General features: G+C 36.2%; 3 protein-coding genes across 3 annotated transcripts; 2 read left to right on the top strand and 1 right to left on the bottom strand.

Moving 5' to 3' along the window:
• The first annotated feature begins 25,341 nt into the window (after window positions 1-25,341).
• LOC125875286 (trihelix transcription factor ASIL2) lies at window positions 25,342-34,555 on the top strand. Its single transcript, XM_049556390.1, has 2 exons — window positions 25,342-26,343; window positions 34,117-34,555. Exons 1-2 carry the CDS (start codon window positions 25,581-25,583, stop codon window positions 34,122-34,124), a joined length of 771 nt encoding a protein of 256 aa, XP_049412347.1. The 5' UTR covers window positions 25,342-25,580; the 3' UTR covers window positions 34,125-34,555.
• An 18,082-nt stretch (window positions 34,556-52,637) lies between these two features.
• On the top strand, window positions 52,638-54,946 carry LOC125875284 (U-box domain-containing protein 1-like). The gene has a single exon (XM_049556387.1). The coding sequence runs from the start codon at window positions 52,767-52,769 to the stop codon at window positions 54,804-54,806; it is 2,040 nt and encodes a 679-aa protein (XP_049412344.1). The 5' UTR covers window positions 52,638-52,766; the 3' UTR covers window positions 54,807-54,946.
• A 646-nt stretch (window positions 54,947-55,592) lies between these two features.
• On the bottom strand, window positions 55,593-66,190 carry LOC125875283 (UTP--glucose-1-phosphate uridylyltransferase 3, chloroplastic). Its single transcript, XM_049556386.1, has 17 exons — window positions 65,404-66,190; window positions 63,994-64,168; window positions 63,766-63,915; window positions 63,507-63,668; window positions 63,228-63,400; window positions 63,051-63,117; window positions 62,467-62,633; window positions 61,231-61,389; window positions 59,710-59,801; window positions 59,520-59,614; window positions 58,509-58,586; window positions 58,231-58,326; window positions 57,842-57,916; window positions 57,674-57,765; window positions 57,429-57,591; window positions 56,968-57,028; window positions 55,593-55,966 (listed from the first exon to the last, which is right to left on the bottom strand). The coding sequence occupies exons 1-17, from the start codon at window positions 66,096-66,098 to the stop codon at window positions 55,854-55,856; spliced, it is 2,613 nt and encodes an 870-aa protein (XP_049412343.1). The 5' UTR covers window positions 66,099-66,190; the 3' UTR covers window positions 55,593-55,853.
• Window positions 66,191-72,089: the final 5,899 nt, after the last annotated feature.

The following is a 72,089-nucleotide window of genomic DNA, read 5'->3' as shown; positions in this document are numbered from 1 at the left end:
CAATTTGACACCAAAATTTTCAATAATTGAAAACGAGATTAAAAATGAGAGAAAAAATACATTGTGGGACCCATACAAGAAATCTTGAAATTGACTTTGTCAAAAGGTCTCAACCATCTCAAGGAACTTGTACACCAAAAATGGGCACAATCTGAGCTCAAACATGCCCCCTAAAACTTTCCCATGCTCAAAAGTTCAAGAATTCACAATTGAACAATCGAAAAGGGGAAAATCAAAGGAAAGTTAGGAGTTAAATGCAAGTACATTGATGCTAACAACTTGCCAATGCAATCCACAACTCAAATCCAATAATGCACACTGATTTCTCTTCAAATTTGAGCTCTCAATCAGTTTCTTATAAAGGAATATGTGAAAAGGAGTTGTATAATAAGCAATATATAATTGATTAGTCAAATGGTCTCCACAAATGCAACACCCATGACCGCAAAAGACAAGGTCAAACTTGATCGGGCAAAAATGAACCTTCTCCGCTAAAATGAGATATTGTCTGCGAAAGCGTGGGTCAGGCCCCAATCTCTGTGCGAATGCGAGCCAAGCATGCTAACATGATTTTTCATTTCATGAACTTCCATGAATGCAACTCAGGTCCTGCGAACAGGAAGCACAAGCCATGGTGCACCAACAAAGGCTGCACTAGCTCAATTTAGAGTTGCCAAAAATTCTGATGGGGGCTCAAGATTTCTTCAAAATTCCAAGCCAACAAACAAACTGTGTGATCCCTATAAATTTGATATTTCAGGCTCAATAGAGATGTCGTAACTTTCATTTGAAGTAATCTTGAAAAAAAGTTAGTCCTACACCCAAGACTTCATAATAGCCATAAACTACAAGGTTGCTCGAAATGAGTCTGAAGCCTCGGACCTTAATCAAGGGTCCACCTAGACCAAAATCAATGTTTCGAAGCAAACGAATCCATCAAATGCATCTTGAGGTTGTTTACCTAAAGTTTTGACCAAATTCAATCATTCAAACTTTAAAAGCTCTAAAAGAAGAAAAATTGTATAAAAAACAAACAAATGACACGGTGACTAACTATCAGTTTCAACAAGTTAGAAATGACTTGAGGCCACAACAGAAAAGCATTAAACGCCAAAAATACTGAAAATAGAGAAAACGACCAAGAGGATCATTATAATTTATATATATATATAGCATATCTACCCAATTTTATATATGGATTAGAGTGACATGTGCACCCAATTTTATTGATAGATCAGATTGGCACACTTTTCAGGTTTACATCATATGCATCAATTGCATCATTTTATACTCTAATTACATTGTCTTGGTGAGTAATTTAATGCGTTAATGGTAAAAGTAACTTTCCCACTCTTATGGTAATTTGATTGTAATTTTGAGTTAGCTGGACTTGTATTTTGGATATAATTATTGTCATTGACTTTAGTTGATAGTTCTTTTCTAATGTAGTAATATGAGTTTTAAAAGGATCTAAATATGACTTTTAGGACCAATCACATTGCTTTTGATTTGGTTCAATCGACGATGTCAGTGAGTACATATGGATTTTAAACTCACAAGTGTTAATTTTACACCTTGTTGTGTAGGTTTTGATCAAAGTGCCTTTGGACATTGATTGGATAGTTGTTCAGAGTGATGTTCTCGAGATTCTGAGGTAGCTGCATTAATTGATCTACATAATTGTTGAATACCATCTATGTATTAGTCATTTCATAATACTCTCATATATTTTTAGTTTGAGGTTTAATTTAGATCTATATAGATGGATTGTACTAGTGAATTTCAAGTTTTGGGCTTATTGATGTTTTCGGCGTTCTTAATGAATGAGTTTTATTATGACTTATGTTGTATTAATTATTATTTTTCGCATATTTATTTTCAAAATGAGATAAGTATTTTGTTGGGCTTACCTATTAGTGAGTTAAATATGTGTCATCACTTCTCTAGATTTTGGATTGCGACAAATATATTTTTTATTTCAAGTTAACTAATAAATTTATTTCTGTTTGAGCAAGTGAAGATTTAATTTAGTTACTACAAAAGAATTTAAAAAATTGTTATGTAATTACTGCTTCATCAAATTATATTAAATTATCATTTTTATTTATGCCTCTTAGTCCGTCTTGTTATGTCATTTGGGATTATTATTTATTTAAAAATGATTATTAGACTGAAAATCCAATTAAAAATTAATTGGTAAACTTGATTTCGTATATCAAAAAAAATCCCTTATTTCAACTTAAAATTTAAGATTCACTGATTCTACTATAAAACTCATATTTTAAGTATCAGCTAAATACTATAACTTTTAATATGAGGTGAAGATTACTTTCCAGACCAATATTTGACAAGAAATTTATTTATCATTTTAAATTCATTTTCAATTTGTATATATAAATAACCATGATATTTTATTTTTTGTAAGTCGCATTCCTAGAAAGTAATTGACCTTTAGTTTTAATTGTATCCTAGCATAGTGGGTAAGAAAACTATAGGATCTCAAAAAAATTCTTTAGTGGAAAATAAGAAAATGAAGGTGATGGATACACAATGTTCTCGAAACGTCATTCAACCTTAAATAAAAAAGTCAATGAACTTTTAAGTGAATGTGGTAAAGATCTTAAAATATCTTTTTCTTCGCTGACTGATAAATCATTTTCATTTATTCTTTGTTTTTGTCACGACCCAACCCACCGGGCCGTGCAGGCACCTACACTAACACCTAAGTAGGAGGACCCATGATCCCCAAACGGTTAAAAACATGCGGAAGATTAAGAAATCTGGAGATAAAAGGAAATTCATGAGAATTTTACATAATAAAGAGTTTAAACAATCCAAAGTTAAATTTGTAAAATAAATAACACCCCAGGGACTGTCACGACCTAGGGGTACCCCCTAGACGTAATATGGTGTATAGAACCCCGAAGATCCACACAAGCCACTTAGCTCTCATAACTTAATAAATAGAATGATAAGGGTAAAACAATAGTCCAAGTCCAAAACATTTTATAGAATGAAAAGCGGAAGTCTAAACTCATGTCACATCATAGCCATCTAATACAATAGAATGAGTTTGGGCCTAGCCCATACATCATGTTCAAAAAGGAAATACATAAGCAAATTGAAAACTCCGTCCTCGAAGCATGAGGACTCACCAAGCTCGAAAAGAATCAAAGTCCAAGCTCTAGCCACTATAATGGGAACCACGTATGTCGGACCCTACATTTGGGAAAAATGTAGGCAAGAGTATGTGTTAGTACAAAAATGCACTAAGTATGATAGTTATGCATAAAAACATTTAAAACATGCTAAAAGTTACATTTCATTATAAACTTTTAGAAAACAAGGGAAAGATATGGATTTCATTATAAACTCATGCAATTCTCTCATTGCATGCTTAATTTCATAAAACTCTTCCTTTAAGATCAAAATCCCACAACATATAGTTCATAACTTGAAAACATGGGGATTTAATGGGTTCATAGGGTAAAACATCATAAAACCATAGTAACTCATCAATTCATGCTTAGAAGATCATAATTCAATCATTTAAATCAATAATCATAAGAACCCATGGAAATTGAAGAAAACCCTAGCTAATTGGGGAATTCAACCTTTTGAAATAGAGGAATTTGGGGACTCCATGAATGAGAGGGATTCATGGATGAAAACTACCATACCTCAAGTCAAATTTCTAGCCTTCAATGGAGAAATTGGGTCCTTAGCTTGAAACCCTAGTTGAATCTTCTTCTTCTTCTTCAACTTTCTAGAGAGAGAATATTTGAGGGGAGTTTTGGGAATTCGGAAAAATGAAGTAAATGGGTCTAATTTGGGGGTAAAAAGTCTTATATAGGGGTCCTAAATATAGGCAAAATGACATAGTATAGGAACTAATTAATTAGGAAAAGACCCAACTACCCTTGAAACTTAACTACCAGCCCTGACCCATGACTCACCACCGACGGACCGTGGATGGACCTATGGTCATCCTGCACGTCCGTCACTAAGTTCAGAGACTATTTCCTGACCCACGGCTGCTGGACCACAGGGTGTGGTCCCACCTACGTTCAGTAGGTCCCATTGTGGTCCATGGCCTGGACAAATTATGGGTGACCAAACCACGGACCACCCTTCTACGGTCTATGGTTCAACCCACGGGCCGTGGATGGCACGTGGTACTACAGAAATTCGGTAGACTTCCCTCTATCAAGTCCGGGGTGTTACAATATCTCCCCCTTGGGATCATTCGTCCTCGAATGAGATTCAAAGAGGTTCTAAGTGAGTAGGAGGGGAACTAACAACCCAACCAAGCAATGCAATCCACGTAACCAAGGAGGAACTATCGACTCCAAGCTAGGACGTTCTCAAAACATCACATAGGGGTGAATCTAACTCTAACAACCCATCATGTATGCAATCTCATAAAAATGCACATAATCAAAGAGGAAACATCAACTCCAAGCTAAACATACTCAATGCATCGAAAGGAAGTAAGAACTACATCTAGCAACCCAATATGTATGAAATTTCAACGTTACTTCATTTCCAATGAGGAACTACCTTCTCCAAGCTAAAAACATGCTCAACACAATCTCATGGAGCTCATATGCTATTCACTCTCAAAAAGCATATTTAAAGCATGTTCAACAATCACCTCATGAAGTCTATAGGAACTCTTACTCAATGCACAACAACATGAGGAAAATCAAACAATTGACTTATTTTCTCAAAACTTAACCTTTCATGAACATGCATAACATAAGAAAATCATGGAAACACATAAAACACAGATGACTTCCAAAACAAGGAAAAACCATGAGGAACTCATTACCTCAAGCTAGAGTAGGAGTAGAAGGTAAAATATGAGGATATCGGGTCATCATATCGGCCTCGACCTCCCAAGTAGCACCCTCAACTAAACAATTCCTCCATAACACCTTCAAGGAAGCTACTTCCTTATTTCTCAACTTCTGACTTGCCGGTCTAAAATCTCAACTCGAACCTCTTCATAAGAAAGATTCTCTTTAACTTCCAAACCCTCTAAGGAAACTATGGATGTCGGATCACCAACACATTTCTTCAACATGAAGACATGAAAAAATGGATGCACCGATGCCAACTCATTTGGCAAATCAAGCTCATATGCAACCTTACCAACACGCCTCAAAATCTAATATGGGCGTACAAAACGGGGACTAAGCTTCCCTTTCTTACCAAACGTCATTACACCCTTCATGGGTGAGATTTTCAAGTAAACCCAATCATGAACATCAAACTCAAGATCCCTTATTCTAACATCGGCATATAACGTTTGCCAACTTTGAGCCATTTTCAACCTCTCTCTAATAAGTTGTATCTTCTTTATGGCTTCATGTACCAATTAAGACTTATAAGAAAAACTTCACCCACCTCAAACCAACCTATAGGAGATCCACACATCCTACAATATAGTGCCTCAAATGGAGCCATATCAATACCCGAGTGATTACTATTATTATAGGCAAACTCAATCAGTGGAAAATGGTCATCCCAATTACCCTTAAAATCAATCACACAAGCTCTCAATATGTCTTCCAAAGTTTGAATAGTACGCTCTGCTTACCCATCATTTTGGGGATAAAAAGTCATGATAAACTTAACTTTGGTACCAAGACCCTTTTGGAATAACTTCCAAAACTGAGAAGTAAATTGGGTAACTTGATCGGAAATAATGGACAAGGGAACTCCATGCAACCTCACCATCTCTCTCAAATACAACTTAGCATAATCTTCCGCAGAATAAGAAACCTTGACAGGAATGAAATAAGCAGATTTTATCGTCCGATCTACTATCACCCAAATCGAGTCATGTTGTCGCCAAGTGCGAGGCAAACTAACTATAAAGTCTATATTCACATCATCCTACTTCCAAGTAGGAATACCAATGTCTTGGGATAAACCTCCCGGTTTTTTTTGCTCAACCTTCACTTGTTGACAATTAGGACACTTAGCCACAATCCCACAATATCCCTCTTCATCCCATTCCACCAATAGATCTCCCACAAACCACAGTACATCTTGGTGGATCCCAGGTGAATAGAATGTCGAGAACTATAGGCTTCTGACAAGATCTGTTCCCTCAAGTCATCAACATTAGGAAAACACAAACGACCTTGATATCATAGAACACCATCTCCCCCTTGGGAGAATACCTCAACGAACTTCTTAAGCACCGCATCTTTCAATTCAACCAATATTGGATCAAGACCTTGCTTAGCCTTCACATCCATCACAAAAGACGATACAAATCCATTATAAACCATAACACCGCCCTTTGTGGAATCCACTAGTTAAACACCTAATCGAGCCAACCTATGGACATCTCGAACCAACTCTTTATTTTCATCCTCAACATGAGTAACACTACCCATAGATAATCGACTAAGAGCATCCGCTACCACATTAGCTTTACCGGGGTGATAAAGGGCACTCATGTCATAATCCTTCAATAATTCGAGCCACCTTCTTTGGCGAAGATTCAAATTCTTTTGGTTAAGCACATATAGAAAACTCTTATGATTGGTGAAAACATCAACATGAACCCCATGCAAATAATGCCTCCATATCTTTAAGGTAAAATGACCGCCGGTAATTAAAGGTCATGGGTAGGATAATTCTTCTCATGGATTTTAAGTTGCCTTGAAGCATAGGCAATAACCTTACCATTGTGCATAAGCACACATCCCAACCCAAGTCTAGAGGCATAACAATATACCACAAAGCCATTTATACCTTCCGGTAAAGTCAACACCGGAGCGGAAGTAAGTCTATCTTTCAACTCTTTGAAACTTCTCTCACAAGCTTCCGACCATATGAATTTAGATTTCTTTTGAGGCAAAGTCATTCAAAGGAGAAGCAATGGAAGAAAATCCATCAACAAACCTTCTATAGTAACCGGCCAAACCTAGAAAACTTCTAATCTCCAAAGGAGTTAGGGGTCTGGGACAACTCTTGACCGCATCCGTCTTCTTAGAACCTACCTCAATACCTTTGCTTGAAACAATATGACCAAGGAAATCTACGGACCTTAACCAAAAAATTCACATTTGCTAAACTTTGCAAAAAGTTGTTGATCCTTAAGAATTTGCAACACAATCCTTAAATGATCAATATGTCCATCCTCACTTCTTGAGTAGATCAAAATATCATCAATGAACACAATTACGAACATATCAAGGTATTGTCGAAACACCATACTCATCAAATCCATAAACGCCGCCAGAGCATTAGTCAACCCAAACGACATTACCATAAACTAATAATGGCCATATCGGGTTCTAAAATCCGTCTTCAAAATATCATCTTCTTTAACTCTCAATTGGTGATAACCCGACCTAAGATCAATCTTAGAGAAGTAACTTGCTCCATGAAGTTGGTCAAATAAATCATATATCCTAGGGAGAGGATACTTATTCTTAACAGTCACCTTATTTAACTGAAGATAGTCAATACACATACGAAGAGAACCATCCTTCTTTCTAACAAACAAAATTGGAGCACCCCATAAAGAGATACTCGATCGGATGAAACCCTTATCCAACAAATCTTTCAACTATTCTTTCAAATCCTTTAACTCTGACTGAGCCATTCTATAAGGAGGAATAGAAATATGTTGCGTGTCTGGGAGAAGGTCAATACTGAAGTTTATTTCCCGCTCGGGAGGAATATCGGAAAATCATCGGGGAACACTTCTACAAAACTCATTTACAATGGGGACCGACTTAAGAGTAGGAGTTTCATAATCTATATCTCTCACCCTAACAAGATGGTAAATGCAACCATTAGAGATTATCTTTCTAGCTTTAGGACAGGAGACAAACTTACCCTTATGCATAGAATTTCCCCCCTTCGACTCTAGGATAGGCTCATTTGGAAACTGGAACTTGAGAACACTATTTCTCCAATCAATAGAGGCATAACATGAATGCAACCAATTCATACCAAGAATGAAATCAAAGTCTAACATATCAATCTCTACTAAGTCAATAAGAGTAACTCTATAGGACAAGGAAACGGGACATTTTCTATAAACCCTCTTAGCCACCACAGAATCACCAACATGAGTAGAGACAGAAAATGGTTCTGACAATACATCGGGGAGTAAATCAAACTTCATGGCCATAAATGGCATCACAAAAGACAAACTAGCACCGGGGTCAAGTAAAGCATATACATCAAGTTGAAAGACTCTTAACATATCGGTAATTACATCCGGAGAATTCTCTTGGTCACCTCGGGTTTGAAGAGCATAGAAGCGGTTTTGCTTTGGAGCATTGGAATTCAAACCACTAGGAGGAGCTTGCTTGCCTTCCCTTCCTTTTGTCACAAGCATTGGGCAATCCCTCATTTCGTGACCACTCTTTCCACAACTAAAGCAACCATTCGTGTTGGCTAGACACTTACTATCGTGCTTCTTCCCACACTTAGCACAAGTGGACCTAGCCACGGAAGATATACCACCATTCCCTCCTTGAGGTTTAGGGTTAGACACCCTATCCTTGTTAAAGTTAGAAGGAGCATTGGAGGAACTTTGACCGGATAACCCTTGTCGAAATCTAGGATGACCATGTCCATCAGATTTTGCATGTGAAAAATTACCATCACCGGTCTTAGCCTTTTTTACCTCCCTAACCTTCCCTTGAAGTTTCTCCTCTTTGATTTGTTGTGCATGTACCATGAGACATGAGATGTCCATATCATGAATGAGCATAACAGTTTGGCACTCTTTAACCGCCATTTCGGACATACCCGACACAAACTTACTCATTCTAGCCCTAGAATCGGCAACCATTGTTGGAGCATATTTGGATAGTTGTGTACACTTTAGAGCATATTCCTTCACACTCATACTTTCTTGACGAAGGTTAATGAACTCAAGCACCTTTTCTTCCCTCATCTCAAGAGGAAAGAACCTATCAAGAAAAGGTGATTTAAATATTTCCCATTCTATGGGGTCCGCTACTACCAATCTTGTTTTTTTCATTGATTGTACCACACTTGAGCAACACCTTTCAATTGATAAGCAACCAATTCTGCCTTCTCTCCCGAAGTCACTCCCATGATAGAAAGTACCTTATAGACTTCATCGATAAACTCTTGAGGATCTTTATCAACCTTGGAGCCATAAAATTCCAGAGGGTTCATTCTCATGAAGTCTCTGACTCTTGAAGCCGTCGTACCCACATTTGGGTTCACGGGTACTACCACCTCCCTACTTGCCGTCACGGCTCGAGTTAACACTTGAAAAGCTAATCTAAACTCCGCATTTGTAACTTGTTCGGCCAAAGGATTGACCGGAGCTTGAGGAGGAGCTTCTTGTTCCACATTCTCCCTCACATTCCTTCTAATATAAGCTCTTCGCGTAGACATATCCTGGAGAATATAGGATAAGGATTAAGAGAGAGACTTTATAGAGTTAAACTCTATCGCACGACTTTAGAGTAATGAAAGAAGTGGAGTTTACTAATCATCTTGTAGTCTCTCATTCATAAATGTGGCACGTTTCACACTCATGAACAAGACTCTAATAGACGTGGCTTATGAGACATCCTAGGACCATTCTAAACCTTGTGCTCTGATTACCAACTTTGTCATGACCCATGGATACCCCCTAGACATAACATGGCGTATGGAACCCCAAAGGACTCCACACAAGCCACTTAGGTCTCATAACCTAAGATATGGAATGATAATGGTAAAATAATAGTCCAAGTCCAAAACATTTTATAAAATGAAAAGGGGAAAAGGCATAGATTCCCCCCACCCCCCACCCCCCCGAACTTGTCCCGAAAAGTCAGTTACACGCTTAAACTATCACGGTGACCTATTACACACCTTAACTACTCAAAAGTGAATTTATTACCACCCTGAGACGTGTAACACCACTCTCACATTATGTGGTGTATTACACTCGCTGCCACATCAGTATTACGTCAGCGTCATGTCATAAATTATAATTTTTTTGTTTTTTTATTTATTAATTAAATAAAAAATTATGATGGATCTGTGTCGATGTCTGTGTCCTCATCGATTAACCGAAAACTAGGGGCAACAGATTTGGACTTGCCCCGTTTTGAGTAGGTGACCATCTTCTTGGGTGCCATCGTACCTGCGAGGACGATATTAGTGCCAAAACTAACCATACGACACAAAAAAAAATTTAGACAGATGCTACAGTGGTCATCCACGGAGGAGACGTACGGTCCGTATACTGATCTACGGTCCGTGGACCGCTTTCGTGGATCAGTGGGCCTGTCATATAGGTCGCAGATGGAAACCACGGAAGTGCAGAATGGTTTGTAGATGGACCTACGGACCGTAGTCCACCTCCGTGGTTTCACACTTGGTGAAATTTTTTAGGTGCATCCAATTACGAACCCCATCTACGGTCCGTAGATGGATCTACGTTCCGTAGACGGGGTATCGTGGATGCCATCTGTACCAGGTATCATACATTTTTGGCCTTAGTTTTCAACATTAACACAATCTCATCATGTATTTACAACATTAAATTATGCTAGTTCTTCATTCTTAAGATTTCGAATGATTATTATACCAAACAATTTAGACTAGTTGTGGAACCCTAAGTCGAAACTGGCATATAGTTTTACAATCACATAAAATAATGCTACACAATCACTATCTATCGTTCCAAGGGCATTGTAATTTTCAAATTTATCAAGCAATTTCATCTAACAATTACCCAAGGTCAAGACCCAACTCCCGACTTTCTATAATCAATCTATGAATTGAAATTCAAAGTGAAGGGAAAGTCTATTACCTTACAAGCAACAAGGAGTGGGCTGATTGCGTGATAATACTAAGCTTAGCAAGACCAAGGAGTCACCTCTTCGTTATTGACCAAACACCGGACCCTTTTGTGTGAGATTATGGGATGGGTTATATTTGAAATGGAAAGGAAGTTGGGGAATTATGGAAGGGATGATATTATGGGGGAGTTATGGAGTGATTTAGGGAGGTTATGGAATGTTAGAAACGGTTTTGGGAGTAATGGAGGGAAGAGGAATGGTTTAAAACAAATGGTGATTTTTTAAATAGGGGGTCCGGGTTGGGTCAGTCAGCATGAGGGTTTGGACTCACGAGACCCCGTCTACGGTCCGTGAGTCCATCTACGGTCCGTAGATCATGACCGTAGATCACTCTTTAACTTAGAAAAATTTAGAAACTTACCTGGGATCTACGGACACCATCCACGGTCCGTGAGTTAAACGACGGACCGTCGATGGGTTCCGTAGACCTCTGCACCAGACCATTTTCTGTAGAGTGTTCGTGGTGTACCTGCACATGTAGCAACCAACAGGCTATTCTTTTTACATTTTCTGGACACTTTTTAGACACAGACCCTATTCTAATTCTAGCCAACACTAGTACAAAACTAAAACGACTATCAAATTTGATACAGGAAAGAAATCAAACAACACAAACTACTAGAGACAAACTAAATCCTATCGTTGGCTAGATTGTACATCTTGGGTTGCCTCCCAAGCAGCGCTTGATTTAACGTTGCGGCACGACGCATGCCTCTTGATTACTCATATTTCATCAAGATTGTAGGCCTCAATCACTTCTTGCACAATTTCAGCATTTCCCAGATAGATCTTGATCCTTTGCCCGTTTACCATGAACCTTGTTCCATCCTTTTTTTCAAGCTCAACCGCCCCATAGGGGAACACTTTTGCGAGCAAAAATGGCCCAGTCCATTTGGACTTGAGTTTGCCTGGAAACAAGCGCAACCTAGAGTTGAATAGAAGCACAAGATCACCAACAACAAATTCTCGCTTTTCGATTCTTTGATCATGATACCTCTTCATCTTCTCTTTGTACAAGGCTGAACTTTCATAAGCTTTTAGGCGAAACTCATCAAGTGTATTCAAGTCATCCATTCTTTGATTAGATGCGGTGCCCCAGTCCAAATTTAACTTCTTTATTGCCCACATCGCCTTATGCTCTAGCTCTATTGGTAAATGACAAGACTTCCCATATACAAGTTGGTAAGGAGACATACCTATGGGGGTCTTGTAGGCAGTGCGATATGCCCATAAAGCATCATCAAGCTTCCTTGACCAATTCGTTCGATTGGCGTTCACAGTATTCGCCAATATCTGTTTGATCTCTCTGTTGGACACTTCAACTTGACCGCTAGTCTATGGATGGTAAGGAGTGGCTACATTGTGACGGACACCATATTTCTCAAGTAGTGCCTTGAACAACTTATTACAAAAGTGAGAGCCTCCATCGCTAATAATAGCCCTCGGTGTACCAAATCTGGAGAAGATATTCTTTTTCAAGAATGCGGTGACACTTTTACCTTCGTTGTTGGAGAGCGCTACTGCTTCCACCCACTTCGATACATAATCAACCACAACAAGAATATATTTCATCCCACATGAACTCACAAATGGACCCATAAAATCAATGCCCCATACATCAAACAATTCTATCACCAGTATAGGATTCATAGGTAGCTCTTGCCTCTTTGAAATCCCTCCATCTCTTTGGCAACGATCACAAGACTTGGCGAAATCATGAGCATCTTGGTGGATGGTAGGTCAATAGTATCCACGCTGCAAAATCTTATGTGCAGTCCGAATACCACTATGATGCCTACCAACGGGCGATGAATGGCATGCTTCAAGTACACTCAACATCTCAACCTCAGGCACACAGCGACGAATAATCTCATTAGCACAACTACGATACAAATAAGGTTCATCCCAAAAGAATTTCTTCACATCATGCATAAACTTTTTCCTTTGGTGAAAAGACAAATCGGGGGGCACAATATCGCTTGCCAAATAATTAGCAAAGTCTGCGAACCAAGGAATCAAGTCATTAGAAGCAGCCAATACCTGTTCATCTGGAAAAGCATCATTAATTTCAGCCCTATCTCCAAGCTTTACCATAGGCTCTTTCTCTAATCTGGGCAAGTGATCGGCAACTTGATTTTCGGTTCCCTTTCTATCCTTTACCACAAAATCAAACTCTTGCAGCAACAATACCCATCTAATCAATCGTGGTTTTGCATCTTTTTTCACCATCAAATACCTCAAGGCAGAATGGTCACTATGCACGATGACCTTAGTACCAAGCAAGTAGGATCGAAATTTTGCGAATGCAAAAACCACCGCAAGAAATTCTTGTTCGGTCACAGTATAATTCTTCTGAGCCACATTTAGAGCTTTGCTAGCATAGTAAATAGGGTGAAGAATTTTCTCTCTCCTTTGACCCAATACTACACCAAGCGCCACTCCACTCGCATTGCACATTACCTCAAACGGTTGTCCCCAATCCGGTGAAATAATGATAGGTGATGTAACCAACTTTTTCTTCAGCTCTCCAAATGCTCTGAGACAAGCATCATCAAAATAGAACTTACTCTCCTTCTCGAGCAGTTTGCACAAGGAATGTGCAATTTTTGAGAAATCTTTGATGAATCTCCTATAAAAACCTGTATGCCCAAGAAAACTTCTAACACCTTTTATTGAAATGAGTGGCGGAAGCTTTTCTATTATCTCAACTTTTGCTCTATCAACCTCAATACCTTTCTCTGAGATTCGATGTCCCAACACTATACCTTTTTTAACAATGAAGTGACACTTCTCCCAATTAAGCACCAGATTGCAGTCTTTATACCTTTTAAGCACCTCGGCCAGATGATCTAGACAATGATCAAAAGACTCACCTACAACTAAAAAATCATCCATGAACACTTCAATAGTATCCTCCACCATATCAGAAAATATCGACATCATACAGCGCTGGAAGGTTGCTAGAGCATTGCATAACCCAAATGGCATCCGTTTGAAAGCAAAAGTCCCATATGGGCAAGTGAAGGTGGTCTTCTCTTGGTCTTCTGGAGCTATAGAGATTTGATTGTAGCCCGAATAACCATCAAGAAAATAATACCAACCCTTTCCTGCAAGTCTATCCAACATCTGGTCCATGAATGGCATAGAAAAGTGGTTTTTTTTTGTCCACGCATTCAACTTCCGGTAATCCATGCAAACTTTCCATCCAGTAACAGGCCTTATTGGAACAAGCTCATTTTTTTCATTTGGAACCACAGTCATACCACCTTTTTTAGGCACACACTGCACAGGACATACCCAATTACTATCTGAAATGGGATAAATAACTCCCGCATCCAGCCACTTGATGATCTCCTTTTTGACTACTTCTTGCATAGGTGGATTTAGTCTTCTCTATTGCTCGATACTGGGCTTATGATCTGGCATGAGTTGGATTTTGTGAGAGCAAATACCGGGAGGAATCCTTATGATATCCGCAATAGTCCACCCAATAGCTCGCTTGAACTTTTTTAACACAGTAACCAAGCATTCTACTTGTCCCGCATTCAAATCTGCCGCAATGATGACTGGCAAAGTATTCTCTTTGCCCAAGTATACGTACCTCAAATGTGGTGGTAGAGCCTTAAACTCCAATTTCGGTGCCTCCATAATAGATGGTCTTGCGGGTGGGGACTCGCGATTCTTCATGTCTAATTCATACTTCTTTGGTTTGGGCAGGTAGTCACACCTATCGAGTGCGGCTACCAACTCATTATACTCTTCAATGCCATCACTATCGAAGTTCATAATAACTACTGCTAGTGTCTCAACACCTAGTCGCTCTTCAATTTGCACTTCTGTCCCAGACTCCACTCTGTAAGCTATGGCTTACTGTTTGGAGCTCACCACTCTACTTCATGGACCTACAAATATTAAAAGTTGTTTCTTCATTATTCAGTCTGAATTCCATCTATCCCTTTTCCATGTCAACCAACGCACGCCCTGTGGCAAGAAATGGTCTCCTAAGAATGATGGGAACCTCAAAATCAACCTCACAGTCAAGAATCACAAAATCTGCCGAAAAAATGAAAGACTCCACTTTCACTAGCACATCATGGAGTAAACTAATAGGCCTTTTCACAGTTCGATCAGCCATTAGTAACCGCATTGCAGTGGGCTTTGGGTCCCCCAAACCCAAGTTCTTGTAATTAGACAAAGGCATGAGGTTGATGCTAGCACCAAGATCACACAATGCCTTAGCAAAGTGTAATAACCCTATAGTACATGGGATCGTGAAAGCACCAGGGTCTTCCTTCTTCTGCACCAGAGATCTTGTAGCAATAGCACTACAATGCTGCAATCTATCATCATCTTCAAAACTCACAGACCTTTTCTTTGTCACCATATCTTTCATGAATTTTGCATATCCAGGCATTTGCTCCAAGGCTTCTATCAAAGGGACATTGATAGAAAGCTGCTTCAACATAGTGATAAATCTGCGATATTTCCCATCTTCAGTCTTCTTCACTAACCTTTGAGGAAAAGGTGGTGGAGGTCTAGGTATGGGAACCACTTTCTGAGGTACCTCCACTTCTTGTTCTGTCACAACCTCTGACTCCTCTCTAACTTTCACCACATCATCTTCTTTTCTAATCTCAACTTCTACCATAGACGGCATAGGTGGATCTACGGTTTGCTTGCCTCCTCGAGTGGTAATTGCCATACAATGCCCATCATTCTTCGGATTCTGGATGGTGTTGCTAGGAAGAGTGCCAGGTTGACGTGGGTTCACTGTAGTAGACAACTGCGTCATCTGCTGCTCTAGATGCTTTATTGACACTGCATGGGCATCAACCTTTTGACCAATACCAGATAAGTCGTTTCTCATCTCCTTCACATTCTCATCAGTGGCATCAAACCTTCTCATCATCTTCTGCAGCATATCTTCAATACGCGTCATATTACCTCCAACTTCCCTAGCACCAGATTCCCGATTTTGAGGGGGAACATAGGGTCCAACCCGATCGTTTCTGTTGCCATAGTTGTTCCTGTTGTAGTTGTTGTCGCGATTGAAGTTCCCATCTCGGACATAGTGACCCTCTCGGTTGTAATTTCCATAGTTCCGACCTTGGTTCCCTTGACCTTGGCGCCAATTTTCCGTGTTGGATCCTTGGGCGTTTGGTCGGAAACCCCCCGTCTGATCGTTCACCGCATAAGTGTCCTCTTCATAGTAACACTCCTCAACTGGTGGTGGAGTTCTAGTTAAGTAGTTTACAGCATTTACCTTTTCTGCTCCTCCACTCACATGCTTCAATACCAACCCCAACTCTGTCCTCATCTGAGCCATCTCCTCACGAATATCATCTGCAGAGTTAACAGTTGCATTATGAACGGCAAATGTGTTTCTCCCAGTATCTGACCTCCTAGTGCTCCACGCTTTATTGTTGCGAGAGATCCTCTCCAATTTTTCAGCAATCTGTGCATATGTACAATCACCATATGAACCTCCAGCAATAGTGTCAAGTACTGCTTTATTGTTATCATCCTGTCCTCGATAGAAATATTCCTTCAGTGACTCATCATCAATACGGTGGTTTGGGACACTTCTTACGAAAGCAGTGAATCTGTCCCACGAGCTACTCACAGACTCTCCAGGTAATGCCACAAAATTGTTGACCCTATCTTTGTGATTGAGCTTCTTAGACACTGGATAGTACTTTGCTTTAAACACCTCTGCTGGTTGGTCCCATGTGAAAATTGAGTTATACGGAAGCTCAGTGAACCATACTGCAGCATCGCCTGTCAGTGACAGAGGGAACACTCGTAATCCAATGACATTCATATCCAAGTCTGGTCTACCTACACAACTTTTGCAAACCACCCTTAGCTTGGCCAAGTGAGCATGTGGATCCTCCGATGGCGATCCTGAAAATAAGCCTCTTGTTGTAAGCATCTGCATCAAACTACTAGTCACCACAAATGTGTGCCCTGGAGGTAGAGGAAGTAGGACAATGGGTCCATCAGAGTCTGCAATGTCGATGTTGCCCCAATAATTGTCATGTTGTTGTAGGCCTGGTGGACCATGCACTCTCACTGCATCTCCCAATTGATTTTCAGCTAGACCCCGGTTTTCCCCACCAACTACTCTTGGCTATTATAACTCAACTGCTTCATCTAGATTTCCTCCGATAGGATTAGCTGGAAGTCCTTGATTGTTCATTCTTCGCAAAGTTCTGTTCAACTCTGGATCGTATGGAGTAAGTGGTTCGCCTTGGCTCCGTGTACTTGGCATACACTAGAGTCAGAACCTAAGAGAGACAAAAACAAAGGGAAAAAGTAAAATTAGGAAATATTTGACTAACATTCAATAATGTAGTTAAAAATAAATCTAAAAGCCAGATTCCCCGGCAGCTGCGCCAAAATTTGATACGCTCAAATTACACCTCCCTAAAGAAGTATAAGCGATCGTTATCAAGTAAAGAACCCAACTAGTAGGTTGGGGTCGATCCCACGAGGAAAATGATTTAGACTTTACTTTAACCAACAATTATATTCAATTAGCCAAAGTACTTCCAGAGACAAGAAATAAAAGGGGGGAATTTGTGAAACAAATTGTAAGAATTCAGTAAGTACCCAATAAACAAAAGTCAATTTTGGTTGTTATCAAGATGAGAAAAGTATCTAGGGTAGACGTGTTCCCCACAAGCTCATAACGCAGTAATCCTAGTAATTACAATCCTTGCTCCGGCATCTAGAGAATTTCTGCCCGCACCTTGATCCGGCTACGTGTGTATAATTTACTAACCCTTACCTTTACCTCATATTAGACGTCATAATCGATGTTTGGCTTAGTTATTACTTCGCACTAATCGACACTAGACTATTATATAGTATCACACTAAATCTATGTTAATAATTCTTTTCTTGTTGATTACCTCCTTGATCCGGCAAGTAGCAACAAGGCTAGTTCTAACGCGTGCACTCGTTAAAAATACTTTTAAACGAAAGAATTATCAATGCATGCAAAACACTATTCAAGAATTGCTTATTTACTATTCATACATTGTTAATCGTTCATGGTTCCCACAACCCTAGTTGTGAAGTTTAGTTACCCATAATAGCAAGAACACAATTCATAATATTAGATGAAGAAATCATGAACTTACGTAACGAGAATAATAAACCCAGAATTTCAACTTGAATTGTAAAGCCAAAATCTTCAAAACGAATGTAGAAAATCAATAATTGCTAGGGTTGCAACTTAATCTCCAAAGTCACAAAGTAAAACTAGAATATTAATGTCTAACCCCCAAAAACGAGGTTTACATGCCCTATTTATAGAAAACAAATCCTAAATTAAAAGGGAAACAAATTAAGCAAAGTGTTTTTCAGGCACGCGTCTTCAATCCACGAGACCGACTTACGGACCGTCGATGGATCTACAGTTCGTAAGTCCCTTCCGTCAATCGGGACTTAGAAAATATTTTAGCTTCTTTGAAGCAAACGACGGACCAGCAGTCCGTCAATCCCCTCTGTAGCTCCATACTTAGAATCTTCAAAAATCAGGTACTTGAACCCTCGCAGTATCACTCTATGGTTCAACAGTACGGTTCGTAGATTAATCTACGGACCGTCAATGGGCACCGTGGTTCCACACTTGGTCAGATTTCCCTGATTTGTCCTAAATACCATCCCTGCTGATCTGCGGTCATCACCTACGGACCGTGAATGGACCTACGGTCCATAGATCACCTCCGTGAATGTCATGTTTCTGCACTTCTTTCAACTGTCTCTCTACTTCCGCGTATGAACATCTTTCCTGCAAAACATGATAAAAACACATAAAAACCAATATAAAAAGGCCCTAGACACACACAACTTGTAGGTGAAATGTATTAGAAATACCGTAAACTCACGGTATATCAACTTTTCGGGACAAGGTCAAGGGGGAATTTATGCCTTTTCCCAAATGAAAAGCGGAAGTCTAAACTCATGTCTCATCATAGCAATCTAATACAATAGAATGAACTTAGGCCTAGCCCATACATCATGTTCGAAAAGGGAATACAAGAAAGAAACTAAAAAAACAGTAAACTCCATCCTCGAAGCATGAGGACACATTTTCTCTTGCGTCGCCTCCCAGCGAGAGCTTCCCAGGCTCGAGCTGGAGGACTTTCAGAGTTCTCCTAGTTGAGTGAGATGTGGACTGGCGAGGTAGCCTCGGAGGACCTAGATTCAGATGATAACACTCCCCCTCCCCATGGACCTTGATTTGGGTTTGCCCCGCTTAGGCATGTAACAAACAATATTTATACTTCTTTTTTTTCTTTTCCTTAAGTTTTTGTAAGCACATGGATGGTTGTTTTACTATTTTCATAGCTGTAATTAAATGCTAGGTGATTATAACTCACTGTTCTATTGCTCAGTACTGATTGGATTGCAGAATTTAGCCAATGCACGATTCAGAGTCCATAGGCGAAACAAGGGAAAAATAGGGGAGACAGGGCTGGAATTCTGTCTTGTCGTGTCCCGCTCTAGCGAGAGACTTCTCACTCTGGCGGTCCTGCCCTGGCGGGATGATGCCGCCCCAGCGGCCCTGACGAGTTCAGTTTCCAAGACAACACTTCCTGGGGGTTCCCCCATTTCTAGAGATTTTCATTGACTCCCAGGACCATAATTAAGCATTTAGGATAACCCTCTTAGCTAAGCTAGGAGTTGTCCATCCCGAGGTCAACCCAGCGGTATACACACTAGAACCTTTTCCCACTAATTTAACACAACAAGCATGCACATCCTAAGAATATGTCTATTTATCACACGGTTTATAATTGGTTGCAAAACACGTCAAGGGAACCTTTCATAACAACAAACTCCACTATTATGCAATAATATCCTTTTTTTCTTACATGGTTCCCTACCAATCCCAACTGCCCTGAAACCGTAGTTTCCCTACAGTCACAAGCCGTTCGTTTTCCTTACCCTAGTTATTAATGGTAAGTCCATGCACAACTAAAGTTGCACTCCCTCTCATAAGTATATCATGTCACACGTCAAGAATTTGTTTATGAATCACATCGTAGTTTATCTCTAGACCTTTGCACATAACCAAGTGATGACTCTCTCTCTGACAACAAGTTAACAAAAACCCAAGCAATCATAACCCACATAATTTCAAACATTTAGGCAAGTACATTACACACATCGAAATCTAGACGGGCAACACTGTGCACATAATCACATCATAGCATTCAAGCAAGTACACTTCACACACCAGCAGTTATTCAGACAACACCACGCACATTATCACAATTTCAAGCTACATCACACAGGCAAGTCAAAATCATTAACTTTATTCGCTTCATGGATGACTATTAGTTGATCACCCATGCATTTATACAGCATCTAAGGCCAGATACCAATTGGAACCTTCTCGGTTCTAATTTACGTTGCTTGTGTCCCTTCCGCCGCGACTACGACATCCAGTTCACTTTGTTAAGATACCAATTGAACTCAACCCATACCACAAGCAACAACCTGCACGGAAGGAGAGAAGAAATGGAACCACTTCCTAGAATGCTTCATAGCTTCCTAAAGATTAGATGTGGACGTCAACACACTAATCCGCAGGAGTCTATTCCACATTTGCTCTTGTACTGGGAGACCGGCAACCTGGGCTCTGATACCAATTTGTCACGACCCAACCCACCGGGTCATGCGGGCACCTACTCTAACACCTAAGTAGGAGGACTCTTGATACCCAAACGGTTAAAAACATGTGGAAGATTAAGAAAACTAGACATAAAAAGAAATTCATGAGATTTTTACATAATAAAGAGTTTAAACAATCCAAAGTTAAATTTGTAAAATAAATAACTCCCCAAGGGACCTAGTCTAAATAGGTACAAGAGCTTCTAAGATTACAGGGTATAAAATACAGTAACTAATGACCAGTGATATACCGTGAGTTTACGGTATTTTTAATGCATTTCACTTAAGAGTTGTGTGTGTCTAGGGCCATTTTGTATTGGTTTTTATGTATTTTTCTCATGTTTGCAGGAAATATGTTCAGACGTGGAAACTGAGAGACGCAACTGAAAGATGTGCAGAAAAGGGCATCTACGGAGGTGATCCACGGACCGTAGGTCCATTCACGCTCCGTAAATGGGTGTCATAGATGGGCAGGAGAGGCTTGAAGGAAAATCAGGGAATTCTTGACCAAGTATGGAACCACGGTTGCAATCGACGGACCGTATATTGATCTATAGACCGTACTGTTGATCCGTCAAATGATTCAGAGAGGGGTTCCAGTACCTGATTTTGAAGATTCTAAGTATGGAGCTATGGAGGAAGGTCCACGGACCGTAGATCAATCCACGATCCGTACTGGTGCTCCGTCATTTGGTTCAGAGATTTGAAGATTTTGAAGTTAGAAATTTGCCCAAGTCCTGAGTCACGGAAGGGACCTACGGACCGTAGATCAATCCACGGTCCGTAGGTCAATATCATCGATTGAAACCGTATCCTGAAACATTATTTCCTTATTTTGTTTCCTTTTTAGTTTGGACTTATTTTTCTATATATAGGGCATGTAAACCTCGTTTTCGGGGGTTAGATTTTATTTCTTTTATTCTAGTTTTTGGCATTGGCGATTAACTTTCAACTTTAGCAATTCTTAATTTCCTAAGAAAATTTTGGTGATTTTACTTTGAAATTCAAGTTGAAATTCTGGGATTATTCTACTATACTATGTAAGTTCATGATTTATTCTTTAAACATTATGAATTGTTTTCTTGCTAACATGGGTAACTAAATCCACAACTAGGGTTGTGGGAACCATGAGCGATTAACGAAGTATGAATAGTAACTAAGTAATTCTCGAATAGTGTTTTGCATGCATTGATAATTCTTTCATCTAGAAGTCTTTTTAACAGTGTGCAACATTAGAACTCGCATTGTTGCTACTTGCCGGACCAAGGAGGTAGTTAATAAGAAAAGAATTATCAACATAAATTTAGTGTGATACTATCTAATAGAATTAATGTCGATTGGTGCGAGGGTGAAAAACTAAGCATACATCGATGTGACTTCTAATATGAGGTAATGGTAAGGGTTAGTAAATTATACAAACGTAGCCGGACCAAGGTGCGGGGTGAAATTCTCTAGATGCTGGACCAAGGATTTAGAGATACATAACTTATCGATTTGCATGTAATACACTAGGAAGGGATTGCTATTACTACGATTACGGAGTTATGAGCTTATGGGGAACACATACGCCCTAATTTCCTTCTCAATTTGATAACAACAAAAGTTTGAATCTTGCTTACTAATTACTTTCGTAATTTCCAAAATTTGTTACACAAACCCCCCCCCCTTTTTTACTTATTTGTCTCGGAAATACATTAGTTAAACAAATATAATCGTTATTGAACTTAAGTCTAAACCATATTCCTCGTGGGATCGACCCCAACCTACAAGTTGGGTTCTTTATGTGATAACGATCACTTATGCTTCTGAAATGAGGTGTAATTTAAGCGTAGCACACAGCTCTCACCACAGGGAAGGAAAACTAGAAGTTGTTGGAGATTCTCTTCGTCTTCACCTATGAAACATCACTGACCCTACAACTAGACTATGCCAAATGGCATAGCAAGAGCAGTATTAGTACAAACAACACCTACTGATAGGAATCATCGGTCAACCCGATGTCCACCGCATATTATAAGGAAATCAATCAGCAGGAAACATGCAATAAGAAAGTACGCCTCTCAACATCTATCCTCTTGTCTTTACCATTCCCGTATACTTTAAACGTACTAGTACACTTGACTCTAACCCCCTACTCTATCACCGTGCTCGCTGTGTTCTTGATCATAACTTAACCCTTCTATCTCAGATAGGAGTTCCCAAATACAACCACTAGCAACCCAACCAACCACTCACGACATGCCCTCGCTTCTTCAACATCACAATTCAGCCCTTGACCACATAGTATACTCTATCAAGGCTCGCTAACCATTTCGAATATGAATCCCCTTCCCAATGTAGGACCTAACTACTTTTTGAATCATGAAAGCTACCCCACTTATCATTGTTTAAGAACACAGACAGTCTCTCTAAAAATAGCCGATAGTAACACCTGGATCCTCGGTCTCCACTTACCAGACAACATACAGATTGGGCATGATCATTCACAATTAATTCTAGTAAACGAGATATAAGCAGGTAACCACAACACAATAAAAGCTCATATACCGAGATACATAATCAATCATCATTTTAGGATCAATATACAATTTCCCAATATCAATGACATGTAGATATGAATGTAGTACTCACAAATTGTCCTCTCGTGGAACTACACCCAAACTGTTAGTGTGTCGGAATGTGACAACCGATCCAATATGTGTCGGAACGTGACACCCGGTCCAATATATGTGTGTCGGAACGAGACACTCGGTCCAATACATATGTCAAAACGTGACGCTCGATCCAATATATGTGTCAGAACGTGACACCTGATCCAGTCAGCACAATCACAGCCACAATCACACCCATAATGAAAAGTTCACATAGTCACACAGTCAAGTAACTGGTTCATGGTATGTAATTGTCCATACTTAGTCGTTTCATTAGGTTCGATTCATGTTTCTCTATTCCCATACATGCATGCATACAATGGAGCAATTAACAAGCATATATAACACAAACGAGAAGTCGAACCATCACATACCCCTAGTTCACAGGACAAGGCTTCCCCCCCCCCCACGATACACATCATATTTAACAACTAGGAGTACATGTACAACCGTCCCTTTTTTCGTGCCCAAAGGCCTAAACATGACTTCTACCATCAATTAGCAATATATTATGTAGTGAGCACGAATTTACGACTAATCAAGTAATTAAACCTAGCCTACCTGGGCACCAAGCAACTGCAGAGGGATTGTAGCTCCAATCTTGGATTCCAGACAACGAGACGGTGGATTTTTGCTAGGAATCGGTGAGTTGTCGTCAACCTTGAGCTAGAAATCTATTCATCATTCCTTCCCAAGCCTAGAGCAGCCTTTTGAGGGTTTCTGGGGTGACCCTCGCCTCTTTTTAGCACTTGGAGAAAAAGGAGAAAATAAGACTTCGCGTCATTAAGTTATGCCCTCTGACCATCCCACTCTGGCGCTCCCATCTCTTTGGGGCACCGCCACCGTAGTGGCATCATCCGCTCTGGTGGGACAGTGGGGTCCAGTTACTCACGACGTTTTCCCTTCATAAGTAACGACGGTTCGGATCGTTACAGTTTTGGTTTGTATTGTTATGTTTTTTGGTAGCAATAAGTCATGCACTCACACTTGATTCAACTATAAGATACATAAAACAATTGATGGCGGAATTAATAGTTGAATGAATAAAAGTAAATGGTATATTAGTTGGCGAAGAGAAGACTATTTAAATATCAACATCACATTCTCTTATAAGTTCACTTAATCTTTATATAACATTGAATGACATTTAAAGAATATGATGTTTCTATCAACTTCTTTTTCTATGTTAACCAGTGGAATTTTTTGACCTTCTATAGTGTTTTTACCTTCTATGATAGAGTATAATAAAATCATTATCATAGAAAATTGATTGAAATAGCTAAAAAATGAAGTATAATAAAACTGAACCAAATTGATAATAAACCGAATTTATTTGAGTTTGGTTTGGTTTGGTTTTAGATTTTTGGAAACCAATAGCATTTGGTTTAGTTATGGTTTTATTTGAAAAAACCAAAAAAATAACCGAACCAAACCGAACTGAACCGAATCGATAAATTATATACATATATGTTTTAATATACATACTTAATATATTATTTTTATAAATAATTTTAAAGATCCTATATATGTTTTCATCAAAAAAAATTTATAATTTACTTACTGAAAGAAAAAATGCCCAAGGTGAAAACATTTACCTTATTGATTTTATGTATATGGGTGTCTATGACAATTTTTTGTGGGACTGAAAACGTTACTGTCTCTTCCTTCTAGGCAAAAATAGTGAATTTTAAAGTTTTATTCATAGTAAATTTAGTGATCGAAAGTTTTAGTAATTTTAGTCATTCTAACTATTTTTCGTTTTGAATTGTTGTCACTTTTTTCATTTTTTGAATAATTTTTTTTTTTTTACTTTGGTTTATGGTTAATAACCGAATAACCAAGTCAAATTAAAACCGATAACTATCAAACCAATAAATGTATATTATATTTTGTTTGATTTGATTTGGTTTTAATAATTATAAAACCGATTAAGTTAATTTGGTCATGATTTTGACAAGTAACCAATCCAAACCGACCCATAAACACCCCTAGTCCCACCTATATTACTTTAGTAAGATTTTACTATATTCACAAATGAATAAATTTTGCATATTTAGATTTTAATTTTTAGATATTGAAAATAAGCAATGTCAATTATTCACTGTTCAAATGCAAAAGTGAGGGGTAAATTGGAAGAAAGCATAGACAAAATCGTAGGGATAACCCACTCTGTCCAATCATCCAATAGGCAGCTGCTGACGTCCCCCTCTTCCGGTCAGATGTACGGCCAACTTCCCTTTCCCATTCCTTATCCCATTCCCCCGATGTTTCTCCCCTTCACCTCCGGTCCACCTTAGCACCCTGCCTTCTCTTTTCCGAACTTCAAATACCGATCACGCCTGAATCGGAGTCGGTCGCCGATTTTCTCTGTTGTATGGAGAACCAAACTGCTACTCAGAACACCTCTAGGCCTCACGCTGGAGGACGTGAAGACTGCTGGAGTGAAGGTGCTACTGAAACCCTAATCGAAGCATGGGGCGATCGCTATCTCAGGCTTAATCGCGGCAATCTCCGGCAGAAGGACTGGAAGGAAGTCGCCTACTCCGTTAATTCACGTCAAAATGGAGTTAAGCCTCAGCGCACTGATGTACAATGTAAGAACCGGATCGATACTTTGAAGAAGAAGTACAAGCTTGAGAAAAACAAGTCAACTCCCTCAAAGTGGCCGTTTTATAACCGTCTTGATTATGTCATCGCTACCAATAATGTTTCTGCCTCACCCTGTAATAGAAGACCGCCTGCCTCGATGTCACTTGCCGTTAAGGAAAAAATTAGCCCCGACTCAAACTTTGGCGCATTGAATTATTCAGGCGGTTCATCCAGGTTGAATTCAAGTGGTTCAAATGACAGCTCACACGATGATTTGGCCTTTGGGAGTGGAGAGAGGAAGAATAAGATGGAGTACGTGGGGTTATCCGAGGATACCACCGCATTTAAGGAATTAGCAAGGGCAATGTTGAGGTTTGGGGAGATATATGAAAGGATTGAGAGCTCAAAGCAGCAGCAGATGATGGAGTTGGAGAAGCAGAGGATGGAATTCACCAAGGACCTTGAGGTACAACGGATGAATATGTTCATGGAAACTCAGTTACAGATTGAAAGGTCTAAATGTGCTGCCAAGCATCCCCCTTCGGCAGGTGAAAATTTCAGATATTTACTGCACCTGTTTGCATTTTTCTTGGCTTCAGAAAAATGAATCTATTTCTGTCTGAGAGCTGGGATTTCCTAAGACGCTGAAGAACTAGTAGAAATGATCTGTCTGAATTGAGTACTTGAAGGGGATCTTTTGGTGTAATTCACAAACCACTTTGTTGTATGTTTTTAAAAGCAGTGAACTTTATCTAAAGCATAATATCCTGTTCTTCACACGATCAATTGGATCATACTTGAAGTTATAGCATTGAACCATCCTTAAGAGATCACTGATAATCAGTTACTATGGTTTCCCAAGGTCCATTTTCTGAGTAAAATTGTCAATTAAAGATGTTTTCCATGATAATCAGCTACTATGGTTTCCCAAGGTCCATTTTCTGAGTAAAATTGTCAATTAAAGATGTTTTCCATGAGTGCATAACCGATCATGTTTGCAGTTAATAATGCAAGCTATTGGTTGTTGGCTGTATATATTTACATAATTGTTGTGTTACAAGATCCTTATAGTTCCCTACCCTTCGGGTGGCCCAGTGGTTTGAGCTTGGGACTTCCATGTTGGAGGTCTCAAGTTCGAAACCCCTTGCCAGCGAAAGCAAGGGGTTTGCCTTCTGGGTCGAGCTCGTCGCACCAGGCTTGCCTAGTGTGGGTTACCTCTCCTATGTGGTTTGCGAGCTATTGTATAGGAGCGGGGGTTTTACCCTGTGCGCACCCAAAGGGTAGCGGCTGCGGGTTTCCCTTGTCATCAAAAAAAAAAGATCCTTATAGTTCCCTGCTTTTTTTGTCATACTTCTTTCTTGCTTTATTAGCTAAATTATGAAGTCTTTATAATTACTGCTATGTAAGTGATGTTTATTTCGAACTTTTATTAGCGATTGTGATTGGGTCTTAAACTTTAGAATGCTCCTTGCCACATTGTGTCCTAGCTTTCCATAGTTTTCCCTAATTTTCTAGAACTTTGTGCATTCTCCAGCAGCTATAAGAGTGTATAGTTCATAATTCATATGTTTGGAAGATGCAGATAGAGGAAATGTGAGCTGACTGGTAGGCAAGTTAGAGTTTTAGATTTTTCTTCCTTGATAGCGTAAAACAAATATCTCTTACACCATAGCATGTTGCCTTCATAAATGAGAATTGTCTTTGGGAGTTGAATTCAGAATAAGTAACAATAGAGGATAAAGACGATACTCAAGGATTATTGGGTTATTACAATGAGCATGATAAAAAAATGGATATATAGGAATATGATTTTGAGTAGAACCTTTTCAAACGTCCACTAGTGTGATATGTGTAGGAGACAAATCCACAATTGGTGAAAAATTTGATGCATGGCATGGATCATTCAACCTTTTGGAGTGTTATTAATAAGTTCCCCAAGTGGTGGTGTGGGTAACACTATAGAGATCTCAAACATATTTCGGAATGTGGTCTTTTCTAACTCTTGGGATGCGTGCAACTTTCATTACCCTCTTTCCTCCGACATTGTGCCGGAGATATTTTGATGATTCTCATATCCCTTAACATCTTTCTCTTTTCTGAATCTCATTCTCTTTTCCTAAACCCTCCGTTAATCTCATCTCAACCTCTTTTGAAATCTTCACCCCTTCTCTCTTACCTAGAGACTAGAGTTGTTTACTCATGCCCGTATCTGCTAACTAACTTCCAACTTCTTTTTGCCTACTTGTTTAGTTGAGTACCAATCACTGAGTAACTGGAGCTTAGAATAAGACGATGAGATAGGTGTTTGATACAAGGTTGGTACGATAATATAGGGTGGAATATGGTATTTTTGGCTTGCAGCAAAAGTTTCAAGTTGTTAGAGGCAGCCAAGTGATAACTGGTTTGAAACTGTTGAGAGGTGGAAAAGTTTTATCAACATAATACTTTTGATAAGCATTCTTGACCTTTGTCAATGTATGAAATTGGCTTCTGAGGGGAAACACAAGATATGTAGGAGATGGAGAACGAGAAACACCAATCAATTATATTCCTACCATGTCATTGTTGTAGTTCCCGTGCACACATTAGTGTACGTGGTCGTCAAGTAATACAATGATTGCAATGCAATTGAAAAGGTCAAATCCCACAGGGACTTTTGACAGCCAGTCTTGCGATATAACTATAGAAAAGTTGCATTAGTGGAATGGGGGATCGCACCTTCAGCGAAGAAATAAGGTGACCAGCTGGATGTTTTTGGAATCCCAACAATAGTTTCTATATAAAAAGAATCCGAAAAGCCTGATGTCTTTAAAGGATTGGGGAGACCTTTTTTTTGGGTTAGTGCGCACATGTATAGAACAAGTGTTTTCCACAATACTGTTTTATTACTTCTAGTTTTACGATTTAAAGCATAAAGATTAACAATGATTGAATTGGCTGTTCTGATAACACGGTAAAAGACAGATTCCAGGGTTATGCTGCTTATATGTTCACCCAGTGTCTGCGTCTAGGTTATCCTGCAAATTACTACTGAGCTATTGCTTCACGAGATTGATAATAAGATTATGGGTTTCCCAACCTCTGATCTCCTTTTCGTGTTAGCCTCATACCTATAATGTTAAGTGATGAATGTAGGCTTCCACAAATGCATTTTCATATCCAATATAAGAGGCAAGTAGAGCACAACTAGGTATATTTCTATCCTAGCCGCAAATCCGCTCCCGTAAGAATGCATCTACTCCATTAACCCTTGTTCTATCTTAACTTCTATCTCTCAAGTTCCGGTACAAAATGTATGTTTATTCTACTGGTATTGAAACAGTAAAATAGTAAGCACAAGGTTAAATGAACAACTCATGAGATAGTACTGCAATAATATGTAGATTACAACACAAACGTTCATACTTTGTCCATCACCCTAGAACTAGAGCGTTTAGCCACTCATAATTCTATTACACTTGCGGGAATTCATGTTCAAGGAAAGAAATAATGCTAAATTAAAGAGAAGAAAATTAATCCTAATAGAAGAAGCTATGGTGTGTTTGTTTTGTGCTCCAAATATCCAACTATTGATCCCCCACCCCCCACCCCTCAAAAACTTCCAAGGGTTTCTTACATAGTATGTGGAGAAGACCAAGAAGCCCCACCCAAAAATAGGTGGGAATTTATAGATTTTTTGCCACGTTGCGTAGGCTCGCGCTGCAAGAGCCTTTAACTTTTTCCTCCTCTAGCTGTTGTAAAACTTCAGAGAGCTTGATTTCTGTGAGAGACTCGCCCCAAGCCTCGCGTCACAAGGGTCTGCTTATTTTCCACACTTAGCCATTTTTTTGAGCTTTTCACCTGCGAATGAACATTACACCTCAATTAGTTTTAGAATGCTAGAATGAGTAATAGCTGGGAATATTTCGTGTTTACTCTCTGAACGAGGCATAAATTTGGGTGAAATATGGCCAAAAGACGTATAAATACACCCAACATCAGTCATCCAAAACTTTATTTCTCTTGAAAGGTATATCAGAGTCCTTGCTGTGTAAGGGGCAAGCAATCTATGATCATCATTTGGAGACTGAAAATAATGCTGGATGGCAGATGCACATATTTTGGGAATAAAAAAAGGAGTTTTGTTGCAAAAGTAGCTCAAATCATGGCATGGCCCAGACAATATCAAGATTGTGGAAAATGAATATCTTGAGTAAAACTCAGTTCTTAATTGACATATGCTCTATTAAAGGCAAAATGGAATATCTAAGCAGATGTTGAATTAGTTCTGTTGGTTGTAGAGCTATGATCCCTCCCAGTCACACTGTACTACAACAATGGGTAGATAGAACTAGGAGTGACTATTTCTTGTTTGATTTCCATTGAGGGTTGGGGTGAAAAGAATTAAACTGCAAGGTGGAACTTAAAAAAATATAAATTGTGTTTGGAGTGATGATCCCTTCCATATCTGGATAAAGTTGTTTAGTTTTCCTGCTTATTGCAAGAATGTCTTCTGGACAATTGGAGGTTGATTCAGTGGATTCTTAAAATTGATGAAGATACTAGAAATAGAGCATATATGAGATGAGTAAGGATGTGTGAAATTTACCGGTGTCAAATTATTGGGATCACTGAAGCTTATCGTTGATGATCTAAAATTTGAGGTGCCATTATGGATTGAGTCATAAGCATTGGTGGACAAGATAAGCTGGACTTGGAAATTCATCACCGGAATGTGTTTGCAGCAATGCAGCGGTGCCCTATGAGGTTGGAAAGTGTGAGAAGTATATTGGAGTGCTGCAAGTCAAAAAATGAAGAGGATGGAAGCAAATGTTGAAGACCATTTCTCTTGCAGCTTTTGAACTATAAATAGAGATGCTTTGAAGATTAAAGACATCATATCCCTTTTATAAAAAAAATTGATGCCTATAAAATCTATACTTTTTGGTTTAAGAGTAGTATGATAGAAACTTAGTATTTTTAATTTTGAAATTCTTGTCGATATAATAAAAACAACAATGTTATAATCTCTCTGGTTGTTGTTCGCAATACCTTCTTGGTCCTATTATGAAACTTATCTTACCTTATAAAATAACACTAAAGAAATTTCAAACTTGTATGAAGAAAAAAGTGTATAATGTTGAGTTTCGAAGGTGATATTGGCTAACATAATATATTGACTAAGGTTTCGTAAATAGGAACAATGTCCTTCTAGCATTAACTTTGCCACGAGTTTTGTCAATCAGAACTATGTTATTCGTAAATAACATACACCATGACACCTCACCTTGAATTTTTCGTGTCAATGCATCCATCACCAAGGCTAATAAAAAGGCTAAGGGCTGATTCCTGGTGCAACCCCATCAAAATTGGGAAGTTCTCTAAGTCTCCTCCCAGTGTCCTTACATGAGTATTGACTTATCATATATACCCTTATTTTCCTAGTCTAAGCCACACGTATACTTCTAGCCTCCAATCAACTCCGTAGAACCTCTCTTGGGACTGTATCGTAAGCCTTCTGTAGGTGGATGAATACCATGGGTAAGTCCTTTGCTTCCCTATATTGCTCCACCAGTCTTTTAATGAGATGATGACTGAAATCGTTCAGGCCCTGACATGAATCCAAACAGGTTTTCAAAAATAGCCACTCCCCTCCTCCCCCTAATCTCCACCACCCTCTCCCAAACCTTCATACGGTGGCTTAGCAGCTTGATACTCTTTGGTTGTTGCCATTTTAAATGTCACCCTTGTTCTTGTACAACAAAACCATTATACCTCACCTCCATTCTTCAGGCATCTTTGCGTCTTGAAAGCGACATTAAACAACTCTGTCAAGCACTCCACACCTGCCCTATCTGAGCCCTTCCAAAATTCAACCGGGATCTCGTCTCGCCCGATCACTCTACCCCTATGCCAGGGGCGAACCTACATAGTGTCAAGAGGGTTCATATGAACCCACTTCGTAAAAATGTTTACTGTATATATAGGTATATTTGATTTGTCTTCTGGACAATACATGTATAGATATAATATTGACCCCACTTAAACAAAAGCAAGCCTTTGGTCCAGCGGTAAAGTGGTTTCATTTTTGGAAGGAGATTGTGAGTCGAAACCAGCCAACAGCACAATACGTTTTGTTCTACTCTTTTCCAACACCAACCAACAACAGAATACATTTGTTTTACTCTTTTCCAACGCATATAAGATAATTTAGGAAAGTTTTTCCAATATATTAATCTCTAAAAAGAAAAATAACTACACTATTTAAGTTCTTTCTTTAAAAAAAAAAAACTAAAAATAGTTCTCAATTTTCAAATCCCTCGTTGCTTTTTGGCTGAACCCTTTTTCTTGTGCTTTTCCTCATTATTCTGATTAAAGCATATATTTAAATTATTTATTTAATAAAAAATAAAAATTTTATTAAATAATAATTATATATTAATTGATTTTTAATTAATAAAATTTAGTTTATTGTTTTTTTTAAAAAAATCTCCTTCATATGTTGAACCCACGTAGTAAAAATCCTAGGTCTGTCATTGCCCTATGCATCCTAAGAATAGCACCCTGAAACCTCCTCAACCTTTATACGCGACATGGATTATTACTTGTAAGCAAGTAGTAGAAATTTTTGTGATATTTCTCTCATAGGAAGCAAATTGTATATTTGACACTTCAATTTTATTCTAGTTTGAATATTTATTTGACGCTTCAATTTTGAAGCTTGGCAGATGTGGTTTATCTCGGTGACTCGGTCAGTTTCTTTTTTACCAGAATGTTGGCACTTTCTTAAGTTGCTAAATCCTACTAAATCGAGTTCAACTGAAAATAGTTGTCAAATATAGTGACCATTTTAGTGATTTGTCACTACTTTTCGTTGCTCAACATTTTATTTGGCGAGTCATCATCCTAAATACTACCTCTCTTTGGAAATTGGCCTAAATTTTTCCTATGGCACTATACAGTTTACTTCATTCTCTTTAACTTTTCGCCCTATTAATTATGGCCTTGGTTAATAAAAGCAATTTATGATTACCATATAAACACCTTCTGATAGGTCTTAACTGTGGCATCTCTAGGACATCTTTCGTATCTGCTGGCTCATTAACTTTTCATCTTTAGTTCCTGGGTCTAGCTACTTATCTTGGCTTCATCTGCAACATAAATGCTAGGATTGCAGGGGTTCTCATTTGTAACAAGCAAATACTAGGAGATATCTAAGATAACTGGAGATCAAATAGCAGCTGTACATGGTCTATTAGGAATCGTTTTTGAAGTTAAGTTGTGGTTTACATTCTGGCACTCACTCTATCTTCAAAATCTGGAGCTTACTGTAAAGTTAAAAACATTTGAGAAAAAGGAACTATAACTGTACCTTTTACTTCTTTCTTAGATGCTTGACTATGCCTTCATCACAACGTCGTCAAGATGTTATAGCTAAATCTGAGCATTGGCTTGTCTGAACTAGAGTGGTCTGTATCTTTTCTGGCTAAAGCTTCCCCATCCCCATACCTTACACAGTTTAGGAACTATAATCAAAAGATTGCTGTGATTAGTTGCAAGCAGGATAATTGTAAGGGCAAATTAATAACAAGAAAATCTACAGGGATCTGTTTGTTTGTAGAATCCAATTGCTAGCTTTTGCGTTTTTCTATAGTTTTCACTTTCTTATCATTGGGCCAGAGTGGCAAGTTGTCATTCTTTTCTATGATGTTTGTTTTAATTACTTTTCCTCTTTCTTCCTGTGAATGTGTAAGACTGAGAAAGGAAGAAGCGGTACAGTTACGTTGAAGGTCGTGAGCCGCATTACTTTGTTTCATGGACTTGTATGATGTACTCTTATATTTTATACTCAGGATCTTTAGGATAAGCTAGGGTTCCTTGAAAATATAGTTATTATCCCTGTGGAGCAGAGATTATGATTTTACTTTTCCAGAATTCCTGATACCAAAATGTCATATAGTGTGGAAAAAGATTCATGTTCATTTTTCATCGTTGGGCATATCAATTGTTAGGATTGGAGTGTGAAATTCTAAGAGGCGCAAGATTTATGAACTTCTGACTGGGAAATAGTAATGTAAATGTTTGCACTGCTTCTTTAACATAGGACTGTCTCTCCTTATCCCTCGTTCATGCACAAATGTAGCTGTTTTTCTATTTGCTTTGATTTTTTTATCCCCCTTTGCTTTTAAGATTGGTAAGAAATCTTCCTCTTTACCTAGTGATTGAAAGTCGTCAGATGTGTTTGTATTGTTGAATGATGTCAGATGTTGCTATACACTTGAGCCTTTTGCTTAGTTTCTAGAAAGACGTTCCATTTGCTAACCTTCATGTATGTTTCACAGGAAAATAGTTTTATGCAGCAGTTACATCTACTAGGGCAGGAAATAGCTGCTGACCAAGGGCTAAAGTCACACAAAGGTGCTTGTAAATTTTTCATGTAGTTGACAGAAGAAGCTCAAGAAACTATGATTATGCTTGTATTTGGATCTGCCATGTTTGTGTACATGATATGTTGTTATGCTACAGGTTACTTGTAACTTAAATATTTATTAGGGTGATTTTTTTTTATTTTCACTTGAAATAAGTAGGTGAATATTAGTTGATGTTTCACGACATCTTGATGAGCCCCCTAAACAATGACTGGGTTTCTCAGAGACTTGTTTAAAATAAATCTGCAGTATTGTAGTGAACACAGAATATTGAGGCTGTAGGAAACATCCAACTGCCTTGATACTTGTCTCTGTTGAATGATTAATGTACGTACTTCCATTATTCACAATATTATAATCCTGACTTCTGGGGTATCGTTTGGGGCTGAGCTCAGAAGCTCTGGCAGGTTGGCACATCACTGGATCATTCTAACTAGAAAACATAGGCTGGAGATCCTGGCTCACGCGCATCATGAATAGAGGAATCATCGGTTCTTTGTAGTAGTTGGTAATTGGTACCTGCTTCTCAAAGGTAGCTGAATGCTACTATTACATTGAACATCAAAGTTATCCCTGTCATAGATGTGCATGTGCATGTTGGCTCATGAATCACAGACTAGTCTTACAGTGGAACTGGAAAAAATTATCGTCAATTTATGTTAGCTTGTTACTAGTGATCATTCAATTGCTCATTTGTTATCAAGTGATATTTAAAAGGCATATACAGTATCTTCTCTATGCGGTTACGTCTAACAGGACTGCTAAAGCTCAAAAAAAAAAGAGATCAAACTTGTTTTGTTTAAAGCCCTCCGGACTTCCGAGGTATGTGGTGTACAGCGTAGATTGATATGCTCAAGTTACAGTCAGATGATGTAACGTGATCGTATGCAAATATAGTAATCCAATAGGAGTTGGAGTCAAATTCCAAAGAGAAAATGAGTTTTTACTATTGGAACGAATATCAAATTTATAGTCAACTTCTTTTTCGTAAAACGTGAAGAGTAATTGTACACTAAACAAAAGATTGTGAAGTAAATAAGATTGTAAACGCATAAGATTAAATCACTAAGGTTGTGTCCTCCCAATGAATTGCTTTATTTGTCCATTATCATGTATTTATAGTTATGCACATCATCACTCAATATTTTTCAAGTTTGAACTTTGAACGATCTAGTTACAAATGATGCTTCTGCAACTATATGAGTTATTTAAATAAGTCTGATTAATTATGCCAAGTAAGTCCTATTCTTTGGCCAAATCCTAACCCACTCTTCCGAGTTTGAAGATTAAGATATTATGACATATGTAAATATTTGTAACCACCAATTAGTTAATCAAGAACAAAAAGAAGTTTGATATCTTATAAATTATAATCAAGTAATATGTACTCATATAGCTATCATATTTGAGGATTTAGCTATGAACTCTACAATCTTATTTGAGGATTTAGCTATCATACTAAAAGTAAAATTATAAGAATCTATCTATATATAAAAAGAGAAGAAAACACATGTCAACACCACAAATTTTCAGTATTTTAAATAAATTTTAACTCTAAAATTTTCAGTTTGGATATTTTTTTTAAAAAATTCTCTCCAAAATAATATAATTTTAATTTGATAAATAATTATGTAAAAACTTGTCAAATAAAATTGCCAAAAACAAAAATGGGTAGTTGTATTATTTTAACAATTTGGAGATTTTCTCAAAGAAAAAAAATCTTAGTTAAAAAATACTAACAAATTACAAAACACCTATATCATGTAGTGTTCTCTTTTATTTCTCCCACTTCGTATAGACTTTACTTATATTACTTAATTTGTAGATTTATCAAACCTTTTAATCTTATCATTAAATAATATAATTTCAACTCTTTTTTAGAGATAAGGTGATTTACATCCTTATTGACCTCAACTACATTCTTTTTTAGAGATAAATGATTTGCAACTATTCTTAGTAATCTTCAAATTAAAATTATATCGAAAAATATTTTTTAAAAAATAATTTTATCATAGTATCTTTTGTTTTAATTGATAAGTGAACACCATTTTTTTTATACATTCTTATTTTATGAAATTGTATTTGATCAAATAAAAAATATTTTATTTTGCAAGATTGAACGAGAGAGGAGTGTGCTAAAGAGGTTGCAACATGCTTTGAAAATTATATTTAGATTTAGCTAAAATTATCATAAATATTTTTAATACTAGGTTTTTGATTGATCTATTAATTTAAGATTTAATTAATTAGCACAGGTATCAATTCAACACACGCCACATATGTTATCAATCTTCATTATACTAGAAGAAGAATTGTTAGTATAATGTTTAGTGTCTTTGAAGAAAATACCCTCATTGCACATAATCATGGTGATTTTTTGTTAGTATAAGTGTATATATGAAATGAAAACATTGTATATTATTATACATGCACTTTTGTTACTCAATAATAATTTGTATTAATTATTTTAAATCTAAAAATTATTATATTTTAAAACATCCGTGCAACGTGCGGGCACGTATACTAGTATAGTATAAGTAAAGAGAATGCATACACTTACTATAAATATATAAAAAAGAAAACTTGAATGAGTGTGAAGATCTTTGTCCAAGAAATCTAGATCTATAGAAAGAGAGAAATTAGATGATAACAAAGTACTATTACCAAAAACTAACACAAATGTCAAATCTCAAAAGAAACCTAACATGGCTATTATGTATAGTTGAGTGTTATCAAACATTTAATTTTTGGGAATTTTACGCAAATTCTATAGTATTAAAAGCTAATTATATCTTATCTTTTTTTAAAAAAAAAATTATAAATTCCTTAAATTTGGTGGAATTCGAATACATCACATCTCGATTTTGAGTACATCACTCAACATTCCAATACATCACATAAAGTGATGTCTCCGACCAATACATCGCGTAAAATAATGTATATGACTGATACATTGCGTAAAATGATATATCCGATAATATGAGAGAGTAGAGAATTTTTTTTTAAATGATAGAGAATTTTAGAGAATATGATAAAAATCTGTTGTGTATTTAAGCAATTTTTCCTGTTTTTTACCTCTTTGAGGACCAACGATGATTCGTTCTCTTTTATCTTTTCACACAATTATATTTTTTCATGTGTTCTAATAAGTAAATTATCATTAAGTGTAGCTCTATATAGAAATCAAATTATAGTGGATTATGTTAATGCTATTGAATGTCAAATTTCTGGCAAAATATTTCTTCATGATATGCCACTAATTTATCATTTCAATCAGGTTCATCGAACAGAAGGTTATCCTCTAGTAATATAACAAAATGGTAAGATCATATATGAAAATATTAAATTTTTGACATGTTTGTTGCGCATATATATATATATATCGAACCATATAATTTAAATTTACTCAGTTAAAAGAAAACATAATTGTGGTGGCTAATGCAATGCAATTACTTGTCGAATTTGTGGTCAAATATTTTGTCATATTGTTCCACTACTGTATAATTTGGATCAGGTTCATCACGAGAAGATTATACTCTAACAATACAACGAAATAATAAGAGCATATATACATGAATATATTCATGTAATTTATTTTTTATTTTGTATAATTATTTGATTTTATTTGCCTGATTAATTTTGATCTATGTCGAGTAGGCATTTATTTGTTTACCTCTTTTAGGGTCGATTACAATTCGTTCTCTTTTATTCTTTCCTCACAATAATATCTTTTCATGAGTTTCAGTAAGTAAATTATCATTAAATGTAACTCTATATAAAAATCAACTTAGTTAAGAGAAAACATAATCATAATAGCTTATATTAATGCAATTGAATATTTTTGAATTTGTGACTATGTATTTCTTCATGATGTGCCACTACTTTATTATTTCAATCAGGTTCATTAAAGAGAAGGTTATCCTCTAGTAATTATATAACAAAAAGGTAAGATCATACATGAAAATATTATTTTTAGCATGTGCGTTGCACGTGTAAATCGAATCAAATAGCTTAAATCAGCTCAGTTAAAAGAAAGCATAATTATAATGGCTAATGTTAATGCAATTACTTGTCAAATCGTGGCTAAATATTTCAATCATGGTGTACTACTGCTTTATAATTTTGATCAGATCCAACAACGAGAAAGTTATGTTTTAAGAATACAATGAAATAATAAGAATACATTAAATATATTAATGTGATTTGTTTTTTTATTTTGTATAATTATTTGATATTTGTTAATTACTTTGTTGGTTTTAAAAGAGAAGAAATTATAGGAAAAGAATAAAATACAATTTTTTTTTAAAAAAATACTTATGAACTGTAGTTGAAATGTTGATATATTTGTACTTCCGTCTAAGAATACAATTTAGAATAAAACTACTAGCTTCTTAACCTAAAATTAAGCAAAAAAATCTGCTGAAAATATCAAACTCCTAAAGTCTATAAAACACTATTTATTCAAAATTCAAATAGAATTCATTCCCAATTAAAAGGGCTAACTAATTAACTAGGTTTATTTTAATAAAATTACGGCAACAAAAATTTTACAATTCTAAAATAAATATTCAACACTTCTCCTTGCTTTAGGAATTGTAAAATTTTGGTCTTGTATCTTGGGATCTCCATACTTTATAATCAAAAGTGACCTTGTGAATAATTTTGCAGAATCATTTTGTGCTTGTAGTGAACTAAATTCACTTCTCGTCTTGAATGCAACCTTAAGTATTAAATCTTTTTGACATATCTTTCTGCTTCGTTTGCATCTTGAATTTAAGCTTACCCATTTTATTTCCTGAAACATAGATAACTCTTTCATTTCTCCAATTTCTTTAGGAATATTGAAAGCTCTTTTAAACCTAGCAAGTTCACATTTTGCTTTTACTTTTTCAATTGGAAGATCATCTTCAAATTTTTCCAACTTATAATCTTTTTCAAGTTCTACATAAACATCGGAGGATCTTAAGTACCTGAATCTGCATCATAAAAAGATGAAGGTCGAATGACATCAATACATTGAATGTACGAGTATGTAATATAGCTAAAGTGAAATAACTGATTGAAAGGACTACGATAGATATAAATATATACTCAACTGAATGTAAATAAATAAAAGAGTGAAATCATTTAAAATTTTCAAAACACTTACTCATCTATGAACTCAACATATTAAGTGATATGATAAAATACTCTTTTAACTCTATTTTGGAGATTCTCTAACCGACAACCATCACTATGAGCAACGTGATGATACAACATCTCGACCACGCTGCAGAACTGTCCTATACCTTGCCGGAATATAGAACATCTCAATTAAGTGGATTCACTTACGCTCTGCTCGAAAGCAATAAGGTGTCGTCTAAAAAGTACGATCCTTTACCCATGTTGGCTACATGGTTCATGAGGAATGTGAGTTGTCCGAAGTCATCTCCATATCTGTGCTCAATACTACTCCCAATAAATATATACTCATGTTCAAATGTATAAAACATACTCTTTCTCAATTTGAGGTAATTGCTCAAAATATCTTCTTAAAAGAGAGTAACTACTCTGAAATATCTCTGACTCATTTAGAAACCAAAATTTCTTTTTTCTCAATGTAAAAACTGATACATTTGGAAATACTTAGTTCTCTTATACTCTTACTCAAATCATGTTTAAAACTCTTTACCAAAACTCATCTTGCTTTCTCAGAAAATCAGTTTAAGACAAAAATGTTTGCTTTAAAAGATTCTAAAAAGTTATAACTCAAAATATGGTTCATGCTGAATATAGACATGAACAAATCAACTCAAGGATCTCAATAACAATATAGCAAACTCAATACTCAGAAATCAAGAACTCAGAACTCAACGATACTACTTATCTCAAGAATACTCAAAATCCAAGATAAAATTTTACATTATTCTTTTACTGTATTTAGATAGATGTAGGGTGTGAGGACAAACTCAGCCCATCACTATGATAGCCTTACATAACTGGAAGAACAAAGTTCTTGAAGAAGTTTTGAAGAAAAACCTAATTTATCTTGAGCTTGAGGAAGAACATTAGCTTTCTTTGAGGAAACCTTTGAGCTTGGAATCTTGGGGCTTGATCTTGAGAGAAGAAACTCTTTTATGAAGTTCCTAGAGCGGAAAAACTTGGGAAAATCTTGGATGGAAAGTTTCTCTTTATATTTTGATTTTTTTACATGAAGACTTTAGGGTTCTTGATGGAGAAGAGGAACCCTAGGTGAGTTTTAAGAGAATATCTAAATAATTGAATGTTTAGATTGATGATTTTGATAGGAAAACTAATTAGTTGGATGATATACTTCGTTAAAACAACCAAAAACCACTTAGAATAGGGCAAAAAAGCTTGGAAAAGGACTAAAATAACCCTAAAACACGTGCAGGAAATTTACGGTCCGTGTAAAATTCTATCATTCATAGTGTCAGTCGTAGAATATTGATTGTCTGGGCTTCACTAAAACGGACATAACTTTTTACTCCGAACTCGGGATGAGGCTAACTTGGTGGCGTTGAAAAGAGGACTCATAGACCATTAATTTGATAGGTCATGAGCCACCTAATTCATTATATGTTGAGAGATATGATATTTTGAAGTTGACCTAAATATAGTCTTATCTCAAAACTTAATCGGTAAGCTTTCAACTCAACTTTGTCTTAGAGGATTCTTGTGACCTAAATTCATCTCCAAATTTATTCCACACTAAATAATTGACCTTAACACTTAAGCATAATTTAAGAACTACCTGGCACGACTTTATACATAAATGAAAAATAATTTGGATCTTAACTTAAAAAATTTTGGGGTGTAACAGATTTGCACATTTTACTGCTCTTCAATGTAATACTAAAGGTAAAATTCATATTATATAGTGAATACATACTTATCTTATCCTTATCCTTTTACTGATATTAATTTTGATCGTAACTACGTCTATTAGGGGTGTACATGGATCGATTGGTTCACTTTTTTCAAATATCAAACCAAACCATTTGTGTCGGATTTTTAAATTTATAAACCAAACCACACCAATAAAACTTGGGTTTTTAACTTCGGGTTTTTTTGAGTTTTTTCGGATTTTTTCGGTTTTTCGGGTTTTTCCGGTAAAGTATTCATACAAACATATAATTTACGAGTACTTCAAATATTTCTTTAGTTCCACCAAAATACAACTATCTAAGATGTTTCTTAAAAATATAACACAATATGATATGATTAATGACACTAAAATATCCAACAAAAATAATAATAATGAAATAGCGTAAAACAAATATTGCAAATTAACAAGTCATAATGAAAATGATCATAATTTAAAAGTACTAAATCATGCTAAAATTAAGTTTAATAAGTATTATTTACAGGACTAAATATTAAAGGAAATTAAAATTAGATTATGTATTTTAATTGTCTAAATCAATGTAAAACTAAAGAACAACTATTCAATATTATTGTCATTCTTAGTGTTGAATTGATTTTCTTTTTGCATGAATATTAATTTGATTTTGATTTAAGCTTTATTATAATTACCAACATCTGTGGACTATAATCTTTATTGGCCCATTCATAATTCTAAGTTTCAAACTTGAAATAATATATTAAAAGATAAAAACTATGAAAAAAATATAAGAAATATTTAAAAATTATATCAAAGTAAATATTTTTATGTATAAAATAAAATTTTAAAATTATATATATAATGTCAGGTTGGTTTGGTTTCGGGTTGATTTTTTTTTAGTTAAAACCAAACCAAGTCAAACTAAACCACTAGTCAGATTTTTTTTTTGGATTGACTCGATTTACGATTTGGTTCGGTTTTCGGTTCGATTTTATACACCCTAACATCTATATGGTGAAATTTATGATGAACTTCTATGCGAAGCATCATGACTTCACATATGCATTGCTTCACAACATTCTTCTCATCTTACTTACATCTAATGAAATGGTCAAACTATGGGTGCTAATAAAGACGATTACTCATTCAGTTGGGATGACAAGAGATCTAAAACCAATAATATCCTCTCAACGATTGTGCTGTAAAATATGGACTTTCAAGGCTTTTGAACCAAGCTGAGGAGCAAGGAGAGCTACGTGGAATAAGCCTAAGAAGGGGCGGTTCTACGATAAATCATCTTTTCTTTTCTGATGACTCTTTTTTATTTTGTTCAGCTAATACTCAAAGTGCGATAAAAATTTCTAAAATTCTATGAACTTATGAACTTTGCTCAGGCCACAAAGTTAATTTTGAAAAATCAGCAATATATTTTAGCAAAAATACTACCGAGGAAGAAAAAGATAATATTATAGCGGAGATAGGACAAATACATAGAGATAACTTGGAACTTTATCTAGGATTACCGGCAGTAGTTGAAAGATCAAAGAAGAAAATGCTTGAGTTTATCAAAGAGCAAGTTAAAACTAAGATAAAGGGTTGGAAGAGTAGTTTTTTAAGCCCTGCGGGCAAAGAAGTCATGCTTAAGTCAGTACTTTCCTCTATTCCTTCATATGCATTATTAGGGGTGTACAAAACCGAACCAAACCGCAAACCGAATCAACCCGAGAAAAAAAACCCGACTAGTGGTTTGGTTTTGAAAAAATATATCCGACTATATTTGAGTTGGTTTGGTTTTAACTAAAAAAACCCAACCCGAGACCAAACCAACCCGACATTATATATATAATTTTAAAATTTTATTTTATACATAAAAATATTTACTTTGATATAATTTTTAAATATTTCTTATACTTTTTCATAGTTTTTATCTTTTATATATTATTTAAAGTTTGAAACTTAGAATTATGAATGGGCCAATAAAGATTATAGTCCACAGATGTTGGTAATTATAATAAAGCTTAAATCAAAATCAAATTAATATTCATGCAAAAAGAAAATCAATTCAACACTAAGAATGACAATAATATTGAATAGTTGTTCTTTAGTTTTACATTGATTTAGACAATTAAAATACATAATCTAATTTTAATTTCCTTTAATATTTAGTCCTGTAAATAATACTTATTAAACTTAATTTTAGCATGATTTAGTACTTTTAAATTATGATCATTTTCATTATGACTTGTTAATTTGCAATATTTGTTTTACGCTATTTCATTATTATTATTTTTGTTGGATATTTTAGTGTCATTAATCATATCATATTGTGTTATATTTTTAAGAAACATCTTAAATAGTTGTATTTTGGTAGGACTAAAGAAATATTTGAAATACAAGTAAATTATATGTTTGTATGAATACTTTACCGGAAAAACCCGAAACAACCCGAAAAACCCAAAAACCCGAGGTTGAAAAATCTGAGTTTTATTTGTTTGGTTTGGTTTATAAATTTAAAAATTCGACACAAATGGTTTGATTTGATATTTGAAAAACCCGAACCAACCCGGCCATGTACATCCCTATGCATTATCATGTTTTCAATTTTCAGATACCTTAGGAAAGGAGATTACTACCATTTTTTCTGACTTTTGGTGGGGGAAAAATTAGGGGAAAAGGAAAATGCACTACGAAAAATAGCAAAAACTTTGTGAGGCAAAGTCCCTAGGGGGTCTTGATTTTCGAGATCTGAAACTTTTTAACAAGGCCCTATTGGCAAAACTTGCGTGGAGGATTTTAACCCAAGAGGATTCTTTGCTTCATAGGCTGCTAAAAAGTAAGTATTTTCCGAATACCTCTTTCCTAAGAGCAGGATGTCCCTCAGCAAGTTCTTGGATTTGGAAAAGTATTATGTGGGGATGAGATTTGCTGCAACAAGGAATTCGATGGAGAGTAGGAGATGGAGAGAACATTAAGGTTTGGAGTGATCCTTGGATTCCTAATTCGACCGGTTTCATACCCCTACAAGGACATACACAAATAAATCCACAGTTGAGGGTAAGCGACCATATAGATCAACACCATCATATATGGAATATCCAAGATCTTCATCACCATTTTTGCCCTAATGATATCAACTCTATTTTGTCTATCCCAATATCTAGCACTGGAAATTCTGATAAAGTTATTTGGCATTATACAAATTCAGGAAAGTACGATGTAAGATTTGGTTATCATCTAGCGAAAAAGCCTATCTAATAGTACTGACCCTAGAACTGAAAAACCTCAAGCCAGTGGTCAATCATTCCCAAAATCCTTTTGGACTTCCTTATGGTCACTTAAGATTAAAAACAAATACAAACATTTCCTTAGAAAATGCATTCTTAATGTCCTTCCTGTTAGTGCAAATATTTCTAAGAGATTGCATCAAAATTGTGATGTTTGTAGGGTCTGAGGATTAGAAACTGAAACGGTTGATCATATGTTTTTCAGTTGCCCAAAAGCACAACTAGTATGGAAGTTGGCCCCAGTTAATTGGCCTAATGAAGAAAATGTTATGAATTTTGCAATATAGTGGAATGATTTATTTTGTAATACATGTCAATATCCAGAATCCATTGAACTACTAAGATTAAGTGTCTCTTTTTTATGGCAAATGTGGAAAGCGAGAAATTCATTATGCTTTAATGGTGGTACATATGAACCTAATGACGTAGTTAATAAGGCATTATTTGATTTTCATGAATATGACGATGTTCTGAAAAATTCGGTAGTTGTGAATCCTATACCAAACAAGATTTATGATGTAACTATTACTTTGGCCCGAGATGGGATAGTTGTTTTCACATATGCAGGTCTACAAAGGGAGAAGGGAAAAGGAAGCATCGGAATGGCGGCTATAGATAGCTGTGGTCATTTACTTCATGCCTTTGGTACCCCTATTCAATTTGTAGGGAAGGCCATAACTGCTGAAGCATTAGCAATTCGGGAAGCTGTGGAAAAAGCACTACAAAAGGGTTGGTCAAAGGTCCACATACTGTCAGATGCAAAGAATGTCATACAAATGTTGCGAAAGAATTTGATAACATCTTGGGATATAGAGACCATTTGCGAGGATGTCTGGCGATTGATGTGTAAAAATTCAACAAACTGAGAGATAAACTTCCATCTTATTTCATACAATCAATGACTTACAGATACAGAGAAAAAGGTTACTTCTTCCATGAATAAACTTCTGTACATATATAGAAAATGAAGACTTTCACTAACCAACTCACTGACACATCTAACAGAATCACATGCATTTAATTTAACTAAAACATTTGCCTATCAGCTGAAAGCTATATCTGGAACTAACTTCTCAACATCCTCCCTCAAGCTAGGAGTGTGGAAGATGTTCTTCATTCCTAGCTTGGTTAGTAGATATGAGTGTTGTGCTTGAGTGAGTCCTTTAGTGAATAAATCTGCAGGTTGTTCTGTTGTCTTCAAATACAAAGGCTGAACCATTCCTAATTGAACCTTTTCTCTAATAAAGTGGCAATCGATGTCTATATGTTTGGTTCGTTCATGAAAAACTGGGTTAGCAGCAATTTGTATTGCAGATTTGCTGTCACTGTATACAGGAACAGGTAACTTCAGTTGTTCCCCTAACTCCTTAAAGAGGCCAACCAACCACACAATTTCTGCAACTGTTGATGCTAAACTTCTGTACTCAGATTCAGCTGAGCTTCGTGAAATAGTGTCCTGTTTTTTAGACTTCCATGAAATCAAGGAACTTCCATATGTAACCATATAACCTGTTATGGACTTCCTATTATTTGGACATGCTGCCCAGTCTGCATCACAATATGCAGTTAACTGATTGCTGGCATTGGCTGTCATGAATATTCCCAATCCTGGGGACTGTTTGACATATTTGACCACCCTTATTGCTGCCTCCATATGGGATGTTTTAGGACTATGCATGAATTGGCTTAGAAGCTGCACTGCAAATGCAATATCCGGTCTTGTTATTGTCAAATAGAGCAGCCTCCCTACCACCCTTTGATACACATTCGGATCATCCAACAACTTGTCACTTCCATCAGCAGTATGAAAGTGAAGATCAAACTCCTTTGTAGTAAGTTTCTGATTTATCTCAATGGGAGCTCCAACAGGCTTGGAACTAGATAATCCCATGTCTGAAATCAACTCAAGACAGTACTTCCTCTGATGCATAAAGATCCCTGTGTCATTCCTGGCAAATTCGATTCCTAAAAAATATCTTAAATCCCCTAAATCTTTGATCTTAAAATTATCCTTGAGGATTTTCTTTGTGTCCAAGATCAGGTTGTGGTCATTCCCTGTGATTAACAAATCATCAACATAGATCAAAACCATCACCAAACTTCCTTTCTGACTCTTTGTGAACAAAGAGTGATCATAACTGCTCTGTTGAAAACCAGAATCAACCAGGGTTGTTGTCAGTTTAATGTTCCATTGCCTGCTTGCTTGCTTGAGGCCATAAAGTGACTTGATGAGCTTACACACTACCCCCTTGTCACCTTTATGGACAAAACCCAAAGGTATCTCCATGTACACGTCTTCATTTAAATCTCCTTGAAGGAATGCATTAAAAACATTCATCTGGTGGACAGTCCAGTGATGTGCAGCAACTAATGCTATGACTGCTCTAATAGTCCCCATTTTTACAACTGGAGAGAAAGTTTCTTGATAGTCCAGCCCTTCCTTTTGGTTATAGCCCTTGGCTACCAACCTAGCCTTGAACCTATCAACCTCCCCATCAGCTTTATACTTTATCTTGTACACCCATTTGCATCCTATTGCCCTCTTATCCTTAGGCAGTTGAGTGATCTTCCATGTTTGATTTTCTTCCAATGCCTGTATCTCATTCTTCATAGCCTCTACCCATCTAGGATCTAGAATGGCTTCTTGATATGTAGTAGGTTCCCTCTCTTGAGAAAACTTAGTGACAAAACTTTTATATGTAGGTGAGATGCTCTGGTAGTCCACTACATCTGAAATAGAATAGGAACAACTGCTAGCAGTTGTATTCTTCTTTGTCAAAACATAATCTGTATGCCAAATTGGAGGTTTAGCTGATCTGCTTGACCTTCTGGTAACAACTATAGGAGTCTGCACTGATAATTCAGGGTCCTGAGAAGTAACAGAAGCAGCATTGTCTGATAGTTGAGTATCATTAGGATCCCTGTGAGAATGACCACTAGATGATGCAGATATTGTTGTGTCCTCAGTTACAATAATAGGTGTTGCACTTCTGAGGACAACACATGGTGTGAGCTCACTGTCTTCTACATGTGAATATGATATTGAGGGTTCATGATCTGCATCTTCTCTAAATCCTAGAGACTGAAATGGAAACTCAGTCTCATGAAAAATCACATCTCTGCTAACAAAAACAACATTAGATTCAACATCTAATAGTTTATATCCTTTTTGACTGACAGCATAGCCAAGAAATACTGCTTTCTTAGCCTTTGGTGCAAATTTGTCATCTCTTCTCAGGTTTGTGGCAAATGCAAGACAACCTATCACTCTGATGTGAGCCAGAGAAGGTTGCCTTTTGTATAATACCTCATAAGGAGACCTATTCCCCAATACAGATAAAGGAATTCTATTAATAATATAGGTTGCAGCTTCTATACATTCTCCCCAAAACCTATTTGGTAGATGCCCTTGAAACTTTACAGCTCTTGCTGTCTCTAATAAGTGTCTGTGTTTCCTTTCCACAACTCCATTTTGCTGTGGAGTGTGTGGACAAGATCTTTGATGAATAATCCCATGCAACATAAAGAGATCATGACAGTTAGAGTTTAGAAATTCTCCTCCATTATCAGACCTGAAAACCTTAACACACTTCCCAAACTGATTCTTTATCATTGCCAGAAAATGTTTTAGCACAACAATTACATCAGACTTCAAAGAAATTAAGAAAGTCCATGTCCATCTAGATTTGTCATCCACTAAAGTGAGAAAGAACCTCTTTCCACTATGAGTGGTGACCTTATATGGACCCCAAACATCCATATGTACTAAATCAAACATATCAGCAACTATAGTATGACTAACAGGGAACTGACTTCTAGTCTGTCTTGCTTGTGGACAAATGACACACTTATCAATGGTAAAACTATTACAAGTACTAAAGTCTTTTATTCTTCTAAGAACTTCCATGGGAACATGCCCTAGTCTCTTGTGCCAAAGTTCTGCACCTGCATCTCATTTCTTGACTGCAGACATTGTCTTAATCATGTCCTTGTGTGGTCTTGTTTTCGAGTCCATCACATATAATCCTTCCTCTACTCTACCAATCCCCTTTACCTTCCCAGATAAGAGATCCTGAAACACACAATATGTAGGGAAAAAAGAGACAGAACAGTTTAACTCTTTTGTCAGTTTGTTTACAGACAAAAGATTAAACCTAAATTCTGGTATGCACAATACATCTCTGATTATATCATTATCATTCAGTTGAAAATTTCCAACATGTGAAACAGTAGCAAAGTCTCCTGTAGGCAGCTGCACTTTACCTATCCTATTCATCATGTTTTCATCTTGCAAGTAAATGTGATTATGTATCATGTGATCTGTAGCCCCAGTATCTATAATCCACTTCAATTGAGAACAAGGATTACCTGCCATATTGACACTCTTTTGAGGATCCATGTTGTTGTTGTCCCTTTTCAGCATATTGAAAATATGGTTCAATTGTTCTGGTGAAGTGTTGTTCAACATCTGAAATAACTGCTCCTGTGTAACTTGATCTCCCATCTGATGTTCTCCTATAGCTATGTGAGCCTTCTTCTCCTTGTGATCCTGCAAGTCCTGCATCTGTGAGTACATATTACCATCCCCTATAACTGCATTTGCCTTTTTCTTCCCTTTGAAATTTTCTGGATATCCAATAAGTAAGTAACAATTATCCTTCACATGCCCAGTCGTACGACAATGATCACACCTCTTCAGCTTGTTGCAATTTTTCCTAGTGTGTCCCTTTATGTCACAAAAATCGCAATACAGATGGTTCTTCCTAGGAGTTTGTCTAGAATCAAACTGAGGTTGAAAGTTAAAATGAGGTGGCCTGTGATTCCTTGTAGTATACATTGCTAAGGATTCAATCCCTTCATGTATAGATCCAGCGATTCCCTTCTGACTTTCATCTTGTATAACTAAAGCATAAGCTTGATTCACATTAGGAAGACTAGGCATCATTAAAATCTGACCTCTTGCCTGTGAATAACTATCACTCAAACCCATCAGAAACTGTAACAATCGCTGATACTGCATCTGTTCAACATAGTCCTTAGCCTTGTGACAATCACAACTAGGAGGAGGCAAAATAGAGTCATACTCATCCCATAGGTTTCTCAATTTTGTATAATAAGAAGAAACAGATGATGTGCCCTGTGTAAGGGTGAAAATACTCCTATGCAATTGATAAATCCTAGATCCATTTATTTTATCAAAACGTTCCTTCAGATCAAGCCATACCTGATGTGCACTGGATGAATAGAGAATTCCACTCAACAATTCCTTACTCACATTGCAGGTGAGCCAAGAGATCACTATTGCATTGCATCGATCCCAAATTTTCTTCAAAACACCATCAAAATCACAGCGTAGAACAGAGCCATCAATAAAACCCAATTTGTTTCGTCCGAGTAGGGCAATCTCCATAGCTCGACTCCATAACGTATAATTCTCCATGCCTGTTAGTTGAATACCAACAGAGAGAGCTCCTGGCACATCAGAAGAGCTTAAATAGAGTGGATGATTGTGATCAAGTGCCATCAATCCACCATTGACAGACTCTCCTTGAACTCTGTCAACAGATCCTCCCGTCAATACTTCCTCAATTGCCATGTTTGAGCTGCGAAATCTCTCGATCTATCGTCAATTCCAGCTGAGATGAAATCGTCAATTCCAGCTGAGATAAATCCCTAGATTCATCCTCCTTGCTCTGATACCATGTAAAAATTCAACAAACTGAGAGATAAACTTCCATCTTATTTCATACAATCAATGACTTACAGATACAGAGAAAAGGATTACTTCTTCTATGAATAAACTTCTGTACATATATAGAAAATGAAGACTTTCACTAACCAACTCACTGACACATCTAACAGAATCACATGCATTTAATTTAACTAAAACATTTGCCTATCAACTGACAGCTGTATCTGGAACTAACTTCTCAACATGATGAAGTCTTTTGAAGAAATCAAGATTATATATATTCCTCGAACATGGAATGTATTAGCCCATAATCTAGCAAAAATCTTAATTTCATGTATAAATAGGACTTCTTGGGATTCTGCCTTTCCAAGTTGTGTTGTAATGGATGCAATGATGTCTTATAGACATCTGAAACATGTTTTAAAGTAATGCAATAAAGTGTTTTCCTGAATAAATAAAAAAAGTAATGTTGTCTGTTAAATAGGAAGAGATCCAATGGTTAATTACTTACTTCTAGTAGAGTGATACCAAAGAATGTGTTTTCCTTCTTTTTATAAGCATTAAATGCATGCATCTTAATTAGAAATTGTTTGTAACATAAAATGCTTATGGATACAAACTACATCACTCTTCATTTCGCTAATTGGCTATGATAAGACCCAATCCAGACGTGGAGAAGATTGAAGGAAAGGCGCATAATGCAACTTAAATTAAATAGGATTTGCTTATTAACTTAAATTAAATATACTTTTGAATTTTATTTAAATTTTTAAGGACAAGAAAAAAAGTCAAAAGTCAAATCAATTAAAATTTCAATTCGCTACTAAACTTTTTTTCCCCTTAATTTTTTAAGTTGCTAGTCTCTAATTTATGATAATTTAATAGATAATATTATTTTTGAATTATTTGTAAAGTAAAAGATTGTTAATTATGAATTAGAAGTTAATTAGGAGCTTTTTTTAAAATATAATTTGGGGGGATCGAACCCTGCACAGCTGGTCACAAAGGCAACAAAACCACTGGGCTGATAAACTTTATTGGTCAAGGGTGTCCAAAATGACTTATTTAATCATCTAAAATTATATATACGATATAATTTTCCAATAAAGAGTGTCAAGTCCAATTGGACACCCTCAGCCTAGTGTAGCTCCATCCATGCCTGGAGGATTGTAACTTGAATGGTGCAAATTATTGAATGAATGAACATTATGCTCAACAATTTGTAATCAAGACGATCATCCACTTATTTTTTCTTAATTTGTTTGTATTATTTATTAACAAGTCCAACATTTAAATCATCCCTTAATCTTAATAGTGATAATTTTGAAAAACTTTTGATTTTCTTGACAAAACGTAAAGTCTATGTCGTAAAATAGAATGTAGATAAATTGATGCTTGATTAATTCATGAAACATCATTTAGTTGGGAAGTCAACGGAAGATGCACGCTATTGTCGGATGACAATTTGAAATGTTGTAATTTATGTCCATTTTTTTAAAAAAATTGCGTGTTTAAATAATGATCAAGAGAAAAATTATTCATCAATTTAATAAGATCATAAGATCGCGCAAAGCATGGGCAAATTACAAATACAAAATTTCAACTGACTAAAAGAATGTATAATATAAAGTATGTAATTCATTAGTGAAGAAATCAAAATATAAATAAACATAATAATTAGTCAAATAAATATAATATATATATATATATATATATATATTGTGTAAATTTTTAATAGAAAAATATGAAGAATTGTCATGAAAATGATGAAACTAAAGAATAGGGAAGGTTGTGAATGTTATTATATATTGTATTAAAATAATGTGAATATACATAGATGTGAAAAGTGAAGTATAAAAAAAATTTAAAGAAATACTTTTGTCATTTCACCTATTTTATCCTAGCATTACTATTCCACCTAAGGAGATGAATAACTTATCTCAGTATTAATTACTAATTCTGAGATAAATTATCCCGGACTTGCCAACCAAACAACAAATTAAGTGGCACCATAGTTTAATCCCAAAATATTTGGTGTTATCCTTAACACCAAACGACCCCTAAAACTTCTTTTCTTTTCCCCTTTCATCTTGATTAAATACAAAATAATGCCCCTTTTAAAATTAAAGATACTTAAAATAATATTTGTCCTTGAACGTATCAAAAAAAAATGAAATGCCAAAATATAAACACCCGCTATGCATATCTTACATAAACTCTCAATATAAATTATTTTTTTTGAAACTCATTTGATTGCCTCGAAAATCATGGTACTCATCCCCGCTAATCATAAATCACCCATAGAAAAAATAGATAAATTCCACAAAATGACCACAAGAGTCGTTAGACTGGAAGCAAAATATCCAGTTTTAGCAGCTAGAAAAGGACAATACTCCATGGAAAAAAACAAATCCAAGGGATGTTTGAATAAGTTAGTTAGGCTACCAGCAGACGAAAGCATTTAACAGGTCCCTCTATTTCATTTGACATTTACATATTATGGAATATAAAATTAGCCATAGGAATTAATAAAGTTTGCAGCCTAGAAATGTCCTCCAAATGGCAGCAATTTAAGACTTTTGCTTTCCCCTTCAACTAGCCATCTAACTATTACCTAGAGAAGATTACAAGTAGAAAAAGTCATGAAGAGTTCATGACTTTTTTCCCCTTGGCAGAATATAGAAAGTTTCTTTAACTAACAACTTAAATATTACCTAGTCATGAAATAGCAACGCGTACAAGCATGAATGAATTCATAGTTTCCTCAGTATATCCCCCAACTGGGAATTTGCTGGAAGCACTTATTCACATCTCTAACGAAGTATTTTCAATGGAAAAGCTTCCATTTGTACAGATGAAAAACATTTCAAGTATGGTAAGAAGGATCAAGATTCTTACTTCATTGTTTGAAGAAATGCAAGAAACATCATCCGCTGCACGACTTCCACCATCTTCCATCCTCTGCTTGGCTGAACTTTCATGTGTCATACAAAAGGTAAAGCTGCTTATTGAAATTTGCAAAGAGGGAAGCTCTTTGTGGAACCTCATGCAAACAGAAGTGATTTCCAACCAATTTCATGCACTCATCAAGGAGATGGACAACGCACTTGATATTTTACCTCTGAGGTTGCTTAATGTGACTGTTGACACCAAGGAGCAAGTGGAGCTACTTCACAAGCAGGCGAAAAGGGCTGATTTGTTCATTGATCCCCAAGACATTCAGAAAAGGGAAGAGATTCTGCAGTTGATGGCAACTAACTGTGATAGGAAAAGCAAGAACAAAGGCCTCATTGACTTTGAGAGAGTGAAAAAGAGTTTCAATAGCATTGGTTTGAGAACCTCATTGGACTATGAGGAAGAGATCTCAAAATTAGAGACACAAGCTGAGAAACAGGCAGGCACGGGTGGTCTTATCGCTGTCTCGAATATCAACAGCCTAATATCCTTGATCTCCTTGTCAAAAACTGCAATTTTGGAAGAAGAACACCTTATGAATAAGCAAAATTTGAAGCAGACCGTATCGATAAATGTTCTTCCTGATCAATCCTCGTCGTGTTATTCACTGGTTTCCGACATCCCTGATGAATTACGCTGCCCAATTTCACTTGACTTGATAAGGGATCCCGTGATAGTAGCATCAGGGCATACTTATGATCGAAATTCAATTGCTCAGTGGATAAATTCAGGGCACCACACATGTCCAAAAAGTGGGCAGAGGCTCATACATATGGCTCTAATTCCCAACTATGCACTGAAAAGTCTAATACAACAATGGTGCGAAGACAACAACATCCCAATAACAGAATTCAAATCAACTCCTTCAGATTCAGAGAGTAGCAGTAGTAAGATTAAGAAATATGACAAGGCGGTTGACTACATTTCTGCTACTAAAGCTTCCACGGATGCTGTCAAAATGACAGCAGAGTTTTTAGTTGGGAAACTGGCAACAGGGTCTCCAGATATACAGAGACAGGCAGCATATGAGCTAAGATTGCTCGCGAAATCTGGCATGGACAATCGCAGGATCATAGCTGAGTCTGGAGCTATTCCATTTCTGATGACTCTGCTAGGTTCCCGCGATCCAAGAATCCAGGAGAATGCAGTCACAGCCTTACTCAACCTCTCAATACATGAGAATAACAAGATCCTGATTATGTCTGCTGGTGCTATCGACAGCTTAATTGGAGTTCTCCAATCTGGTAAAACAATGGAAGCAAGAGGAAATGCAGCAGCAGCAATCTTCAGCTTGTCTGTAATAGACGAATACAAGGTAATCATTGGGGCACGTACCAAAGCCATTCCAGCTTTGGTTGGACTTCTAAAAGACGGAACTACAGCAGGGAAAAGGGATGCCGCTATAGCACTCTTTAATCTTGCGGTCTATGATGCCAATAGGCAAAGTATAGTGCTTACAGGAGCTGTTCCCCTACTCATTGATCTTCTCATGGACGACAAGGCTGGTATAACTGATGATTCCTTGGCGGTTCTTGCCCTCATCTTGGGATGCAACGAAGGGCTACAAGCATTAAGAAAGAGTAGGATCTTGGTGCCTCTTCTTGTTGATCTATTGAGATTTGGATCTTCAAAAGGGAAGGATCATTCGATAACACTTCTGCTAGGACTCTGCAAGGATAGTGGAGAGGAGATAGCGGGAAGATTATTGATGAATCCGAGAAGTATTCCTTCTCTCCAGAGCTTGGCTGCTGATGGCTCTCTGAGAGCTCGAAGAAAGGCTGATGCACTCCTAAGACTACTTAATAGATGCTGCTTTCAATCTCAGTAGGCCTGACAGATTAGAGAAATGAATACACTGTTAGATGAAAATACTTTTCACCTTAGTTTATTGTTATTCGACCTTTATCCATTCACCTTCAACCTGATAACATCCAATCAAGTTGTAAAACCATTTTTCATTAAAGCAACATTGAAATGCAAATTACTATGAGTCAGTATATAGTTTCAGCTTTTGCTCCATCAAAAACCTTCTGATATGACTATAAAAAAAAAAGAGAGAAAAAATCAAGGGGGGGAATTTTTCACCATGTATTGACCCTGAGTTTGTCAGATCAGAAAGCATATTCAGCAAAAGCACTGCCAAAGTGCAAACGATAGTAAGATGAGAATACTCAAATGGAGATTAGACAATAGAACTTTTGATCAAAAGTTCAAAATATAATTGCTTTAGCATTAGTAACCAGAAAGGCAATCATGATAAGAATAGCGAGTAAAATGCTTCTCTCCAACTTCGACTCCCGATAGAAACAGCTTCGTCTCTGGCCAACATAATCTATGACAATGCATTGTTCACATTTCACACACTAATTAGACCTTTGCCGTGGAAAGAAAAATCTGCAATTTCTTTCATATTTTAGTTGCCTTGCTCTCTTTTTCCTCGAAAGATAGCACTGCAACTTCAGTCCAAAGAGAAGAGGTTATTCCCAACTCCCATCAACCTAGAAACATAAAAGTAAACATAGATCCACGAGCATATATCTTTCATAGAATCGATCTTGTTACAGAAATCAAGAAGTATACAACAATGACCAGGAAACCTGGAGTGGAACTCAATTATTCACATTTATACAGGGGAAAAAAGGAAAGAAAATATACAACAGTGGTATTGAGAGTTGTAAAATTGTGCTTGCACATGATTTACAACTAAATTACAAACAGCCTCAATCACTTTGTTATTATATGGCATTAAGACTCATTATCACAAAACTGATGCAGAGTCGAGTGGTTCAACTTTTGTTCAACCAAGCCTGAACCAGTTACAAGCCCCAGTTGTGAACCATGATTCACAAAAGTGGGTAGGTATCTGTCAATCCTCCTATAACACCACCAAATCCAACTGAACATGGTTGCCCATTATCTTGTAGTTCCAAAACCAGCTTCCAGACTCCATCAACTTATTCTCAATAGGTTTAAGTTCAACAGCTAACCCTGAACAACAGGAACACAATTAGTAAATAAAACTCAGTATTTTCAACCGAAAAAAATGGACACTAAACTTAAGCCAGTCGGTATCAAACTTTACCTGCACAGTAGCAGTAATTACATATATACAGGTATGTACACAAAAATGTGTGAACGGAAGGATTATATAAGAAAGAAAAGATTTTTTTATCATTAACATTTAAACATTGAATGCACCCAAGAACAGATCACGTTTCCAACTTCTCTATAGATGGGAATCCCTCACCCAATTGGAAGTCAGAAGGTTGGGAAGTGGACTATATATATATCAGTAAGATCATTTTCCAACTGAAGCATACGGCCCCAGGAAACTTGCATTTATTCAAGGTGTCTTTCTCAAACCCTCTCAAGACTTACCTTTATTTACCCCACATGTGCTTGCATCTGTTACTGATTTCAGGCCTTATAGAACCTAGGTACACATACACTGCCAGGATAACCTTTATTTACCCCATATTTTTGTGCTTGAGAATGTATGTATACTAATATCTGTATATACAATGTAACTACTACTACTATGTTAGTAAAGTTTGGTACACGTACCTGGGTTCTACAAGACCTTTCGGTAATAAATGCAGGTTCATACATACTCTTGTCAGCTTTCACCAGTGCAACATCTTTTCTAATTGTCTAACAAATACCTCACTAAGAAGCTTATGCGAAAAGATGCAAAGAATAACTCTATTGACAATAGTATGTCCAAATTACTTTTAAGTGTCCAGAAGCGCAATACCTAAAACCTGTATTAAAAGGCTGGTTTGGTTTGGTTTATCAAAACCGGTTTTTGATTATTTAAAAAGTGAGTAGAAAATTGGTTAAACATGGTTAGTTATTAAAGTGATTTTTGTACAATAGCATGACAAAGTTTACTGCCACCATTAATAAATATGAAATGCTTCCGCAAAATGTATCTAACAAAATAATGAAAGAGTAAAACAAGCATATATTAGATCAAATGTTCTAGAAACCTGAATCTCCAGTTGTTATCTTCATTTTGTAACCATCTGGAACTTCAAAAACATGATTACCCTGCATTCAGAAAAAACAAGATAAAGGAACATTTCAGCATCTGATAAAATAAAACAAAAAAGCACAGTAACAGGATTTTCAATAGGGCCTATTCATGAATAATGAGTCATGTAAGCCATATAGTTCAAGTTCCTTTTAACAGAAACACCAAATCATGGTAGCATGACCAAAGTTAATCATCAGCATAAGTGATATTATCTTGCCCTTTAGCTTTTTTATTTACTTTCAACAAACCCTCCCTCTTCCAAGGGCAATCTGGGACAGAAAACTATAACATACAACTTAACAGAGTCATATTTGCATAAGTTGGTGATAACGTAACTCCCAAAGTACAACAAGAATTCACAACTACATTTTTGCATGTTCAAATGCTAATCATATAATCTAAAGTCAAGCAAACCTGCAATATAACATCCACTGCTTCAAATTCTGCATTTCCATGAAGTATCACCTTTACTGCCTCAAACCGCTGCACATCGTGCTTCCAGTATAAATTTTCTCTTGCATTCCAATCAATTCCATCATTCAATATCTTGACATTCTCCAGCTTACATCTCCCACACCTACATAAAGGATTTTATCATTAAATGTACATCTTCCAAACTAGTAAATTCAAGAATCAAACAACCAGGTGGACTTCATTACCTTTTTCCATAATGAAGAACGGTTTCACCATTTTCATCAATCCTTGGAGAACCTAGAACATTCTCAGCTAAAATGATCAAACTCCCATCAAGCTGAAAAACAAAGCCAAGCAAATTGGTCATAACGAGCAGAAAAGTATGACCTGCCGGGGGAACCAAGAATCCTAACCTGCACATCTCTCCACAAGAATTCAGCAACCTCTATTTGCAACTCTGAACCCCTAGAGATAGAACCTCGATGGAACTAAGAGAGACAAAGCAAAAGAAAAGGTTACAACTTTCAGGATAGTAAAGCATGCCAGACTGGAATAATGTAAATTGATTAATTATGCTACTAGCATTTTGACGAAGGTAGACGATGGCCAGGGAAGAAACAGTAGTATGTCCAATGATAAATAAGGTCTAGATATCATTTTTCAAGGCCAATTTTCAAATCATAGTCACAGCTCTATGCTCTGGAGGTTCCAGGGAAAAATTCCAGATATGAGGGAGAACTGAAGTAAATTAAAACAATGCAAGTCAATGAAACACTTTAACAGAAGGCAATTGCTGGATTACCTTCTGTCTGGTTACTTCCCAAAGGGGGCCTAGAGCAGGATGGAGAAGAATTAGAAATGGAGGCCCAGAGTCAACATACTTTTCATTACCTTCAATCTGTAGATATATATAAAAAGAGTATAAAGAAGTGTACTAACTTCAGAAGAAACAGGTGCTCTGAGGAATCAGACTGGAATAAATTGCTCTCTAATAGTCACACACTAACCAAGTTCAAGTAACTAGATAATTACTCCAAGAGGTACGGACACAAATGCCGAAAGTTTAGCCCAAGAATATACCTTTGGAAGTTTGATCTCACAGTGAGAAAGAATATCATAGGCATTACGCATTATATCCAATAGCGATCCATCTGGAGTCTGCAAAGAACAATTTCGATTCCAATGAGTTATAGTAGTACCTCTGATCTCATCTAATTTCTGAAAAAGTAAACACAGCCATTAAATTACAGATTCACCAAAACTGTGATGTTAGACTTTGGGATTTGACTCTCATTACCAGAAATGTAAATCCATTATTTTCTTTTCCCTCAGCTGCAAATAACCTCATATAATTGATAAAGAGTTGATTATTTTCAGCCTCATTTCCTTTGATTTGAACATTTCTTCTTTGGAGTGTCCATAATTATTTGTTACTTCACTAAAAGAAAAACTATTTTATACACATTGAGTGAATCAACTATTTTAAGTTGACGTTTTGACATAGATATTTTTACAAATCAAACTTCCAAACAGTCTTTGTAATCAACTACAAATACTCAGTTTTTTCAACTTAAACCAAATATTGTTCAAACAGGCATAAACAATCTTAATCATTTGAAACCCAAAATGAACAACAAAAAGTGCAATGGCTGTTGATAATATCAATTATCAACAATTAACAAGTTAGTAGTCAAGCATTTAATAGAGTACAACACATGCAATATTTGCCTGAAAATATTCAGCGCAATAGTGTTGTCTTGAAAGAGATTGCAGATATGGCATATTCGTGTTTTGTTAATTTTGTCAGCTTATTTATTTATGTTACTTAGACCAAATATGTGAAGATACTTCAGTTATTGCATGGCCGCAAACTTAAACTGATGACCTCTGCCTGCTCTACATTGTTAAATTGTGTGATCATTACATCTACAAGCTTACAGTTTATATCACATTTCAATTGTGGTAAAACAAAACTTAAACTGTTAGAAAAGGGACGCTGTTGTTTATTGTTTTAGGTCAAGAATTTGCTTATCAGGGAAAACATGATGCATGTTCCGGATTACTCAAAGAAGCTACTAAATTATGTAGAACCTGGTGAAGCGACGTGTCACCCTGTCTACGTTTCTTCTTGGCAGATGATGTCACCTTCTTTCTTTCATTGTATACAATAAAAGTATCTAGTTCATCTGCAATATAAGCAAATTAGTTCATTCAAAACTGCATCAAGCCAGGTTTATGATAAATTCTAAAATAAACTTCACTCAAAATAGCTGTGTTAGACCTTCGACACCATCATAACATTGAGATGAGAATGTATTGAAAAAGTTGTCAGCAAGGTTTTGCATTGTGCATTCAAGACGGCCACCTCGGACACTGGAATAGAAAGTAAAATGCTTGGTATCAGTAAAGAATTAGCATATCTGAATTATTGTTAATGAACTGAGAACTCGGTCAAATACGAAGCTACTGCAGGAAACAATTGATAATACAATGGGAAAACGTCCAAACGCAGGGATAAAAACTTCGCATAGTCAAAAGTTAAAAAAGGTAACTACATCCAAAAAAGAAAGCTAAGTAGATACTTCTTTCGGAACCATGGATCCATGGATAGAACCACTATACAACTGATAGTCGGCCATAGATTAGGCAATGTATCTTGAGGACCCATTTCAGCCTTTTCCTTGAGTGCTTCAAACAGTGCAGTCATTTCAAATTTTCTTTTAGAGTGTTGTTGAAGTTGATGACTAAACTTTTAAATAACTTCTAGTCATCCTCAAAATTCTTGATTGTTTTTTGAGCTATGCTTCAATTTTCATTTTTTGGAAAGAGTGACAGTGATGGCAGTTTGTCTTGATCCTAAAACTTCAAACAAAAAGATAATGATTTGACACGGCACTATAACAATTTAAAGTTTACTAGAGGAGCTATATATATTCATGAGAGCAAACTGATGTGCAGAAGAGAATTACTATTATTAAATTACTAGAGAACTACATAGAGACTTTACAACTCCCTATTCTTTCAAAAGGAAGTGGTGGCACGAACCAACTGGAAACTACCAGAGACAAACCTTTTTTTCACAGCAGATTTATACCCAAGGCACATGTGATGTCCCATCAAGAATAAACTATAGGAAGGGTTATATATGTGACACAATCATCTTTTTGAAGTCCAGCAGTTCAGAACATGGTGCTAGTCCAGTAAATCATAAGGAGCATACGTCAAAGTTATTAGTCAAACAAAATTCAATATACCAACTTTTCCCTCAGATATTTCACAAGTAACTATTTTTTTTAATATAGTGTAACATGCTACTGACACTAGCTTTATTGTGAGGATAACTAGAATCCTTAGGTCTTCCAATTTTCATTAAAATATTGATCGCTTAAAGTGCTGTATTTTTACATAGGAATTGTACAAAATTCTGACCAAGGTATTGCAATATTAATGGGAAGAGAAAATAGATATTGTGCTAGGTGTAAAAGAATAGAAATTACTCCTTCGTTTCAATTTGTTTTGATTTGGCACGGAGTTTAAGAAAGTAAAGAATGTGGGTGAGCTGGAATTATTTCATGCGGGAAGCATTTTTAATCTTTATGGTCAATATATTCTAAGTGAAAAACAGAATGCAGGTGAGCTGGAAGTTATAACAAACCGAGATACTTTCATCTCTGGTGTTCAATGCATTTTTTGTATTCATGGAATCTATCAGCAATAAATTTGACAATCAGCACATGTCCCAATCAAGAAAGACAAAGAGGCCTTTGGAGTAGCTTACACACCCAGAAGATGTATATCTTACCTATGCTTGCTTCCAAACTGGTCCACAAATGTGATTTCCTTTTTCACATTAAGCACCATTCCAGGCAAACTAGTCTCATCATTACTTGAAGCAACAAGCTCAGCAGAGGGCAAATCAACATATAGAATGTTTGTATTGGCAGGAAATTCGTCCTGTACACTTAACAAAGGACGAAGATACGGAATAAGAATTTTCTACAGTGTTAAGAGTAATTATAATAAGATCATCATGACCATGGATAGTTGGACAGAAGGATGAAAAAGTAATGATAAAACTGTGCTTATAGTTACAAACAAAGAGGCCAGCTTTACACCTTATACAAGAAATAGTGTGTTCAAATAAGAATGACACCTTTTATTATTGGAAACATTTCAACTTTACACTTCGCATTTTACCCTTAATGGCATGCTTTTGCAGTCACAAAAATCTAATGGCATGTTTAAAACTACAAGCAAGTCTTTTTTAAACTCCTTGTCCAATCAAACACTGCCACATAAATTGAAATGGAGGGAATATCATGTAAGCATCAACTAAGAAGTGAGGCAACAACACTAGAATGGAAGGTTGGAAACGTTAATCCAAAAGGATAAGACATTTCATCTAGACAGACGAAAGGTGTTCTGAGTCTTCACTCTGATGCACCACAGGTTCCCTAGAATCAACCCAATGGACATCAAGAGAATGAACTACCATAGTGACAAGTCCTCCACACATGCAATAAGAGTCTTGATGCAGTAATAAATTCTCAAGTTTAATATCATCAACATAAAATTAGTTTCTACACTTCCAGAAAAGCAACTGAGAGCATAAGGTAATTTTTAGGCACACCTTAATTTGAATTTTTGCATCAGAATTGGATTCTGTTTGACTCTACTTGATTGCCATTTGTCTTCATTCTTATTATGTACATGCATCACCAACCTCAGATCATGGACCATAATGTCAGGTTCAGGGAAATTTATAGCATCAACAATTAAAAGCTATTTAGAAAAGTTGATTCCGGAAGCTACAAATGACAGCATCAATTTGTAGTAGGAAATTCCTAGTGTCAGCTGGTACTCTCAAGAGACTACATACAAGGTCATTCAGAATGCTAAAGCTACTGTCACAAGCAGAAACTCGTTTTGATACCTTTTTTGATGTCATCATTTTAAAACTCGTGAATGGACGATAAGCTGACCAAAGGATCCAATTAAAGGAATCATTCGAATTTGAATAAGAAATGACATAGAGTACCTGTAAGAAGAAAGGGGATTATCTGTCATCCCAAACTTGTCAAACTCGGTATATTCTATGCAGGATATACCACAAGTCCATTTCCCCTCAAGATTCTTCTTCTCAATAAGAACATTTATGCCTTCAGTAGCACCAGCATTTCGCTTACACGAAGCAAAGCCCAGTTTCTGGAAATTTTGGATATGACCACAACTATAATAAGTAAATAACAGTAAGATTCCAGTCTAGAGCAAGAAAGAAACAAGGCATAAGGTCAACATGGCTAGGCCAAAATATACTCTTGTCCTGGCTTCTCCAAGCAGAGCAAGTTACTTAATAAACATATCTTGTGTTCCATAAACTGTTCCTGCTAATCCAATATTTAAGAATATTGATTTCTCCCAGGGTGAGGGAGGCACTAATATCATGAACTAAATGGATTCATATTTGCCTAATCAGCAAGTCCTATTTAATCTCCTCCCGACTGTCAAAATTGGGTGATCCAGGAATATCAAGAATAGATTGCAGTCAAATCCAATTCTCTAATTATCTACTGCCCAGACTGCATGGTTTTTTAAATTAACTGACATGGTATAATTCCATACCTTTCCTTGACGCAAACCAATTCCAGCTAAAGCCAAAAGAGTCACATCTGTCGCTGCCACAACATTACTGCATAGTCAAGAATGTCAACCATATTCAAGACATAGATTATACCACAATTTCTCTTTTTATTCTAATTAGTAATTATTTTAAAACACAGTTAAAAATTTGAAGTTAACCTGACTTGTCGCACGGTTGCACCTCGTCTTCCATGATCATGAAACCACTGGAAAACACCTTCATTATAAGCAAGTTTCCAGATCACCCCATGACCACCTGGCTTGCATACAGGTTTGAATGGTCTACCAGCCAACCACTGCCCATCTTCTGCACTAACAGCTGGAACAAGAGGCTAGCAATTGACAAGTTAAATCACCAAATGAACAGATTATGTAATATATATAAGAACACACATCAAATCATGGAGTCATAGGAACGGAAAGCATTCAAATTTTTACCTGCTCGAAAAGTTTAAACTTTGATCTTCCCCTTCCAAACCAGCGGAGTTCCTCACAGAGTGTGGTGACACGCTCATGATTGCTTTTTGCTGCACTTGTCATGATTGCAACTGGAGTGATGCATTGTTTTCTGTATAACTTGAAATACAGGTACTCCCTAGCCTTACAGTAGTTAAAGGATATCATCATCTCTGTTGTGATTTGGTTTAGAACACTATGAATGCAGAAACAAATCACTTGATAAGGGTATTTCGATTACCTGAAGATCTCTTATAAGACCTTCTAATAGAGTACGCCCACAGTATGGAAGCATTGCAGCTGGAAGACATTCACCTGAGTTTGAGTCAACCAAACCCAGCCTGTCTGCCGAGCCACCAAGAGGATATATTTCACCCATGTTTGGCAAACCCTTCAAAAGAGTTAAACAGTGAGTAGATCAATACCAGCTTACATGCATTGACATCTATAAAATATAGCATTGACTAACTTCGATTCCCCATATAGCTGCTTGAGATGCATATTCTAAATCATGAGAAAGATCAAGCACATTTGGAGGATGAATTTCTGTTATGTCACGCCTGAGAGAACTATCTGAGTTATGGGACAGACACGGTCGTTCAAAAGTTGACTGAGCAAGAAGCTCAAGGACCATGATTTGATACCTGCAGCAAGAACTTTGTATTTCATTAGCATGAGTAGCTTGAAAAGCTCTGGACATATCAATAAATAGATCAATGATGGGAAGGTTTGATAACAAATTATTTTTGAAACAAAATAAAAGAAAATCATTTTTTATGATTTTCTAAAGATCCTGGTGTACAAAGCTTAAAGGAGAAGTTATAAAATTGAATACTAACAGCTTCTTATTTGGCGAAAAATATCAGAGTATGAAGGCTCAGCAAGTATTAGATGAAATGAAGGGGATACAGCATAAGGAAACTAACATTTACGGGTAAAAGAAACACTCAACTCTGCATATCCAAAAAGTTGGAGGTACTTAAGTAGCCATATCAGAGTATGACAGCTCAGCACATATTAAATGAGATGAAGCGAATATAGCATAAGGAAACTAACATTTACTTTTAAAAATAAACACTAAACTCTTTGCGCTCCAGAAAGTTGTAGGTACTTAAGTAGCCTTATACAATTTATGCTATCTCAAATTTGTCCACAAAAATCAGTAACTGAACCACCTAGAAAAGGAATTTACTTTTGAACACTTGGTGTTATCTCAAGTTTGTCCACAAAAATCAGTAACTGAACCACCTAGTAAAAGGAATTTACTTTTGAACACTTGGTGTTCTTCCATTATATTATTTAAGCACTTCGAAAAACTGAATTGGACAGCAACCAATTTAATTATATTACATCAAATTCTGCAAAAGTATTAGGCAAGTTTGAGTGCTTTCCATATGCTCATTAATAATAAGTACTATCTTCGCAGTTGCACAATAATAGATAGTAAGGTTTTAAATTCTTAAATGATGGTGGTGTCTGGGTCAGCTTGCACGTCTACCCCCACCAGCACAAAGGTACGTGATCCACCAAGATTCAGGTAGAATGGAAGAATTAACCTAGTTTTTTTTTTTCTCTGCTGGGATTTGAAGTAGAGACCCCATGGTTCTCCCCCACTTCATTAAGGAAGTAACTTAACTTGTTTATTTACGAGCTTCAAATTTTAGTTTATAACGCCCTTACTCACTAGGGAAATGCAAACTTGTTATCTCCTTTCATTGTACTTACTGTCACTGTTCAGGCACTCACCTATTATACTCTAATGAAGGATCTCAAAAGTCTGGATACAAACTTGTATGTCAGCGTCCAAGGTTCAGCTTGTTGAAATTAATAAGTAACAGAAGAAATTAAGTCCAATGGGAGCAAAACATAGAGAACTAACCCTATTATTCCTCCAATGCAATCATAAAACCGCTCGACCTCTGCAATAATTTTCAACATTGACCTCAATGCCTCAAGCTCTTCAATTCCAAGGCCATAACCATTAACACCATGGCGACCAATACCCTCATTTACATCCCAATTGTCAATCATCTCCGCCAAAGCATAAAAAGCACTCTTCAGTGAACTTCTTGTGGCGTCAAACTCTGTACAAACATCACCAAAAACATGCTGTTGCCCGGCAGCAACCACGCATTTAAGTAAAAACACTTCATACTTATCCAAATGCAAAGTGTCCAAAACCCTAGAAAACGAATTCTTATGCGAATAAAAAAAGGAATTTACACGACTATCAGAGTCAATCACTCTGATTCTGTCCTTCAAATTAGTACAATTATCAAGCTTCGATTTCAAATCTTTTAACCTGGCGATTTCTTTGTGAAAATCAAAGTCAGGTGCTGGTGGCACGTACTCTACAGGCGCGGTGGTAACGCGCGTGAGTCGAACTAAAGGACGCGAGTATTGAAATGGTGATGGAAACAGAGAAGAGGAAGATGTAGAGGGTAGAGGCTTCGTTACATAATTAAGAGAAGAGTCTCTATAAGAGTTGAAGAAGAAAAGTGAATTTGTGTATTTTGAGGTGAAAGTGAAAAGAAGGTTGTTGTGCTGCTGAAGCACTGGCGTCGAGGACGCCATTGGAGAGGGATAGAGAGTAAGCAGTTCAAGGGAGATTTGAATTTGTAAGGGAAGAGAGAGAGGGGATAAGGGGAGATTCGGAAAGCATATGCCCGGGGGGAAATGAAGGATATTTAAAGCAAACGAGCCAAACGTCACAACAATGTCCAAATAACCGTCGGAAGCCTCATCATCAACATCTTCTGCCTCATTTTCATTGGTTGCTCGTATTTTCCTTCGATTTTTTTTTTTTTTTTTTTGCATGTGTTTTTGGGTCTTAATTTTCTTTCACCACATTCATCATTTTTAACTTAGTTTGGTATTTATTTAAGAAAAAAATTACATAGTAAAGCAAAATATACTCCCTCCATTTAAAAAAAAATGTCTTAGCTTGACTTGGAACGGAGTTTAAAAAAAAAGAAAACTTTTTAATCTTGTGGTTCTAAATTAAAGCTACGTTAAATGTACCTTGTAGCGTTAAACATGTCATGTGGAAAGTTGAAATTAAAGTGTTGTCAAAAAAGGAAAGGGGTCATTCTTTTTTAAACATAATAAAAAGGAAATGAAGCTATTCTTTTTGAAACAGAGGGAATATATAACTATAATTTAATAAAATTATAATTCGCAGCTATCATAGCTCGAGTTGATTTACGAAATTTCATTGTCAACCATGGAGAAAGCTTCAAAGGTTAAATTCAAATTACAGATTCATGAAATTGTGCTAAAATTAATGGGTGATATTTTGAAAAATTGGATATATTACGAGGATTTGATATCTCTAATTTGAGGGATTTTTTGTTTAAATGTGAGAACTTTTCAAGGAATTAAACACACACATATATGTAGGGATTAATAGAATCAAACCGCGAACCGCACAAATCAACAAATCGAGTCTAACCAAAAAAACCCGACTAGTGAATTGGTTCGATTTGATTTGGTATTTTAAAAACCCTGACTATAAATTGTTTGATTTGGTATTAACTAAAAAACAACCCAAAATCAAATCAACCCGACTATAAATGGTTTGATTTGGTTTCTCATTTTCTAAATTTTAATTTAATTATATATATACACATATACTCGTTTAGGATAAACAAAGCCTAACTCAACTAATTTATATAAAAAGGTGCAAATTATTGACTTTAGGTTAAAGATTTTCAATTCCTCTTGAGCTCTTCATTTTCAAGTTATTAAGGCACATCTTTAGTTCCTCATTCAGTTCCTCGCAACTCAGTTTAAGTTTGGGCAAGTATTGTAACATCTCGCCCTAGAAAGAGCTAAATATAGAAACAATTAATTTGGAAAGAGTCAAATTGAAAATTTTGGCAAGATATGCTAAGTATGAGTTTAGGGTCAACTTCAAACGACCATAACGTTTAGTACATGACAAGTTAGGTGGCCCATAAGCTATCAAATAAAAGGTCTTGGAATCCCCTTTCCAACGCCATGGAGTTAGCTAATTTTCAAGTTCGGATGACGGATATATGATCATTTGAAAATATATCTTTCCAATTAAGGGAAGTTACCCGGATTTAAGAGGGGTATTTTGGTCTTTTCCTTACCCTTTCAGATTTAATCAAAATTTGGTAATACTTAGGGGTCTAAACTGATTTGGTTCAGTTTTACAAATCCTAATTTACGCTAGGGTTTTGAGAGGAGTTCAAGAAGAGGAGAGAAAAGGAGAAAAATCAAGGCGTTCTTCAAGTTTCTTGCAATTCGAAGGTTATTTCGTCAAGGGTTTGATCCCTAAGAGGTATGTGAGTTCTCATAGTGTTGGGTTCGTTCACCCACACGCCAATCATGTTATTTTCAGTACAATTTCGTTCTTGAAATCGAAGAAATGGAGTTATTGATGAGTTTTCTTGAAGTTCATTCGAAATATTGATTTATGGGGTTGTTGATGAGTTCTTGAGATGAGTTTTAGTGTTTTGGGTGTAGTTTTGAGTGGATTATCGTATACTAATGTTGGGTATTCGAATCTAAGTGAGATGGGAAGAAACCATTCAATTCTAGGTAAATTGAGGTTAGAAAACGAGTAAGAAAATTCATCGAAAAATCTGGGCATGGGGCGTCGCGCCACTCAGTGCGCCGCACTTGTGTTCTGTAGTTTGGGGCCTGGCGCCCTACGCTAGCCAGTGCGCCCAAACTACCTTTCAATAGTTTAGGGGCTGGCGCCCAGAGCCACTCAGTGCGCCAGGGTCGCCTGTCCCATCTTGTCTTCAGTTGTTTAACCCGTCTGAGTTCCGTTAAAGTGTTCCTTCAATCCCTATTGATTCTAAACACTCTAAACTACTTCTAAACATCTAGAAATCATTCATAAAAAAACAAAACAATCTTAATTATTCAGTGTTCAGATCTGGAGACAACATCCTAGTCATTCAGATATGCGATCAGACATCTTAATCTTAACGAAAACAAATGAAATCTAAGCCTTTAAAAATTTGAGAAAATTGGTACGAGGTTCACATTTCCATTTTGAAAAGTTGTTAGCACTCAAAGTGTCTGCTAACATGCAGTTATCCGACGATTTAACCAGAATATTTGACTAACTTTGGGATAAAAAAAATGGGATAAGGTAGAAATATCTCCTAAACTATGACCGAAATCTTAGAGACACCTAAACTTAACTAGGGTCCTATTACCCCCTAAATCATTTTTCGTATGTGCACATTTTTTGTGCTGGCGTAACACTTTTAACCACCCAAGTTGACTGTGATTGTACACACTCGCCTACCACATGTGTAAATGTTTTTTAAAAAATAATTATTTTTTTAAAAAAAATAATATTTTCTTTATCGTGTATTTAAGTTAAGTTAATACACATATTTTTTTGTCTTGAATCAAAACTTTTTTAACCTTCATTCATTGTTTTTTCTCTTTTATTTTTCTATTGATTTTATTTATTCTTTTTATTTTCTTTGTCTTTCCTTTTGATTTGATTTCAAATTTAATTTCAAATGTCTTGTATATAAATAAGTTTTTTGTTTGAAAGGATATCAAAACAAGTGAAGAAAATCAAATAAAACATAAAAAAAATTAATACGTTAAAATTAAAGAACACTTTTTAATTATTTTTTAAAAAATACACATAAATTTTAAAAATAATTAAAAGTGAAAAAATAAGAAATTAGTGAAAGAAAAATATAAAAATTTTAAAGTGAGAAAGAATTTAAAATAAATATTTTACAAAGAAAGAAATGAATTATATGGACTAACTAATTATAAAATTACCAATAAAAAAAAACACGTGTCCAATTTGTTCACTCATCACATGTCTTCAAGAGACTATGCACACTCTTCATGTCACCTCAACATTTATGGTGTATTTATTCCATTTAAATTAGTTTGGGGTGGTAATAGGACCCTAGTTAAGTTTAAGTGTGTCTCTAAAATTTCGGCCACTGTCTAGGGGGTACTTGAGCCTTATCCTAAAAAAATGATTAAGTAAAGAAAACATTATGTGATTTATTTATAAAAATTCCACTTAACCAATTAAAGTAAATTGAGTAAAGTAAATTTCTAGCCAAAATATATTTGAATCATTTTTTAAAAGATAATAACTTAAATTTTTTGAGACAAGTAAAGAATTTGACTAAATATTTGAATTAAGTAAATAAAGATAAAAGTTGATAAAATGAAATTCTTTAGATCAAAATAAACCAACACGCAAGAAATTAGTTCTTCTATTAGGAAAATTAATTAAATTATCTAAAGTTAAAGTTAGTCCAGACAAATTGCAATCAAATAATCAAAACAGTGAAAGAAATAATAAACTTGGGCCATCTTGACCCAAATTCCCTGCTATCCAAATTATTGGACTCAAAGCCCAAATTTGTTGATGAAGATCTGAGGATTTGTGGCCCATTTTTGCCTGTATATTGTGTATACAATGACTGTATATTTATGTATATGATTGTATATCAGATGTATACTGAGTGTATCTAGCATTTCAACTTATTTTGCTTTCCGATATCTGTAACTAAGGTTACTTTTCCCTTGGATGAGTGATGAAGCTGACTCGAGAAATGTAGCATTTGGGCCTACGGAGCACACTCAAAATGCAAATGGAGAAACAAAGTCCAGAACGAACTCAGAGAGACAGTTTCATACAAATGAATGGATTATGAACATATTTTGAAAATGACATCTTGCAAGTCAGAGAAGTGAAATAATAAATTAAAGATAGAGAAAAGCATATCTCATAACCCAAAACAGTCAAACAAAGAAGATGTAATTAGTCAAATTCTCAAGTCATGCTCTATGATAAAATTGCAGAATGCATATGATTAAAATGACGAATTTTCATTTATAGCCACCGAAAAATAACTTAATTATGTATAATATTTATAGTCTGCTTATTACGATTTATAGCTACATTTAAGAGGGAGGAGGGAGGTGAGCGAGAGAGGGCAGAGAGGCGAACTCTATATGCATATCGATCGAATTGTATATATATATTTGTCAAATAATTATATATATGTAATTGATATGCATATGTATTTGTATATCTGATGAGCGAGATTGGGAGAGGGAGGAGAGAGGCGAACAAGATTGGGATAGGGAGGAGAGAGGTAAGAGAGTGGAGAGAGGCGAACTATATATGTATATATGTCAAATAATTGTATATATGTAATTGGTGTGTGTATGTGTATATGTGTATATATATATATATATATATATATAGAAAATATATAATGGTGAACGAGATTAGGAGAGGAAGGAAAGAGGCGAGCCACAGAGTGTAGAGAGGCTAATTGTATTTGTATATCTGACATATAATAGTATATGTATATGTATAATTTGTATCTGATAATTTGTACCCCTTCTGTCCCTAATTACTTGTCAACTTTTGAATTGACACACCTATTAAGAAATCAATTAATGACATAGTGAGTTTATCATTTTACCCCTATTAATTATGAAGTGGATGAAAAGTTCTGCATTTTCAAAGTAATTAGTCATTTAATTGAGGGTATAATAGGTAAAACAAAATTGTCCTTTCTTGATTTGTCAAAATGGACAAGTAATTAGGGACAACTATAACAGGAAAAGTGGACAAGTAATTAGGGACAAAGGGAGTATTTGTATATGTATAAAAGAGTAGAGAGGAGAGAGGCGAGAGAGGGGAAGTGAGGAGAGAAGCAACGTAATTACAACTAAAGTTAAGCTTGCGAACCATAATTGATTCAAACTATAGCTATGTTAGCTAATTAACTAGTATAAGTATGCTTATCAGCGTAATTTTCCCTAAAATAAAAGCACCAAATAGCCCAGCAAGGACACATACTCTCAGTTGTTGGATGAAACTTAAGAAAAGAAATTACATCTAGCATTCGAAAATGGACAAGTCGGAGATGTTTCTAGAGATGAATAAGAAAACCTTTTGACATCAAGTCGGAGATGTTTCTAGTGATGAACAAGAAAACCTTTGGCCATCAAAGCATACTTATACAACATTTTGGGTGCATTTGGTATGAAGGAAAACATTTTCCGAAAAATGTTTTTCAATTTCTTCATATTTGGTTTTTTTAAAAAAAATAATTTGGACAGGAGGTCCATTTTATTAACGCCTTAAAAAGGCCAATAATTCAAGCATACAAATAATGTCACCTGATCGGCCCAAACCAGCCCATCAGGTTATACATACAATACCCTATAAAGTAGGGTTTCCTAATTAGTTCACTTAGCTCTTTCCACTTTTCCATCTTCTCCATTTCCTTCTCTCTGACCACCGCTTGAAGATGTTCACGATGGTGTTCTTTAACACTAAGTTCTTGACTCTTCTTCTTTGGATAATCAACATCCTTAATGACCAACGTTCTTTGTATATTGTGACTTGCAACTTCCAAAAGATTTGTTTTCCTTTCCCTTATTTTGTCCCCTAATTTCCTCTTTCTAGCTGAACAATTTTTTCTTGCAGGTGTACTCTCCGGTATAGGTTCATACCGAGCTTGATAGAGAGTGTGAGCCTTGCATTTCAGCTTTGTAAATCTGTGTAAGTACTGTACTGCT

This window comes from Solanum stenotomum, chromosome 8, assembly GCF_019186545.1.
Source record: "Solanum stenotomum isolate F172 chromosome 8, ASM1918654v1, whole genome shotgun sequence".
Classification (NCBI taxonomy): Eukaryota; Viridiplantae; Streptophyta; class Magnoliopsida; order Solanales; family Solanaceae; genus Solanum; species Solanum stenotomum.
The sequence above is the reverse complement of the archived record's forward strand: the minus strand, read 5'-3'. Positions and strand labels throughout refer to the sequence as shown.

Excerpts from the sequence above, each read along its gene's own strand:
- LOC125875283 (XM_049556386.1), bottom strand. The coding sequence starts at position 66,098 with ATGGCGTCCTCGACGCCAGTGCTTCAGCAGCACAACAACCTTCTTTTC. Across the intron at positions 59,802-61,230 it reads CAGTTTGGAAGCAAGCATAG|TGTCCGAGGTGGCCGTCTTG; the intron begins GTAAGATATACA and ends TTTCTATTCCAG. Across the intron at positions 57,766-57,841 it reads TCTTGTGGAGAGATGTGCAG|CTTGATGGGAGTTTGATCAT; the intron begins GTTAGGATTCTT and ends TTTGTTTTTCAG.
- LOC125875286 (XM_049556390.1), top strand. The coding sequence starts at position 25,581 with ATGGAGAACCAAACTGCTACTCAGAACACCTCTAGGCCTCACGCTGGA.
- LOC125875284 (XM_049556387.1), top strand. The coding sequence starts at position 52,767 with ATGAATGAATTCATAGTTTCCTCAGTATATCCCCCAACTGGGAATTTG.